The 64,522-nt window shown below is 46.0% G+C and overlaps 2 protein-coding genes across 4 annotated transcripts; one reads left to right on the top strand and one right to left on the bottom strand.

Moving 5' to 3' along the window:
* Positions 1-6,140: 6,140 nt before the first annotated feature.
* Positions 6,141-34,485, bottom strand: DDX49 (DEAD-box helicase 49). 2 transcript variants are annotated; one of them, XM_081332766.1, is made up of 13 exons: positions 34,334-34,485; positions 32,213-32,336; positions 27,414-27,499; positions 26,522-26,643; positions 24,335-24,522; positions 18,367-18,507; positions 17,025-17,100; positions 16,091-16,167; positions 15,875-15,972; positions 14,118-14,192; positions 9,068-9,156; positions 8,826-8,897; positions 6,141-6,848 (listed from the first exon to the last, which is right to left on the bottom strand). In XM_081332766.1, exons 1-13 carry the CDS (start codon positions 34,446-34,448, stop codon positions 6,678-6,680), a joined length of 1,434 nt encoding a protein of 477 aa, XP_081188892.1. In that variant the 5' UTR covers positions 34,449-34,485; the 3' UTR covers positions 6,141-6,677. The 2 variants fall into 2 exon arrangements, with proteins under 2 accessions (XP_081188892.1, XP_081188893.1); XM_081332767.1 differs by lacking the exon at positions 34,334-34,485 and adding an exon at positions 33,161-33,244.
* A 1,466-nt stretch (positions 34,486-35,951) lies between these two features.
* Positions 35,952-58,015, top strand: COPE (COPI coat complex subunit epsilon). Of its 2 annotated transcripts, none has more exons than XM_081313455.1 (10): positions 35,952-36,175; positions 39,816-39,878; positions 42,004-42,104; positions 46,558-46,710; positions 47,006-47,059; positions 47,780-47,861; positions 48,526-48,681; positions 52,393-52,461; positions 55,415-55,489; positions 57,366-58,014. In XM_081313455.1, exons 1-10 carry the CDS (start codon positions 36,068-36,070, stop codon positions 57,411-57,413), a joined length of 909 nt encoding a protein of 302 aa, XP_081169581.1. In that variant the 5' UTR covers positions 35,952-36,067; the 3' UTR covers positions 57,414-58,014. The 2 variants fall into 2 exon arrangements, with proteins under 2 accessions (XP_081169581.1, XP_081169582.1); XM_081313456.1 differs by lacking the exon at positions 35,952-36,175 and adding an exon at positions 38,547-38,907 and having other exon boundaries at positions 57,366-58,015.
* The last annotated feature ends 6,507 nt before the right edge of the window (positions 58,016-64,522 follow it).

Raw genomic sequence — 64,522 nt, 5'->3', positions numbered from 1 at the left:
CACCCCGTCAACGCCTTCTCTGGCTCTGACCCAGACGGAGGAAGAAGTCTTTAAATCGCAGCTAAAAACTTAACCAACAGATGGACCCATGTTCTTTTCTTCCTTCTTGGGGCTACCAGAGAGAAGGCAAAGGAGCCTCTGGGAGAAAGGAAGTCCATAGTAACTTGTCCCTCAAACCCTGTATCCAGCAGCAAGGAAAGCCAATGATGCAAGAAGGGACCGGTCAAGAGCAAAGGCATCCAGCAGCAAAAGCCGCAGAAAATAGGGGGATACGGGAAGGGACCATCTTCCATTGCAACTTGGAATCACCACTAAGTCCATAAATGCAGCTGGTACAGTCAGCGTGGCAGAAGAGCCAACCCAGCCCACAAAACGCCAAGCGAGGCCATCTTCTAGCACGTTCCATTCTGATCTGCTCCATTTTCCTCCTCCAGCCCAAAGAGACAGAAAAGTCCACCGCCACCAAAAAAATCTTCCACGTGCTGGAAGAAGCAATAATCACAAGGGCAGCCTGACTGTCTGGCTCCCTCTCTTCCCGCCATCTTCCCGGAAATCTTGTAGCAGCAAAATTTCCTTTGAAAGCTGCTGCCAAGTGTAGGAATATACGGTAAAATGGAAAAGCTGGAGCGTGAAATTGCAACTTGATTTAAAAGCCATTACATGTTCTGCCCGGTTTTCTAGCAGTTCGTGGTGCCAGAAACTGGCTTTGCAGCTGGTCCAAAGGAGTGGGAGTGGTAGACCTCTGCAATACGGATGGGTCTCAGCCAGCTGATGCTATTTCTGGAGATCTTTGACTTATTCAGCTCTACTTTTAAATATTTAACAGCACGAGAGTGAAAGAGCAGCTTTTCTTCTGGAGAGCTGCAGTTTAATACCATGATGGCCCAAATGAGGTCTAGAAGCACTGTTTTGAAAGGCTGGCATGCTCTGGAACCCTTTTCCAGGCTGGCTGGCCACTGTAGAATCCTCTTGTTCAGGACCCAGCCTGAGTTACACAGCCTATGTATTTCACAAAATCCTGAGAGCAAAGAAATAACAATTAAAAAAATCCTGCCAGGGACTGTGGAGCAGGGGGTCTTCAAACTTTGCCCTTTTATGACTTGTGGACTTCAACTCCCAGAATTCCTCAGCCAGCTTCTGGGAGTTGAAGTCCACAAGTCATAAAAGGGCCAGGTTTTGAGGACCCCTGCTGTGGAGAATATAGGAATCTGGTATGTGGGGTCCTTGATGCTCTCTAAATTGTGGTTGTTTTCTTGCAGACGTTTCATTACCAAACTAGATAACGTCATCAGTGCTGACTGTGGAGGATATGGAATCTAGTATCTCTGCTCCCACTAACACTGAGGAGGACAGTTTTTTGGGCCAACAGAGACAGAAAAACTGAGTTTAGACTCTGGTTATACCACTCCACTGAAATATCCAGGAACCATTACACGAATTCTATTTCTACCTTCCCACAACACTTTGAACCACACCCTGGTTTTCCCTATTTCCTTTAGCATGTTAGGAACCCAACCACTGGGTCTTACTTCTTATCTAGCTAGGATTTAACCAGCCAGACCACCATCCTGCTGCTGCTTTGATCAGGATCGTTCCTTCTTCCTGCTCTTTGTGGCTAGGCAAGGAAAGCAAAAGGACTCCTGACTCAAGAATGGCCGGCTGTCCAGATGGGAACTGAGTTAATGTTTCTCAACCTTAATAACTTTTAAGATGGGTGGATTTCAATTCCCAGAATCCCCCAGCTAATCCGCTGAAATTCTTGAACAGGTTGGCCACTTTTATTGGAGAGCTGGGATAGCCAAAAATTGTGTGTACAGTGCAGTAGCACCTTTTCTAACACATTTTTATTAAAAAGGCTAAGATTTCATAAGCTATGGCTCAGTTTATCAGCTACACGGTATAGACCAGGGCTAGGCCACCTTGGTTCTTTTATGACTCATGGACTTCAACTCCCAGAATTCCTCAGCCAGCCACGCTGAGGGGAAAGGGGGAAGTTTCCAAGCTGAGCCATGCTGACTCAGGAATTCTGGGAGTTGAAGTCCACGAGTCATAAAAGAGCCAAGGTTGCCTAGTCCTGGTATATAGACTGAGCATGTGTTTCTCAACCTTGGCAACTTGAAGATGTCTGGACTTCAACTCCCAGAATTCTCCAGTCCAGGCACCTTCAAGTTGCCAAGGTTGAGAAACACTGAATTAGACTGGAGGACGTAGCCAATTTTGGCCAAAATAAACCTTCCCTCAGTCTTGCTCCCACTCTATGCATCTGAGGAAGTGAGCTGCAGCTTACAAAAGCTTTCTGCTTTTAATAAAATACGTTGCAAATAGCTTTCCAACACTCTTTCCCCCCCCCCCCCCCAGCTTCCACAGAATTGCGAACACATGCTTCCTTGTGAAAGAGCAACCATCCAGCTATCTTGCGGGAAACAATTTAATTAAGTCAGAGAAGGAAAGCTCGCTGCGATTCACCCTGCCATTAAGGCTCCCGCAAAACCAAAAATGAGAAACTAACTTGTTGGAAAAAGAACGCATTTTTTCCCCCACCATAGCCAACAAAGGAATCCATTTTTTTCTGATTAAAAGAAACGGCATTCTATTGTCCGCTTGGCGTTTTCAAAGTCTTTTTGGGATGGGGCAAGACTTCTCCAAGTCTCTGAAGGGCTTGAGGATTTCTCTGCGGGCGGGAAGAGCCTTTTATTGGCTTTCGGCCGCTAAGGCTGGTGAAACTACTAGGCTACAGCACAATAGAGGCTGCTGGATGGGTGGATGAGAGAGACGATGTGGGAAAGGAGGACCGGCTTTTGCAAAGCTTGCGTGTGCAGAAAAGAGATTGCCTACCCTGGGAACGGTGTCCATGGCAACCCACCCAGGGAACCCCTGCAAGAAACCCCAAAAAGGAGATCAGAAAACAGATGCCTGCCAACCAGGTTGTGAGTCTGGGCACCGAGCAACAGCAATGCCTGAAACTCAGCCCACATCCACCACAGGCAGCAAACAGTGTGTGTGTGTGTGTGTGTGTGTGTGTGTGTGTGTGTGTGTGTGTGTGTGTCACGTGATCTGTCATATTTCTATACTGGGAAAAACACACAGATCAATAGGAAGGACACCGAGGAGGAGGCAGGCAGATCAAAAGCTGATGGTGAAATGAAATACTGAAAGAAGAGCCGCCCTCAGACCAGCTCCTAAAAGCTTGCGCGCTTAAGGAAGAGGGCAGCATCTTTTAAAATTAGAAACGAGGTGCCATGTTTGGCAGAACGAGAAAAGCAGCAATTCTCTTTAATCTCATCCAGCAAAGAAAACTTAAGAACGAGACTAGGGTGCGGCCTCTTGGCATTGGAAGGGATAGAAAAACAATTGGGCTTTTCATGAAACAAGGGCCAAATCCATCGGCAGAGGTTTCTCCTTGGAAGATTTCCCCCACCCCACCCACCCCGCTTTCCAGGGTAAATTGGGCATTCCCCCCCCCCCGAATTGGGCTCAAACTGCAAAAGAGCAGGACCAGCCATTAGAAAAGAACGTAGTGTTATGTACTGGGCTTCTGGTACCTCACCACGTGCGTTGCTGGAGAGTTAACAGCTCTCCAGCAACCCAGACAGGACGTCTCCAGTCCTGCAATTGGTCAACCTTGGGCGGCAAGCATGGGTTTCAATCTGATTGGTTGCTACCAGAGGGTTTGGCTATATATTGTGGTGGGGTGCACCCCAAGCCCCCAGTACAGTTCCAGCTTGAATAAAAGAATGGGTTTCTCTGTACTCAGCTGTGTGTCTTCATTCCTGCTCACCAGAGCCCACCACTTAACACGTAGGTCAGGGTTTCTCAACCTTGCCCACTTTTGAGACGTGTGAACTTCAACTCCCAGAATTCCCCGTGGCTGGGGAATTATTTCAAACAGGGGTCTGTTCTATGAACCATCAAGCATGGGACTCTGGATTTTGGGCTTGAGCCGCAGAGATATTATGAACTTGTGCCTACTTACCAACGGCAGCTCACTCAAGTGCTACAATCTCTACACGCATGGAACTGGGAAAGGTTAAAGCCAGAGAGATGGTGTGAACACGTGACTTACGACCCGCTACACGCTGACTACACTAGCACAACTGTCTAACAGCAATTCATCCCTCTTCAGAATCGTCTCTCTAAAAATGCCTGTTACTTAGCCAAGGTTGAGAAACACTGATGTTGGTCCTTTCAGCACAAGGCTGGATGGGATTCCAAGCTAGCCACAAAAACACGAAGTATGTATTTATTATAATATTTAATAATTTTTTTAAAAAAAAAAACTTCTCTGCTGCCCATCTCACTGAGGCAGTTCTAGGTGGCTTAGTCGTTCAGTGAAAGAACACATAATACACTGAAAATAATGAAGAGCATAAATTTAAAATTCAGTTACAATGCAATTAACCGAGATAGGGAGAAGGAAGCCAAGTGAGCATGGGGATGAGGCATGATCTGTCTATTCCAGGGGTGTAGGCAACCTTGGCTCTTTTATGACTCGTGGACTTCAACTCCCAGAATTCCTGAGCCAGCCATGCTGAGGGGAAAGAGAAGTTTCCAAGCTGAGCCATGCTGGCTCAGGAATTCTGGGAGTTGAAGTCCACGAGTCATAAAAGAGCCAAGGTTGCCTACTCCTGATTCTAATCCATTAACCACCTCCAAGATGTCGTTCCCCCAGGCCAGCTGACAGAGTCAGGTCTTCAAACCTTTTGGAAGGCCAAAAGGGCTGGTGTGGATTTCAATTGGGGTGGGGGAGGGAAACATGATGTTCCGAGGGTGGGAGTCACGGCAGAAAAGGGTCTTCTCTTGGACTCCACCAGCCAAAATTCTTTGGCCAACGGGGTCTGCAACATGCCTCTTCTGCCAGCGCAAGTGGGATGGGCTAATCCCATTGGGCATGAGACACTGAAATGTTGCCACTAAGATTCATCAATCACATCTGCACCAGGGTTTTCAGGGTACCGATCACAGAAATTTTTATTTTCCAACATCCACATTCCTAGTTCTGCATTCTGAATATGAGAACTTATACAAACGTTACGTGTTCACACCATCTCTTCGTCTTTAGCCTTTCCCAGTTCCACGTGTATAGAGATTGTAGCACATAACAATAATAATAATCATAAATAAATAAATAAACAAATAAATAAAGTTGGAAGGGACCTTGGAGGTCATCTAGTCCAACCCCCTGCTCAGGCAGGAAACCCTATACCATTTCAGACAAATGGCTGTCCAATCTCTTCTTAAAAACTTCCAGTGTTGGAGCATTCACAGCAGCTTGTTCCACTGGTTAATTGTTTTAACTGTCAGGAAATTTCTCCTTAGTTCTAGGTTGCTTCTTCTCCTGCCTTCAGGTGCTTTGGAGAATAGCTTGACTCCCTCTTCTTTGGGGCAGCCCCTGAGATATTGGAACACTGCTATCATGTCACCCCTCGTCCTTCTCTTCATTGAACTAGACATACCCAATTCCAGCAACCGTTCCTTATATGCTTGAGCGAGCTGCCGATGGTAAGTAGGCACAAGTCCATAATATCTCCGCAACTCCTATACCAGGGCTCAGGAATTCAACCTCTGCCCTATACCGAGGTTGAAACAGGCTATTTGAAACATTTTGAAAGGGCTTTCAGATTGAAATCTTTCCAAAATGACCGAAATGAGGCATTTGGAATCCAAAATACCCCAAACGTGAAATGTCCTGCACAGCCATAGCATACTGGTGCAGGAAGATCAGATACTTGGATACTAATCTGTATGTAATTCTTATAATTTTTAAATTATTCTTATAACAGTTCTTATATTTTTGTTTTATGCTGTAAGCTCCCTAGAATTGCTCTGGTTAGTGAACATAAATTAATAATAAATAAAATCAGAGCCCTCCCCCCTATGAACAGTGCAGACATAAATCACTTTTATAGCATTTGACAAACCGTGTAAATTACCCCTATTTTTGCATCCATCCAAAAGGGAGCAAGACACTAAAACATAAGTAGATATAAGAATACGAAGTGCCTTTTATCCACAGGCTCCTAATTATATTACGCTATTTGGAAATTGTTTAAAATCATTTGGTAAGAAAGTTAGTCATACCCAAAGACTGTAGCTACACCTGCATAAAAAACAAAACATATAAGCCTCTGATTTTTCCCCTCATCATAGTGATTTATTGAAAGCACTTGGTTTACTAGCCAGCATCTGCCTGGCACGGTCATGAGATTCTGGTGGCATCTCCCCCGCCCCACCCAAAAAAAACCCCAAAACCCAGAGCCTGCTTCCATCAAAAGGATCCACCCACAAATCACCAAACTTTGCTCATTGGTAAGATTGCCCGGTGAGACTTGAAAACTGCTGGCTGCGAGACAGGACCTTACGATTTGGGAAAACAGGCTGTCTCCAAGGCCCGAGCCCAACTGAAAGCCTTGGTTTTGGTAAAAAAAGAAGACAGCCCCGAAGACGCAATCCTTGATCTCTGGACAGCCAAGCAACTTCTCAAACCTGCCTTTGCTGGTCATATTTTTTCCCCCCTAAGCCTTTTTCTTGTGATGCTTCAGGTCTGTTCACCCAAAGGCCCAAGTTGCAAGAAGCGTCCTCCCTTTTGCGCAAGGCGATTTCGGGACAGAGGTAGCAGCTCAGCTGCAGGCCATCCCCCGCAAGGGTCCTTTGCCACCAAGGCGGGACGTTGAGCTGCCTCATTTCGCCGGACCTGCCTGCTTCTGCCTCCGCGCCCGTTTTTTCAACCGGTGCTGGAGCTGCTTCTGCTGTCTCTCCTGCATGGTCTGCTGGACTCGGCTCTGGAACTCGAGCTTCTTCTTCTTGATCTTGGCCAGCTCGGCCTTACGCTGCATCTCCAGATCAGGGTCCTGCCAGGAGAAGGGAAAGGAGAGATTCCAAGGTGCCCAGAAGCAGACCTGGTTTGCAAGGGCTCCCAAACTGTTCCCCCTTCTCAAGCCCTCCAATTGTGGCTGTTTACCATAAGCATTTGCCTTTCTTCTCCCCAAAACGGTCTGCCCTTCAACCATCACTTCATGGAAGCATGGATTTCACAGCCACTACTACGTTTAAGACTGAGATCGCTATTACAACGTTGGATGGCTCCACGTTTAACGTATCGTGTATGAACCCAACGTTGTGCTTTGTAAACTGTGGTCTGTCAGCCTGGGTAATGGCTAACCAGTACTCTTATTCGGGAAGCCAAAGTTTAGCATGCTGAAGAAAACCCAGCCGTGCGCTAGCCCAGGGATCTGGATAGACCAGAGATGGAAACCCGTAGCAAACCACAGCGGCCAGTAAGCTTGCCTGCTTCCTTTATGGTAATTGTGCTTTAATAATAATTAATAAGAGTTGGAAGGGACCTTGGAGGTCATCTAGTCCAATCCCCTGCTCAGGCAGGAAACCTCACACCATTTCAGACAAATGACTGTCCAGTCTCTTCTTAAAAACAATCATCCACGACTTCTGGAGGCAGGTTGTTCCATGGATTAATTGTACTTAACTGTCAAGAAATTTTTCCTTTGGGTCAAAGCAAATTAAGGATGAAAAAAACACAGTCAAACAAGGAAAAGCGTGGGGTCCTTGGTGCTCTTTGAGCTTGGGGTTTTTTTCCTTGCAGATGTTTCATTACCCAACTAAGTAACGCCATCAGCACTAGAAGGGAGGGGGGGAAGGGGTTGGTCTCTGTTTATATACCAGGGGGCCTACCCTTTTCACTGTCCTTGTGGCGTGCGCTGTCGGTTGCCCCTGATCTGCAAGCCTCCACTGATGGAGGGTCAGGACTGGGGGGAATCCCGCTTAGCCCCTGCCTGCCCTGGCAGCAAGCATGTCAGAATCCATTTATATCACATTTTTATTTATTTATTTTTATTTTAATTCCATTTATATCCCGCCCTTCTCCGAAGACTCAGGGCGGCTTACAAGCTTAGCAGTAGCCTTCATTCTATGTATATGCCTGCTTATTAGGGCTTTCACACACACCCCAAGCGGCATTATTACAAAGTCAGCTTAATTGCCCCCAACAATCTGGGTCCTCATTTTACCTACCTCGGAAGGATGGAAGGCTGAGTCAACCTTGAGCCTGGTGGGACTCGAACCTGCACTAATTGCAGGCAGCTGGTGTTACTTACTTAAGGAGGCATTAGCCCACTGCTCCACCAGCTACCCACTAGCAAAGTCTATGGGAAAATCAACAGGAAGTCCCTGAATTTCTAATTCACCCTGTTCATTGTTCATACTCTGTGCATTGGTGTATAGGCATTTGAGTCCTTTATGCCTGACCCTGTGTTTACTTTCTACATAACCTACATAACCCAATCTGAATTGATACAACTAGGTTGGCAACTCATCTCTCAACTCATACATTCATAAATGTATGTTTAAAACATTATCCCCCCCCCTGGATTCTGCCATCTCCCGAGGAAGGAGGAGCGCATGTGGATTCAGCCTGCCTTAGGTTATTTCAAAGACCAAGGGAACCTTTTGAACTGGGGGAACAAAAGGGAGGGTTAGAGAAGAAGGCATCTGGCCTGTATCTTCGTTTAATTCTGTAGAGGAAGAAGGCAATAACCATAAAGATTCGAAGTTCCTTTTTTCCCACGAAAGGGATGACACGAAGTAAAAATGATGGGGGCTGACCAAATGGGGTTGAGGGAAGGGGGGGTTGAACCGGGATCCCTTTATAAAGTTTCAATTTGTAAAACAATACTAAGTCCTGTCTTGTATTCCCACAGCCAAGCATGTCCTAGTAAAAATTCCTTTTGGACTAGAACTGACTCCAAGAGTTTTTGTTTTTCCTAAGACGTGGATTGGGGTGGGTCCTGACAAAGCGGCTTCTTCTCCCTTACCTTTCCTTCCAGGATCATCTGCTTCCGCTTATTTATTTCCTTCTTCTCGTCAAAATCCGTTGCCTCCAGCCTCTGAGTTAGGAAAAAACACACCACATGCAGCATTGTGGAGTTATTTGATTGACGTGTTCTTACAGAGGAGCAGCTAAAGAAGCAGACTTGAACGGAGCCTCCAAATCGTCACTTGCCCATTTGGGGCCCAGGAACCAGCCCCCTCCCTCCCTCCCCCTGCCTCCACTTACAATCTCACATTCCCGTCGGACCACGTTCACTTGGGTGAGAATTTTCAGCACGTTTTGCTCCTCCACGGAAAACTCCTGAAGCTTCATTTCTAAAGAGAGGGGGAGCCCAACGCTGACACAGCAAAAAAAGCAAAGCTCCTTTATCTTTTCCCCACTTGTACACGAGCATCTCAGCCATTTCACGCTAGGCGGGTAGTCCTCGAGTTGTAACAGTTCACTTAGCAACCGTTCGAAAGTTGCAACAGCACTGGAAAAAGTGCCTTAGGACACAACCGCTGCAGCATCCCCGTGCTTACGTGATCAAAATACAGACACTTGGCAAATGACTCGTATTTATGACGGTGACAGCGTTTCCAGGGTCAGGTGACCCCACGTTGTGATCTTCTGACAACGTCAACAGGGAAGTCAGATTCACTGAACAACTGTGTTACTAATTTGACAACTGCAGCGATTCACTTAACGACTGTGGCAAGAAAGGTCGTAAAATGGGGCAAAACTCATTTAACATGTCTCACTTAGCAAAAGAAAAGTTGGGCTCTATTGTGGCCGTAAGTCGAGGACTGCCTGTAGAAAAAAAAACCCAATTGCCTTGTCTCCAGGAGAGAGAAAGATTTAGGTCTCAGGGTCTACATCAGGGGTCCTCAAACTTGGCCACTTTAAGACTTGTGGACTTCAACTCCCAGAATTCCCTAGCCAGCAGGGTGGCTTCCGTTTATTTATTTGTTTATTAAATGTATTTGCCGCCTCTCTCTCCACAGGGCTGCTCTAGGCGGCTTACAATAATAAAAAAGGGGGGGGGAAAGAAACATGTGTAAACAGCAGTAAAATAATAGAACAATAAAATAGGACAATAAAATAAACAGTGACAAAAGAACACAATGAGAACAAATACATCAATATGACAACCAAAGAGAAGAACGCATGCAGAGATACTCATTTCAGTCCCCGGGCTAAGGCTAAGGCAGGGCTTATTTAGCAATGCAAAGATTTCACACAACTGTTATAAACCATGATTAGCAAACAACAGTTGGGTTTATGCATGAGCTGAGCTATAACTAGTTGCAATTAGGCTTCATGTATTTATTTGTGTTTATGTTAGAAACCGGCCAACTCTCTCGTAGAGTGATTCTGGGCAGTGTACAAGTAGACGTAAAAACATAAAAGCTATACATATATATATTTAAACATTTATATATATTTGACAAATACTTAACACATATATCTCCCTTGCTTCCTAGCTAATAAAGAAAGAGCCCGTGGCCTAGGGGTTAAAACAACTGCCTAATAGAGAGCTGTTGGAGATCCACCCGATCCGAATCTGACCGATTGCAGTTAAGAACCTTTATAAGGTCTTATCTTGCGGCGATGAGGACGGCGAAGGCTAATTACTTCACTGCCCTTACCGCGTCCGCAGATAATCGCCCGGCTGCCCTGTTTAGGGTGACTCGCTCCCTTCTTAACCAGGAGGTGAGGGAGGATCCCTTGCAGGGGCGGGCCGAGGAGTTTAGTCATCATCTGACGGACAAAATCGCTCAGATCCGGGCCGGTTTGCACTCTGACTGGGCAGAGTCTGACGTGGAGGAATCGGACGGTCTTGAACATGTTATCTGGACTGAGTTCGATCCTGTTTCCCCTGATGATGTGGACAGGATGAGGAGGAGGCTGAGCTCCACCACCTGTTTGTTGGACCCGTGCCCCTCCTGGCTGGTTTATGTGGCTCGGGAGGAGACACGAGGCTGGTTCCAGGCAGTAATAACTGCTTCCTTGAAGGAGGGTGTCTTCCCCATCTCCCTGAAGGAGGCAGTGGTGAGACCCCTCCTCAAGAAGCCTGCCCTGGACCCAGCTGTTTTAAATAACTATCGTCCGGTCTCCAACCTCCGCTTTCTGGCGAAGGTTGTTGAGAGTGTGGTGGCCCATCAGTTTCCTCTGTTCCTGGATGAAACTGATTATCTGGACCCGTACCAATCGGGTTTCAGGCCTGGGCACAGCACGGAGACGGCATTGGTCGCGCTGGTGAATGATCTCTGGCAGGCTCGGGACAGGGGTTGTTCCTCTGTCCTAGTCCTATTAGATCTCTCAGCGGCTTTTGATACCATCGACCATGGTATCCTACTGCGGCGTCTCAGGGGGTTGGGAGTGGGAGGCACTGTTTTGCGGTGGTTCTCCTCCTATCTCCTGGGACGCTCGCAGTCGGTGTTGACGGGAGGGCAGAGGTCCGCCCCGAGGCCTCTTGTTTGTGGAGTTCCTCAGGGGTCGGTTCTCTCGCCCCTCCTGTTCAACATCTATATGAAGCCGCTGGGCGAGATCATTGGTGGTTTTGGGGTGGGGTATCATCAGTACGCTGATGATACCCAACTTTTTTTCTCCACCCCAAACCAACCCAGCGATGCCCTCGCCGTGATGTCCCGTTGCCTGGAAGCGGTCCGGGTCTGGATGGGGAGAAACAGGCTTCGTCTCAATCCTGCCAAGACTGAGTGGCTGTGCATACCGGCATCTCGGGTCAACCAGACTATTCCATCTCTAACGATGGGGGGTGAGGTGTTACCCCCCCGTTGATAGGGCTCGCAACTTGGGCGTCCTCCTGGATTCACAGCTCACTTTTGAAGACCATATAGGAGCCGTGACCAGGGGGGCTTTTGCCCAGGTTCGCCTGGTGCGCCAGTTGCGACCCTACCTGGACCGAGATGCCCTACACACAGTCACTCATGCGCTCGTGACCTCCCGTTTAGACTACTGCAACGCTCTCTACATGGGGCTGCCCTTGAGGACCACCCGGAGGCTTCAGCTGGTGCAGAATGCAGCCGCGCGAGTCGTGATGGGGGGGTCTCCCGATACTCCCATGTAACACCTCTACTCCGCGAGCTGCATTGGCTTCCGGTTGCCCTTTGGGTGAGATTCAAGGTGCTGGTGATGACCTATAAAGCCCTAAAGGGCGAGGGTCCGGGATATTTGAGGGAACACCTGCTGCCAGCATCAAGCTCCCTTCGTCCAGTGCGCTCCCACAGGGAGGGTCTTCTCAGGGTGCCGCCGGTTAAAGATTGCCGGCGGGTAACACCCAGGGGTAGGGCCTTCTCAGTGGGTGCGCCTGCCCTGTGGAACCAGCTGCCTGCGGAGCTTAGGACTGCCCCCAACCTCCGTTCATTCCGCCGGGACCTGAAGACCTGGCTCTTCGAGCTCTCTGGCCCAGGCTGAGAATTTTTTAATTTTAATTTTAATTGGGGGTTTTATTGTTCTCAGGGTTTTATTTAATCTTTTTAAATTTGTTTTGACGTTTGTATTGACTCTCTTTTAAATGCCCTGTAAACCGCCCTGAGTCCTTCGGGAAAGGGCGGTATATAAATCTAACTAACTAAATAAATAAATAAAATAATATATAATTAGCCCAGGTTCGAATCTCAGATAAAGGGTATGACTGACTGATGAGAACAAAATAAGTTCAAAATGGCCATATCAGCCTCCCAAATTCTTTATTAGCAATTTGAATAATTTACACAAATAATGAACTGTCGTAAGTTGTGACTATAGCGAAGGTGTGGGAAGGTTCAGGAAGCTGAAGCCACCAGCCTGATGATGACGGATGGGATTCCTAAATCTTGGCAACTTTAAAGACTTGTGAACTTGTATGGCTGGCAGGGCAATTCTGGGAGTTGAAGTCCACAAGTCTTACAAGTTGCCAAGGTTGGACTTGCCTGATCTAAACCATTCCGGGTGACCCTTTTTAACCGTCAAGGTTTTACTCAGACTAAACATGCCCTGGATTTAGGCCTGCCTGACTGCAAGCAGAACCGCCCCATTTAAAGCATCTTATATTCCAAATCGTGCAGCATGTCCTAAAATGGGTCCTTCTGGTCATTATCAGGAGAACCCTCAAAGTTGAAGCTCTGACGTTGGGTGGGTGGGTGGGTGGGGGAGGGGCTCAAGATGAGGCATTCCCAAGGACAGAAAAGAGGACGGGGCTGAAGAAAAGTAGTCCCCAACTTCTTACTTTTTAGGTCTGGAAAGAAGCCCAAGCTGAGTTCTACACCAGGGCTTTTCAACCAGTGGTATGGGTACCACCTATGGTACATTGGCACCTGGCAGGTGGTACGCGACCATCCTAGAAAAGTGGTGGCGGGGGAGGGGAATGAGCTGAACCGGTGGCAGCACTGCACAAGCCTGAGCGAGAGACGGCTGGAGCTGCAGGGCTGTCAGGGCTCAGTGGAAGCGCCAGGATCAGCGCTTCTTCGGGGCTGTCAGGGCTCAGCGGAAGCGCCAGGATCAGCACCAGGCTCCAGCTGGAGCTCAGCGCTGATCCTGGCCCTTCTGAGCCCAGAAGAAGCGCCCATCAGCTGGAATGTTGCAGCATCTCCAGGGTCTTGTGATTTACATTCAGATGCTTGGCAACTGATTCATATTTATGACGGTCAGTGTCCCAGGGTCATATGAAGTGACCAAAACCTGCTGCAACCACCCAGCAGATGGGGAGGTGGAATAAAAACCAAACACCCCCCCACCCCACCCCCGCTGCCAATCCTCAACAGAAATGCTCACAATGAAAACCTCGGACAGGAGGAAGAGCACCGCCGGGCGGACAGGCAGGTGTCTTGCTCCGCTGTGGCTTGGGGGGCACTTTTTCCAGTGCCATTGTAACTTCAATCAGTCACTAAGCGAACTGTTGTAAGTCGAGGACTCCCTGTACTTCATCTCTTTTATCCTTTTTGGAGGGAGGGTCATCATGTTTTTGACACCTTGCTAGGCGACTGGATGTCGCCACATCCTAAAAGTGGCACAATGGGTGAAAAGGTTGAAAAGCCCTGTTCTACACTATTCTAGACAGAAGCCCACTGAGCTGGACCCAGAGAGGAAAGGAGAGGAGAAAAAAGAGGGAAAAGAAAACAGACAAAAGAAGAAGGAGATTTCCGCCGCTTACCTCCCCCCCCTTGAGATCCCTGGCTAGCGGTCTCTTCTCATCTCCTAGCTGCCAACTATGGTAGCAAGTGGAATTCGTATCTTACAGGTGTTTCAGGCTCCCCATCCCCCACCCCAAATTTCCCACCTTTTGGCAACTTACTGATCTGTTCTTCAATCGCATGGACAAGATGGATATCGTACTGGGTCACCAGCGTGATGGCAATTCCGTGCCGACCTGTTAAAAGAAAGGCCACGGAAGAGCAGTGGGCACAGACGGTCCTTCCCATCTTTCCCGAGAAAGCCGGTTCTGGACGGTACACCTAGTTCCCCGACTAAGCGGCGCAGTCAACATTATTCCGATCTTAATTACCAGAATTAAACTGCTCGGGGGCCTTTTTGAACTCAGAAATGAAACGCAGGTATCCTCACTTAACCATTTGAAGTTACAATGGGTTTCCCCAGAGCTAATTACGACCCTTTTTCCAAGTTACGATGGCCCCACTGTTCTGTCCCAGCCTATGTGAGTCCTTGTTAACTCACAAGGACAAACCCCTCTTTTAACAAGTAGGCTGGAGATGCAGGAAAAACAAACCCCTTTTATTATTTACAGACCTGCAAAATGTCCCAAAAGCAAAGGCAAACAAAACAGGATGCAAACGGAGAATTGTCCAAAGGTAAACAGAACACGATTCAAACAGAGAATTGTTCACAGGCAATGCAAACAGAAAATGACTCCATGAAACTTGAGTCCTTTGCAAACGGCTGCCTTCAGCAACCAGCACCGCAAACACCTTCCCTTTTTATTATGCAGCCCCAAGGCGTGGCTTCTCAATATCTTCTCCTCTGCCCTTGGAGCCGCCCCATTGCCTCCCTCTGTCCTACTCTTGTTGCCTGTCGGCGTTTGCGAGTGTCTATGATGTCTTCCAGCTGTGAGTCCTCAGAGTCTGACTCAGCTTCCCAGCACAGCTGGGTCTCAGCCTGAGCACGAGTGGAGAGGCCAGGCTCTTTATCAGATTGTAAGTCCTGGAGCTCATCAGAGCCTTCCTCCGAGACTGATGGCTCTCCAGGCCCCTCCTCCTCCTCCTCCTCCGATTCCCTAGACTCAGCTGCTGGGTCCACTGACTGGTATGGAATCACAACAACTGCAACCTCCCTGCCCCTGGTAATGTGACCACATCTGGGTGCTTGTCAACCAGCTCACATTTAGGGCTATTTTGCAGCATCCTACAATCATGTGGCTGCAATTTTTGACTTTTTTCCCAGTCTACTGCAACCCCCCCCTCCCCGCCCATTGTTGAAAACAGGTTCGCTTAACAACCACGGGGCTTGCTTAGCAACTGATGCAAAAATGTCATCAAACTGGGCGCGGACCTGCTTAACGACCAGGACCTGCCATGATAATTCTAGGTTCAATTAAGTTGAGGACCACCTATAAAGAGCCTTGAGGTGATGAGTGCAAAAAATAAGCATGTCGGCACATGGAAAACGTCCAGGGAGAAGAAAATTCCAGCACAACTTCCAGAATAAACAGCACCCACTTCCTTGGGCAAGGATGGATCCAATGCCCAAAAGGTGGGGGATCCCAGAGAAAGGCCTCTTTCTAAAGGCTGGTTCAAATGTCAATCAAAGTGGGCTCTGAAGTCACAGAGTGCAGAACCCTTAAGGCAGGGGTAAGCAACCTTGGCTCTTTTATGACTCGTGGACTTCAACTCCCACAATTTCTCAGCCAGCATGGCTCAGCATGGAAACCTCTCCCTTTCCCCTCAGCATGGCTGGCTCAGGAATTCTGGGAGTTGAAGTCCACGAGTCATAAAAGAGCCACGGTTGCCTACCCCCGCCTTAAGAATTCCTGTTGCTTCCAAAGAGAACAAATCAGACAGACAGTGGATCTGAAACAATGAAGAGAATCCCCCTTACCAGCTCGGGCTGTTCGGCCCACCCTGTGGATGTAGATTTTGGGGAGTCCAGGCGTGTTGTGATTGATGACTACTTGGACAGTGGGAATGTCGAGCCCCCTAAATCCAAAAGAAATTGAACACAGAGAAGATGGTTAAGCTTGGCATTCTATCTAATCTGGGACACACACACACCCCTTTTCCGGACCTATTTTAGCTCCAGAGAGGCTTCACTCACCTGGCAGCTACATCAGTAGCTATTAAGATCTTAAAGACACTTGATTTGAATTTTGCCAGCGCTGCAAAACGTTGTTTCTGACCCCCCAAAAAAAGAGAGAAGGAAAAAAGAACTGTCAACTCTAAAATGAAATTAGCTGAAACCCTTTTCCCTTCGTTTTCGGTTGCCACAGAATTGGGAGGGGGGGAATGAGTGTTTTATTTGACATAACAATAAATTGTTCTGTGGGAACCAAGGTCATTGCTAACTGCATTTTGGCGGGCTGTAACTTCCGTTAGAAAGCCCGCACAAGTAGTTAATTGGGGAATGTGATTTATGACATACTACTGGGGTGGGAAGTTTAATTTTGTAACCTGGAGTGGGGATGTTTCAGTCTTGGGTTCACATTTGAACGTGCCGATATTATGTAGCCAAATAAATATGTTTTTTAAGGAAACTTTTTTTGGCCTTGGAGTTCTTTTTGCTGGTCTCATCTATCGGAACCATGACAAGAACATCATTAGAGCAGGAAACCAGGTTTTTTTTAATCAAGGTTGCTTTTTTTCTGGCAACAGCCACTTGCTGGGGATTTGGATGAGAAGAGAGGATTCTACAGGCCAAAGGATCTGCTTACCTGGGATAATGGGAATTCAACCTGGAACTCCCTACATCTAAAGCTGCTTAATTCGCTGAGCGATGGGTACTCCCTATCTCTGTGCAGAAGCACAAATGGAGATGCAGCTTAGAAACTTCCTTGGGGCAGATATGGAAAAAGAGAGGGGTCCGTGGACCTTCTTATGCTCCACGGAGGCTTGGAGCTGGCATTGGTGGAAAAAGATGCTTTGCCCAAACTCCATGGCAAGGAGGCAGCATGGCAGAAGAAGAACGGAGGAATTGGCCTTGAGCACCAATCTTCCATCCTCTGGGCAGCTGTTGGTGGCCACCATTGACTTACCTGTTTCATCATTGAGTGGAGAGCCACGGATGGGAAATTGAACTTCCTGAGCATCATGTTGAGAATTTGGCAGGTCCTAAAAGGGCAGAGCAAGACAGGTGGCATATAAATTTAATAATAAAAAAATAAAATACAATAATTAAATCAAGTCTTCTGTTACTCTTGGGTGGGCAGGAGCTACAACTCGGCAAACGCTCAGAAACATCATTGCTCTATCCATCTGTTCATCAAAAGGATGTGCCAGCTCCTGACTATGTCAGAAGGCAAGTCAGACTGCTTGGTCTCAATGCAATTCTTTGAAGTCACAAATGATTAAACTTGACGGGTAAGGATCTGCTTGCCAACGTTCCTTGAAAGGCTGACCTCGCACCCGAGATGGGAGAGGCACACGCCCAAACAAGAAGGCTGCATTCACCTTCCCCTGTCTTCTGCTTAAGGAGAAAGACTGGCTCACAATGAGAGCAAGTTCCAAATGCGGCAGGGAGTTTTGTGCCCATACCAAACTAGAATTCTCACTTGAACACAACTAGTCTAGGCTCCAATCTTCCTACTTCCTCAGGCATATTAAGCAACAACCCAGCTCTCTGGAGAAAACTCTTTAAGGCTGGAGAAGTTGGAAGGAAAGAGAAGAAGATGACCAGCAATAAGGGGGATCGATCCAGCTATGGGAGTTGGATTACCAGATAGAAGAGGTTAGGTCTATCTGATAATCATCCGGGAGAAAATTGTATCAATGTGGTGACTAGGAACTATAAAAATCTGATGGAACATCATCCATATCCATCCATCCATCCATCCATCCATCTCAGTTGCATTGTTATAGTGTACCCTTACCACACTAGACTTTAAAACCCTCCACGTGTTCCCAGCAGTGTTGGATTCTGCACAGAAAGACTCGCTTTCTTCAATACTTTCTACAGCAAAATCTGATCACTAATCATTCCAGGAAGTGCTGAAGGAAAGGATATGTTTAGGAGAAAGCCCATCCTACTCAGAGCACACAGGTTATTTTAAGCATTAGAGGTAAGAAAAGAGAAAATGGCACTTTCTCCTGACCAAAACCTCGTACGCTAGAGAAACTATGTCCAACCCAACCGCCTTCTCCTCAATCGTGATTTAAAATAGGGAAGAACACAGAATTTAAAAAAAAAAACCAAAACCCTCAAAAATTTTAATTTGAATTGATGGGCACGTTTTAGCCCGACTGGCACGCTTACTATTCGGTGTCCGTACGTTAAGACTGAAATACCAGCTCTGGGCCAAAAGAAGAGATCGAAGGAGAGAAGGGGAGAAAGCAGAAATGATGGGAGGCAAAGATGCTCCGGGCTCTGGACAAGCTCACTTGCAAGTGTTGGTGAAGATGATGATGGACCAATCCTCATGTTCATCTTGGAAAGTTTGCACAAGGTGGACCAAGTAAGCGTCCTTGACCTTCTCAGGCACCAGTAGGTAACGTTGGTCAAGCTGTTCCACTGTCCGTACCCTGGAGGGATTTGGGGGATGGAGAGAAAGAAGAAGAGATCTTAAGGCATGGAGTTAAGGCAGGGGTAGGCAAGCTTGGCTCTTTTATGACTTGTGGACTTCAACTCCCAGAATTCCTGAGCCAGTCATGCTGAGGGGAAAGGGAGAGGTTTCCAAGCTGAGCCATGGTGGCTCAGGAATTCTGGGAGTTGAAGTCCACGAGTCATAAAAGAGCCAAGCTTGCCTACCCCTGAGTTAAGGCATAATGTCAAGCCCTTCAAGGGAGGACAGGTCAAGAAATAGACACCAGAAGAAAGACTGGAACGTGATTGTTATAGGCCAGGGGTAGGCAACCTTGGCTCTTTTATGACTCGTGGACTTTAACTCCCAGAATTCCTGAGCCAGTATGGGGGAACTATGGCCCCTTCATGACTTGTGAACTTCAACTCCCAGAATTCCTGAGCAAGCATGGCTCAGCTTGGAAACCTCTCCCTTTCCCCAGTAACACTTTTACTTGGTTCCATGTATCTTTATTTTGTACTGTTTAAATTGCTTTTATGTAATACGATGCACGCCACCTAGAGCAGGGCTTTTCAACCTTTTCACCCATTGTACCACTTTTAGGATATGGCAACATCCGAGTACCACCAGTCACCTAGCAAGGTGTCAAAAACCTGATGACCCCCCCCAAAAAGGAAAAAAGTGAAGTTACAATGGCACTGAAAAAAGTGCCCCCCAAGCCACAGCCGAGCAAGACAGCTGCCTGCCCACCTGGCGGCAGTTTTCCTCCTGTCCGAGGTTTTCATTGTTGTGAGCATTTCTGTTGAGGATTGGCAGCGGGGGTGGGGTGGGAGTGAGGTGTTTGGTTTTTATTCCCCCCGTCTGCTGGGTGGTTGCAGCAGGTTTTGGTCACTTCACATGACCCTGGGACACTGTGACCATCATAAATATGAATCAGTTGCCAAGCATTTGAATGTAAATCACAAGACCCTGGACATGCTGCAACATTCCAGCTGATTGGCGCTTCTTCTGGGCTCAGCAGAAGCGCCAGGATCAACGCCGAGCTCCAGCAGGAGCCTGGCGCTGATCCTGGCGCTTCTGCTGAGCCCTGACAGCCCTGCAGGTCCAGCCGTCTCTCACTCAGGCTTGTGCGGTGCTGCCACCAGTTCAGCTCATTCCCCTCCCCCGCTACCACTTTTCTAGGATGGTTGCGTACCACCTGCCAGGTGCCAATGTACCACAGGTGGTACCCGTACCACTGGTTGGAAAGCCCTGACCTAGACTCCCATGTTGAGCTACAGGCAGTCTCTGACTTAAAACCATTCATTTAGCGAATATTCAAAGTCACAATGATGACGAAGAAAGTGACTTATGATTGTTTTTCACAGAGGTGACTCTGGCAGCATCCCACATGATCAAAATTCCTACGTTTGGCAACTGGATCGTTTTTATGGCAGCTGCAGCGTCCCTGGATCTTGTGATCCCCTTTTGCAACCTCCCTGACAAGCAAAGTCTTGAGGGAAGCCAGGTCTGCTTTACAACCGCGTTACTAACTTAACAACCGTGGCAAGAAAGGTCGCAAAATGGGGCAAAACTCACTGCCTGGCTTAGCAACCGAGATTTTGGTCGTAAGTCGAGGACTACCTCGTAGAAATAAAATAAAGCAGTCCCATCTGGTCATGTTGCCTATTTGATTCGCCCTGCAAGGCCAACATCTATAGAAGAGACTGGAGAACTTTTAGTCTTTTTCTGGTCTGTCTCCCTCATGTCCCACCCCGTAAGATTCTCCCTTGTGCCCCCCCCTCCAACAGCTGGCTTCCCAGTAAGGGGCAGCCCAACAACACGCCCTCCCACTAAGGCCCTCTTCTACAAGAGCAGCTGTACTGCTGGGTCCAGATGTTATTTTACACATTTTCTTAACCTTTCCTGTGACAGCCCCCAGCCTACGCAACATTCACCCCTCAACAATGCAGGCAGCCCCCATTTTGCCACCATTCCATAAACCTGTTAAAACCAGATTATTTCATTCTGGTTCTGGTTGCCTGGTTCAGGTTTTCTTTGAGGCTAATGTTGCTTTTCACGATTGTTTTTGACCTTGTTTACTTATTGGGGAGAGTATTTCTGTTGATGTTGTATATTGCCCAAAGTCCCTCGGGACTGGAGTGGGTTATAAATACCGCAAAAATAAACAAAATGGATCAATGTTAAAGAAGATCCTGCGTAACTGCTCTGCTCACGTACAGCAATCTGGCCGGGCTGCGGAAAATTCTAGTTTATTGTTTGTTGCAAATGTGGATCCCAAATTGTCCTCTGCTGGTGGAGGCACCTAAAATCCGTGCTTTTACTTCTTCGATCTGTTATAGCGATGCAGGAAATAAAACTCAAGCGCTGGTTTGTTCAGCATTAAAACTGATCCAGGTTTTCCGCAATATCATTCTTAAGCAAAACAGGAGTTGGGAGCAAAAATGAAGCCTCTGCTTTCGATTTTGGGCAGGACTGACGTATCAGGAATCCTGATTTAAACTAAATACTGAAGGTCCCTGTCTGTTTGGTTATTTCCACTGACAGGAAAAAAAAGGGGCATCAATGTGCACAGGTAGTCCTCGGCTTACAACCATTTGTTTAGTAACTGTTCAAAGTTACATCACCACTGAAAAAAGGGGACTTGTGACGGTTTTTCACACTTACAACCAGTTGCAGCAGCTCCATGGTCACATGGTCAAAATTTGGGTGCTTGGCAACTGACATGTATTTATAACTGTTGCAGTGTCCCTGTGGAGTCACGTGATCCCCTTTTGGGACCTTCTGTCAAGCAAGAGTTAATGGGGAAGCCAGATTCACTTAACAACCATGTTTACTAACTGCAGTGATTCGCTTAAAAACTGTGGCAACACAGGTCATAAAATGGGGCAAAACTCGCTTAAGAACTGTCTCGCTTAGCAACAGAAATTTTGGGCTCAATTGTAGCCATAGGTCTAGGACGGGGGTAGGCAACCTTGGCTCTTTTATGACTCTTGGACTTCAACTGCCAGAATTCCTGAGCCAGCATGGGGGAACTATGGCCCCTTCATGACTCGTGGACTTCAACTCCCAGAATTCCTGAGCCAGCATGGCTCAGCTTGGAAACCTCTCCCTTTCCCCTCAGCACGGCGGGCTGAGGAATTCTGGGAGTTGAAGTCCATGAGTCATAAAAAAGAGCCAAGGTTGCCTACCCCTGGGACAGAACTATCTGTATTTTTGGCACCAGGGATTCAGCTTGTTTACCATAAACTAACCTTCTCTGCAAGACTGACCTAAAATCTTTTAAGGACCATGAGATTGGCCAGCTGTTAGGGACAGGGATTTTGAAAGCACCAGCCAACAATCAAATTATAAACACTTATTTAAGCCTGGTCAGAGTCCATCAGAAATACAGCCTTCATTAGGAAGTCAAGAGAGTCAAGTCATTACGCCGGAATTCATTCCAAAGTGTTCATTAAGCAGAAGTGGGGAGTAAAGAAGAAACTTAATTAAATGTACGGGATCAATTGGCTGAGGAAGATTAAGGCGGAAATTGTTGCTTGAATGAGATGTTTAAATAGCCTTATAAGAAATCATTTGTACATAGCTTTTTAGCAACTGGACGAATCGTCCCTTCACTTCCATTACATTTCATTCAAAACAGTGTTATTAACCTATATTTATTGTACTCTGAATTGAGAGTGACACCCCCTCCCCCCAGGGAGCAGTTTGACAATCACTCGGTTTATGATCACTTTCTGGGCTCTCTCTACGCCAGTTTGGTGTAGTGGTGAAGGTGCTGGCCGAGAAACCAGGAGATGGTGAGTTCTGGTCCCCACCCCCTTTTAGGCATGAAATTTTGAGTCAGCCACTCTCTTTCAGCCCAACCCATCTCACAGGGTGGTTGTTGTGGGGAAAATAGAAGGAAGGAGTATTAGGAATGCTCACCGCCTTAAGTAATTTATAAAGAAATAAAGGGGAGATAATCTACTAATTGTATTATATTGGGCATGATTATTTAATTCTTTTAACTTCTTTTAACTTTTGTATTTATATTTTGATATTTATTGCCCTGTACACCGCCCTGAGTCCTTTGGGAGAAGGGCGGTATAAAAATTTAATAAATAATAATAATAATAAATAATAATCTCTCCGTCCATCCATCCAAATTAGGCAGGACCCATCTCGCTAACCAATTTGACTAAAGTCTCCTTACTCCTTGTCTGATACTGCAAGATAGAAGGATATTTACACAAATAAGAATAGAATAGAATAGAATAGAATAGAATAGAATAGAATAGAATAGAATAGAATAGAATAGAATAGAATAGAATAGAATAGAATAGAATAGAATAGAATAGAACAGAATAGAAGCTGGAAGGGACCTTGGAGGTCTTCTAGTCCAGCCCCCTGCTCAAGCAGGAGGACCCATACCATCTCAGACAAGTAACTGACTAGCCTCTTCTTGAAAATCTCCAGTGATGGAGTGCCCAAGATTTCTGGGGGTAAGCTGTTCCACTGGTTAATTGTCCTCACTGTCGGAAAGTTTCTCCTTAATTCCAGGTTGCTTCTCTCTCTTTGGTCAGTTTCCAACCATTGTTTCTCGCCCTTCCCTCTGGTGCTCTGGTGAACAACCTGGCCCCCTCTGCCTTGTGGCAGCCCCTCAGATACTGGAACGCTGCTATCATGTCTCCCCTATTTCTTCTTTTCTTTAGACTGGCCAAACCCAAGTCCTGCAGCCATTCTTCATATGTTTTAGTCTCCAGGCCTTTGATCATCTTAGTTGCTCTTCTCTGAATTTTTTCCAAACTGTCAACATCTTTTTTGTGATATGGTATTTTGCAGGTGTGGAAAAGAGCAGGATCAAAGACCATGTAATTCTTTGATCTCTTAGGAAGGCGTTAGGAGAATCCTCTCCTTGGGAACCATGCAAAACAGGTCACTTTCCTTCACTGTTTTGCCAGCATGCCATGGTTCCTAATGGAGATGGGCACTGACAGGAAGTGGGCGGGTTCAAGGCTTCTCCTGAAAGTGCCAGGAAGGTGTCTGATGTGAATCCTCAGACAACCACTATGATCTAGATCAGAGGTCCCCAACCTTGGCAACTTTAAGACTTGTGGACTTCAACTCTCTGAATTCCTCAGGCAGCCAAGCTGGCTGAGGAATTCTGGGAGTTGAAGTCCACAAGTCTTAAAAGTTGCCATGGTTGGAGCCCCCCAATCTAGATGGCTAGATGGGCCAATTGCACAATTTAGGACGTGAACTGTTTTCTTCTACAGCTAGCCTCAATTTACGACCACAATTAAGCCCAAATTTTCCACTGCCAAGTAAGACAGTTGTTAAGTGAATTTTGCCCCATGGTATGACTGTCTCTGACACAGTTGTTAAAGTCAATCACGGCAGGTGTTGTGTTAGGAATACGATTGTTAATTGACCTTGACTTTGCTTGTCAGAAGGTCGCAAAAGGGGATCCCATCACCCTGGAAGACTGCAGCCGTCATAAATATGAATCAGTTGCCGAGTGTCTGAATTCCGATATGTAACCATGGGGATGCTGCAACTTTCGTTAAGAGTGAAAAATGGTGGTAATGTCACTGTTTTTAGCGCTGTTGCAACTTTGAACAGTCATTAAACGGATGGGTGTAAGTCGAGGATGACCTCTGCTAAAAAAAAAAACCTAACTGCCTAACAATGAATTTCATTCTAGTTTCATTCTGACAGTGGGAGGAAAAACACCATTTCTACAGCACACAGTTCTGTAAGCCTCTCTCACTTCTTCCTCCCCCTCCCGCCGAGCCCCAAATTCTTTCCCCATTAAAAGATACCCCCCCAAAAAAAGCCAAACTCACTCAGATGTCGATTCCCAGAAGAACGGCTTGTTCATGGCGATCTTCTTGAGCTCATTCAGGGTATCTGTCAGGGTGGCACTGAAGAGCATCGTCTGCCTGTCAGCTGGAACTGCAGCCAGGATGACTTGCAAGTCTTTGGTAAAGTCGGTGCAGCCTTGTTCTAGCAACCGGTCGGCTTCGTCTAGGACCTAAGCCAGAACCAAAAAGGAGAAAGGAAAAGGCTGCAGCTGAACCACCAAAAACCTAATAAGGATCAGACCAAAGGGTAAAGTCAACCCTGAAAGGCAGCCTGGGAATGGACCATGTTCCCACTGGGGAAATACCAACATCAGGGTAAGATCTGTGGACTTCAACTCCCAGAATTCCCCAGCCAGCATACTGGCTAGTTCCTGCTAGCTGACTTTCAGAACCTTGATACGGTTAGTCCTTGATTTATGGTCCTAATTGAGACAGTCGTAATTCATGTTGCCAACCCAATTTTATGACATTTTTTGTGGCGGTAGTTAAAACGCGTCCAGTGTCTGCAATTTGTAGTAATCAGGAAGTAAATAACAGTTTCCGGCAAAGAACATTGTAAATTATGGCCAGGTGTTTTTGCAGCATCCCAATCACTAAGCACTCAAAATGTGATCAGGGGGTGAGACGGCCATCGGAGGCCAAGCCGTAAGGACCTTTTTTGGGGGGATATGTTGTAACGCTGAACGGTTGTTAAATGACTGATCCTAAGTAGAGGAACACCTGTATCTGTTTACTCAGCTCTCTGGTGTCCTAAAAAACACTTCAACCAATGTGATGGCAGCCTACAAGGTTTAAATCCATTTTTTAAAAACTGACTTAATGATAAGTCAGTTTTACGGATTGCATGGTTTTGAAACAAATCCTACTACATGGGGATAAGCTTGGGAAAAAGGAAGGGGAAGGAATAAACCAACCACAAAGTATGTTGGGCAGCTGTGTGGTCATCACAGAATTTAGTATTGGCCATTTTGATCAGAGCAGAGAAGTTGCCGGGTCTTTAGGATTCAGGAGACTGAAGGCTAAAACATGTAAGGAAAGGCTGCTGGAATTGGGTATGTCTAGTCTAATGAAGAGAAGGACGAGGGGGGACGTGATAGCAGTCTTCCAGTATTTGAAGGGCTGCCACAAAGAGGGAGTCAAGCTATTCTCCAAAGCGCCCGAAGGCAGGACAAGAAGCAACGGATGGAAACTAATCAAGGAGAGAAGCAACCGAGAACTAAGGAGAAACTTCCTGACAGCTAGAACAATTAACCAGTGGAACAACCTGCCTCCAGAAGCTGTGAATGCTCCAACACTGGAAGTGTTTAAGAAGAGACTGGACAGCCACTTGCCTCAAATGGTATAGGGTTTCCTGCCTGAGCAGGGGGTTGGACTAGATGACCTCCAAGGCACCTTCCAACTTTATTAATATGTTATAAAAGGATAAATCACAGGTAGTCCTTGATTTATGGCCAGTCACTTGGCAACTATTTGAAGTGACAACCAATTTGAAAAAGGGGATTTACAACTTGGATCTTAGGTTCCAACAGTCCCGTCCCTGCCTGGTCACATGATCACACTTCAGGCGCTTGGCCCCACATTTATGGCCATCTGCAGCATCCCATGGTCACATGACTGCCTTTTACAACAATTTTGCCCGGTTTTGTTTTGCTGTTTGTTTGTTTTTTGCAAAATCTAAACTGTAGCAAGTCCTTAATTGGCTTAACAAACTGGCGTGTTTGCTTCACAACTGGTGCAAAATTGTAATAAAATCAGGTCATGTAACCAATCTCTTTTACAACCATGACGACCTACAGCCATAATGGGCAGGCTCCATTACAGTCGTAACTCGAGGAGTACTATACTTATGACTGAAGCTCTCCAATCTGTCTAATGGTAGTACAAATTATCTTCTGCAACCTTTTTCTCCCCAGAACCCTTTTTTCTAAGTTAAGGTTATAGGCCAGTGTTTCTCAACCTTGGCAACTTTAAGATGTGTGGACTGCAACTCCCAGAATTCCCCAGCCAGCCAACCATGCTGAAGCTCCTTCCACTAGACTAGTGTTTCTCAACTTTAGTAACTTTAAGATGGGTGGACCTGACCTATGGTGGCTGGGGAATTCTGGGAACTGAAGTCCACACAACTAGCTGCCATGGTTGAGAAACACTGCTCTATCCAAAATGCCTTACCAAGAACTTGATGTTTCGAAGACTGAAAGTATTGGAACTCCGTAAGTGATCAGCCAGGCGGCCGGGGGTAGCAATGACCACATGGGGCTTCCGAGACAGCTCCAGAGCTTGAGAGACCATATCTGAAAGTCCATCAAGGAAGAAAATCTTAGCACAAGAGATAGGGGCCAAAGGGCTATGCGTTCCATTCCATGAAGCGGTCCAATAAATATTTTCTGCAGCTTCACAGGGCATAAGATAGCTTGTTTAAAACATTTTATGAAACATTTTATGGATATAAAATGTTTTACAGATGGCGCTTGCCTCCAGCAAGATTGGGAAAAAGGTTTAAAAATATGTCAGATAGATGTTGGAAATGTAAATGTAAGTCAGGCACTTATTATCATGTATGGTGGACACGTGTTGAAACAAAGAGGTACTGGGGGAAAAAATACTTGGCTAGAAAAGATGTTGGGAAAATACGTAGATTTTAAACCTGAACTTTTTTTATTAGGTATTATGCCAGAAAAGATAAACAAAGTATATATTTGATTTTACATGTGATAACAGCAGCAAGAATCGTATTTGCACAATATCGGAAAAATGAAGAACTGCCATCAGAGTAAGAAATAATTTTAAAAAATATTAGATTGTGCAGAAATGGACAGACTTACCACGAGGTTGAAAGAAAAAGAAGAAACAGAATACTATCAGACTTGGGATTTGTTTTATCAATGGCTGGAGAAAAGAATAAAGGGTTAGGAATTAAATTTATATTAGCGAACGATAAATGCAGACAACACGTGGTTAAGTACTATCAAATTGTATGGAGGAAATTAAAAAACTTTTTACCAGAAAAAAGATAGCTTGTTTAAAGGGAGTGATTTTCCATTTTCCAAATAAAGTGACGTACCCATTCCTCCGACAATGATGCAGTCCTTTAAACCCAGAGGCTTCCCGAGGACACGGAACTGCTCAGCAATCTGATAGGCCAGCTCTCTGGCAGAGAAGGGAAGGCAGAGAGAGAAATAATGGCTCTGTTAAAATATTTATTGTTTTAATTACCAATATTAAATTCATACCCCACCTTTCGGCTTATATAAGCACTCAAGATGCCTGTTTAGTTCTGAGGCATCTCCCGACAGTCTGTGTGTGGCTGGGACATAATCACAGAATCCTTGGGTTAGAAGGGACCTTGGAGGTCTTCTAGACAAACTGTTCTGTTCCCCCTCCCTCAAGGTACAAACAAACAGACAAGCAGGTACTAATCAAAAGGGTTAAGTCTTTATACCAGACATGTCAAACACAAGGCCCGGGGGCCAGATCCGGCCCATGAAGTGGTTTCATGCGGCCCGCGAAGCCATCCTGGAAACAGTGAAGGAACGGCCCCCACGGCCTTGGCCCTGGCCCAGAGATCCTCCTCCTGCCAAAGACCTTCAGATCTGTCCCACTTCTGCCCAGGCCCCCATAGGCACCCTTGATGTGAATGATGTAGAGTTGGCCACGCCCACACAGTAGGCCATATGCACTTTAGCCACTCCCACCCAGGCCACACCCACCTGGCCCCCTGAGGGCAACCGCAATGCTGATGCGGCCCTCAATGAAATTGAGTTTGACACCCCTGCTTTATACCACAATATAATTGCTGTCCAAATAAAGTCTTGGCAGCAAGCTACCCACAGTCAGCCAAAAATAAGCTAGTTGTCTCAAACGTTCGCTGACAGGAGATAACTGCCAACAAGTAAGTCCAAGAAAATCCAGGCAAAAAAACCAAAATCAGAGATGAAGAAGCGTAGTCACAAAATCCAGACCAGGGTTCACACAGGTAGAGAAATCCGACAGACGTGACCAGAAGCAGTGTTGAATTAAATTGTTCATCACAAAGTTCTGAGAGCAGCCACACCCCCTTTTGTATTTTATGGGGTGTGGCTCAATGACTCAGCTACTCCCTGGCCCTCCTACTCATCCTACATTGCTGCAAACGCTTGGCCCTGCGTCTTTCTCGAGGGTCTAGCCATGAGTCATCTTCACTAGACTGTATTTGCTGCAGCTGCTCGAGCTCCCTCCCAGCCTGGCTACTCCCAGGCTGCTCCTCTCGGCCTTCAGATGGAGATGGAGGCCTTGCCAGAGAGGAGGGCCCCGGAGAGGGAGGCCTTGCCAGAGGGGAGAGTCCCGGAGAAGGACAGTTCCTCCCCATCATCCTCAGAGTCCTCTTCCTCGGTTAGGACAGGCGTGGGGGTCGGGGCCACAACACAAACCTTCTGGCCGATGCAGGAATCCTCATTCCATTCTGGATAAATGGTTGCTCAATCTTTTCTTAAAAACCTTCCAGTGATGGGCATACACAACTTGCAGAAGCAGCCTGTGACATTGTTTTTAATAGCTCCTGGAGTCAGGAATCTCCTCCTTAGTTCACATTTGGACCTCTCACTATAAAGCTTGTCTTATCCTCAGGTACCACGGAGAATTAATCTATTTCCCTTTCCCCTGTGATATCTCTTCATTACGAGATCCCTTCATGCATCAGAAGACTGCTCTCTGACTATGGAGATGCTGAGTCATCCAGGTCATGGCTGTCCGAATGCTTCCCCCCCCCCCCAAAAAAAAAGCAAACGGACTTTGTTTTTCCTGGAAGACGTTTCGCTTCTCATCCAAGAAGCTTCTTCAAAACTTTCTTCAGAAAGTCCAGTTGCCTTTTTTTAAAAAAAAGCATCTTTGGGAAGACTGCTCTCCCCTTAGCGTCCTTTTCTTTAATCTAAAGGCCCGAAGAAGCATGATGTCTTTAATACCAGATTTTATTTAGACTCGTTCCTTTGCTCTGTTTAATATTAAAATTAAAGCGATTTGCAGAGGTAGAGTGGGCTTCCCCCTCTTTTGACTTCCTTCTCGATTCTGTTGCAGGTAAGGGAGAATCCAGCATGATTCAGTGTTTCCAATCTCTCTTTCACGATCACTTTCAAAGTCCCTGAGTAACAAAGCATGGCCAAATAAATCATATTGCTAGTCATATCTTGTCGTTTTGAAATTTATCACAGGCCTGCTTTGTCTTAGTATAATTCTCCAGGCTACCAGCCTTCCAGGGCCATTTAGTGAGCCTTTTGGCCTTACTTCTCTGCTTCTACAAATCTTCACAGAATAACAGAGTTGGAAGGGACCTTGGAGGTCTTTCAATCCAATCCTCTACTCAAGCAGGAGACCCTATAACAAGGGGTAGGCAACCTCGGCTCTTTTATGACTTGTGGACTTCAACTCCCAGAATTCCTGAGCCAGCTATGCTGACTCAGGAATTCTGGGAGTTAAAGTCCACAAGTCATAAAAGAGCCGAGGTTGCCTACCCCTGCCCTACACCATTTCAGACAAATAGTTGTCCAATCCTTCTTAAAAACCTCTAATGTCGGAACACCCACAACTTCTGGAGGCAATTTGTCCCACTGATTAATTGTTGCAACTGTCAGGAAATTTCTCCTTAGTACTACTGTATTTTTCAGACCATAAGACGCACCTGACCATAAGACGCACACAGTTTTTAGAGCAGGAAAACAAGAAAAAAAATATTCTGAACCAAATAGTACCGGTATACTAAAACAGGGCTTTTCAACCTTTTCATCCATTGTACCACTTTTAGGACAAGGCAATGTCCGAGTACCACCAGTCACCCAGCAAGGTGTCAAAAACTTGACCAGAAAAAAAAGGGGGGAAAATGATAAAGTACAGGTAGTCCTCGACTTACAATGATTCACTTAGTGACTGTTCAAAGTTACAACGGCACTGAAAAAAGTGACTTATGACCATTTTTCACACTTATGACCATTGCAGCATCCCCAGGGTCATGTGATTTACATTTGGATGCTTGGCAATCGATTCATATTTATGATGGTCACATTGTTCCAGGGTCATGTGATCGCCTTTTGCAACCTTCTGACAATCAAAGTTAGTGGGGAAACCAGATTCACTTAACAATCATGTTACTAATTTAATTTCTCTTTCCTGCTCTTTCTCTCCCTCTCTCCCCCTCCCTTTCTTTCTCTCTCCTCTCTCTCTTTCTATCCCTCTCCCTCTTTCTCTCCCTATTTTTCTCTTTCCCTCTATTTCTCCCTTTCTCTCTCTCCCTCTATTTCCCTCCCTTTCTTTCTCCTTCTCTCTCTCCCTTTCTCTCCCTCTCTATTTTTCACTTTTCCTCTATTTATCCCTCTATTTCCTTCCCTTTCTTTCTCTCTCTCCCTCTCCCTCTCCCTCCCTATTTCTTTCTCCTCTCTCTCCCTTTCTCTCTCCCCCTCCCTCTCCCATTGTCCCTTCCCTCCCTCCCTCCCTCCTTCCTTCCTTCCTTCCTTCCTTCCCTCTTTGTCCTTCCCTCTCTGCGTTAGAGCAGTACCTGTGGAGGTGGCCCTGCGGCCCGGCTTTCTCTTGCAGAAAGCATGCTGAAACGGAGCGAGGGAGATTGCCAGGAACACGAATCAGCCGATCTTGCACTCCTGCAATTTCCGTCGCTCGGTTTCAGCTTCCCTTGCTACAAGAGAAAGCAGGCTGAACCGGAGCGAGGGAGATTGCAGCAGCGCAATTCGCGTTCCTGGCAATCTCCCTCGCTCCGTTTCAGCCTGCTTTCTCTTATAGCAAGGGAAGCTGAAATGGAGCGAGGGAGATTACAGGAGCGCGAGATCTGCATTTCTCAGCACATGCCGATTCGTGCTCCTGGCAATCTCCCTTGGTTTCCACTTGCGGAGGTTGGGGCTGGCCATACGGATCACCTTCGGACCATAAGATGCACCCTCGTTTTCCCACACAAACACTTTTTTTTTGGGGGGGGGAAGTGCGTCGTATGGTCCGAAAAATACGGTAGGTTGCTGCTCTCCTTGGTTAGTTTCCATCTGTTGCTTGGTGTCCTGTCTTCGGGTGCTTTGGAAAATAGGTTGACCCTGTTCTGTTTCAGCCTACGACCGGCCCTGTTTGTGTGTCAGGAACAACCCCTTCTTCCTTTAAACAATCAACAGGCTGGAAAAAACCAACCCAAATTTATTTGCGGTTCAAACAAAAAGGCAACAGAATATTCCCTTCAGTAAATGATTCAAAATATGAAACAAGAATTAACAAACAAGTGTCAAACAGATTAGCAAGAACAGACCAGGATTCCCTTAGAATGCCTCCAAACGGTTGCCTTCAGCAACCAGCCCTGCCCACACCTTCCCCTTTTATTATCAGTCCCAAGGCGTGGCTTCTCACTGCCTTCTCCTCTCACTGAGTTGCCTCATTGATTTTCTCAGCTCTGCTCTGCTGGATTGCCTTCTGCTTCTAACGTCTCTGAACAGATTCAGCTGTGACTCTTCTGAGTCCAACACCTCGTACTCACACAGCTGAGCCTCATGAGGAACATGACTGGAGGGGCCAGGCTGAGAGTCCTGCAGTGCATCAGAGCCTCCCTCTGACACCAAAGGCTCTCCAAACCCCTCCTCCTCCTCCTCCACCTCAGATTCATCGGACTCAGCTGCTGGGAGCACAGGCTGACACTGAATCACAACAGACCCTTTCCTCCTTGTGGCAGCCCCTCAAATATTGGAACACTGCTGTCATGTCACCCCTAGTCCTTCTTTTCACTAGGCTAGACATGCCCAATTAATCTTTGCTTTGTGCAACTCATTTAAGCACAGATCACACCAAGAATTCACCTATCCACCTCTTTGGGATAAGTGTCATTTCCCAAGCTACATCTTCTCCTACCTTGTTGGTGTCAACACCAAGGAGAAGATGCCAAAAGGATCTTCAGAAAGTTTCTGCAAGATGGGGAGCACAAAGGCAGCAGTCTTGCCACTTCCTGTTTTGGCACAGCCCATGCAGTCGCGACCTGCGGGAGCAAGATGTAGGAGGACAGCTCAATATAAAGGCAAAAGGTGTGATGCACTTTGTGTGTGGTCAGAGGCTCTCTTTTCCTTATGGTCAACATGTGGAACCGTGAGAAAAATCAAGGAAGGCTATATGTGGAAAAATATTGGGGGGGAAGAAAACCCAAACATTAATTAAGGTGAGCTGCAGACCTATCAATTATCAATGTGGTGCTCTTTGGGACTTGAGAGAAAAATACCAGTTTGAGGTTGAACTGAATGGAAGTATTAGAAGTCTGTGGAGATTCTCAACCATGCAGGTCATGGTTATGAAAAAAGCACTTTTGGGAAGTATTAGAAATGAGAGGTAGGGCTTAAGAAAGGGACTATCAGCAGATATTGATCATGAACCACCAAAAACCATGTTTACATGTTGACTGGGCAAAACAGCAGGGAAGGGTAACCGTATTAGGGTTTTTTTAACAGCAAGAATCAGGCTTGGCCAACCTTAAACCCTAACAAACTTATTTAAAGCATTTATTTACTCAATTTATATAGCCACCCACCTTACTTTTATATGACTTTGATTGGCTTACAATAAAATACAAGGAGCCTTGGTGGAGCACTGGGCTAATGCCTCCTTAAGTAACACCAGCTGCCTGCAATTAGTGCAGGTTCGCATCCCACCAAGCTCAAGGTTGACTCAGCCTTCCATCCTTCCCAGGTAGGTAAAATGAGGACCCAGATTGTTGGGGGCAATAAGCTGACTTTGTAATAATGCCGCTTTTTCCAGTGCCATTGTAACTTCAAACAGTCATTAAGCAAACAGTTGTAACTAGAAGACTACCTATAATTGTTCGTCTTTGGCGTGTTGGGGACAGAGCTACTATGGGGAGGGCTCAAAAACCATCAAAGATCCGGCGAGTCTTCCAGTTCCTTCACCTGGGGCACATAAAATAATAATAATAACAAAAATAACAATAACAATAAAGTTGGAAGGGATCTGAGAGGTCATCTAGTCCAACCCCCTGCTCAGGAAGGAAACCCTATACCATTTCATAGAAATGGTTGTCCATTCTCTTCTTAAAAACTTCCAGTGTTGGAGCATTCACCGCTTCTGGAAGCAGGTTGTTCCACTGATTAATTGTTGAAACTGTCAGAAAATTTCTCCTTAGTTCTAGGTTGCTTCTCTCCTTGCTTAGTTTCCATCCATTGCTTCTTGTCCTGCCTTCAGGCGCTTTGGAGAATAGCTTGACTCCCTCTTCTTTGTGGCAGCCCCTGAGATACTGGAACACTGCTATCATGTCCCACCTCGTCCTTCTCTTCCATTAAACTAAACATACCTAATTCCAGTAACCATTTCTTATATGTTTTAGCCTGCAGTCCCCTGGTCAACTTAGTTGCTCTTCGCTGCCCTCCACTGCTGGCTCTTATTTAAAGTGATTGTCCACTAGTGGTTGTAGCAGTGGTTGCAGATGTAGCAGTGGTTGCTAATATGAACGTGCTAGCTAACATGGCTGGCTGGGGATTTCTGGTAGCTGAAGACCACAGGTCTTAAAGTTGTCACAGCTGGACATCCCTGACCCAGGCATTCTGTGCCAGTGTTGGCACTAGGAGGGGTCAGGTTCCCACTTAAAAGAGCAGGTTTCTGACTCAGGGATTCAGAAGTTGTAGATGATTCATCACTGGAGGTTTATAAAGAGAGACTGGACAGCCAGTTGTCTGGAATGGTATAGGGCAGGGGTAGGCAACCTTGGCTCTTTTATGACTCGTGGACTTCAACTCCCAGAATTCCTGAGTCAGCATAGCTGGCTCAGGAATTCTGGGAGTTGAAGTCCACGAGTCATAAAAGAGCCAAGGTTGCCTCCCCCTGGTATAGGGTCTCCTCTTGAGCAGGGCTTGGACTAAAGACCTCCAAGGTCCCTTCCAGCTCTATTGTTATTCTGTTAAATAATGCACTATACTATCATAGTTACTACTACTGAGCAAGGTACCAGCTATAGTCCTGTCTGAGTCCTACCTTGCAGCGCGGGAGGGATGCAGGCTTCCTGCACCGGCGTGGGCCTCGACAAGCCCAGCTGCTCCGCCTGAGACGCCAGCCAGGGGTCCAAGCCTAAAGCGCGGAAACCGGCCATCTTCCGACCGAGAGACGGGGCAGCAGCGCTGCAAACCGGCGGGATGGAAGGAACGCGAGGGAGAGGAATCCCAAGATGCCCCGCGACACAGACGCGTCTGGTGACGTCACCGCACAGCTGCTCACGGGCGTGGTGACGTCACTGGAATGCGCCGCCGCGTCTCTCAGAAGCCATTGGAGGAGGCTCGCCGCACGGTTGGACTACGATTCCCAGGCATTCTCGGCATCGAGGAAGAGCTTTCGCATAGATTTCAGGGAAGGTAGATCTACCCTGAATCTAAAATCGAGATCCATAGAAATCTGGTGGAGATTTATCAACCCAGTGCAAAACGTATAAAAAGTCTCGAGGCTACGGTAGTCGAGGAACGTTGTACATTTAGTAATAATAATAATAAAATGGAAGGGATCTTGGAGGTCATCTAGTCCAACCCGTTTAGGCAGGAAACCCTATTCAGAGATAGGCAACCTTGGCTCTTTTATGACTTGTGAACTTCAACTCCCAGGATTCCTGAGCCAGTTGTGCTGGCTCAGAAATTCTGGGAGTTGAAGTCCGTGATTCATAAAAGAGCCAAGGTTGCCTACCCCTGCCCTATACCATTTCAGACAAATGGCTGTCCAGTCTCTTTTTTAAAACTTCCAGTGTTGGAGCATTCACGGTTTCTGGAGGCAGGTTGTTCCACTGATTAATTGTTCTAACTGTCAGGAAGTTTCTCCTTAGTTCTAGGTTGCTTCTCTCCTTGACTAGTTTCCATCCGTTGCTTCTTGTTCTGCCTTCAGGCGCTTTGGAGAATAGCTTGACTCCCTCTTCTTTGGGGCAGCCCCTGAGATACTGGAAGACTGCTATCCTGTCCCCCCTCGTCCTTCTCTTCATTAAACTAGACATACCCAATTCCAGCAACCGTTCCTTATATGTTTTACCCTCCAGCCCTCTGATGATCTTTTTGAAGTATCTCTTTGATACTCTTCAGCATGAGAAAACGTCCATTCAGAAGCTGACAGAAAAAACGAAAATGCATTCCTTCTGAATTTTCTCCACGCAGAAGAATAATTATGTTTTTATCCTTAACGGTGTCGGGGAAGCAAATCCCACTAGATTCAATAGGCTTTCGTCTTGCTATTTCTCATTTTAACTTTTGTATATTGTATTTTTATTGCATTTTATTGCCCTGTACACCGCCCTGAGTCCTTCGGGAGAAGGGCGGTATAGAAATTAATAATAATAATAATAATAATAATAATAATAATTAATAATAATAATAATAATAATAATAATAATAATAATAATAATAATAATAATAATAATAATAATAATAATAATAATAATAATAATAATAATAATAATAATAATAATAATCCGGTTATAGTACCACTCTAAATTCTATCTCTATGCGTCGGGTGGCGGAGATGTCTCTTTACCCAACTACAATTCCCAGGAGGCTTTCCGCCAATCATCTTCCTTCTGTTCCCGATTGGTCCGTCTCGATCTCTCTCGTTCTCGTGGCAGGCGGGGCAAAAGAGAGCCAGCCAATCAGCGCTTCCTACAGTGCCTTGCGTGGAAGGGCAAGGAAGGCGAAGACGTGTCGGCTTTGCGGCTGCCTTGAAGGGACAGCGGCGCGCGCGATGGCGACTCACGCGGGTTCAGGCGAGGCTGACGAGCTTTTCGACGTGAGGAACAACTTCTACATCGGGGCCTTTCAGGCGGCCATCAACGAGGCGCAGCGGGTCAAGGTGAGGCGCCGGCCGGGGCTGAGTGGGGATCTCGGGGTAGATTCCGAAAATGAACCAAGGAAGGCACAACCTGTTGAACCGCTGCCTAGCACGAAGCTGAACTTGAACGTCCTCTAGCGCAGGGGTCCTCAGCCTTGGCAGCTTTAAGACTTGGGGACTTCAACTCCCAGAATTCCTCAGCCAGCTTTGCTGGCTGAGGAATTCTGGGAGTTGAAGTCCCCAAGTCTTAAAGCTGCCAAGGCTGAGGACCCCTACTCTAGCTGCTTTTTCTTTTAATCCCATTTATATCCCGCCCTTCTCCGAAGACTCAGGGTGGCTTACAATCTAAGCACAAATCAATGTGCTTAGCAATAGCCTTCCCGAGTTCCTGCTCCCTAACAGTGCTAGACTGCAGGTCCCATCATCCTCAACCAGGGGATGTCACTTGTATTTTAGTGAAAGGCCTCGGGTTCCGCGCGAGGGAGGGGGGCGATAAAATTAAGATTTTAAATATAAACAAGATCAAATAAATGGCAATAGTCCAGCGGTCAAGAAATAAAGTTTCAATATGAGGACTTAAAGGAGCAATCATGGAGGACTTGGAAAATACGGAGGTAGCCTTTGACTTGCAACCACAACTGAGGCCAAAATTTCCGTTGCTAAGCAAGATGGTGGTTAAGTGAATTTTGCCTCGTGTTACGACCTTTCTTGCCAAAGTTGTTAAAAGAAATCACTGGATTCCTTTATTTATTGATTGATTGATTGATTGATGGGATTTATATCCCGCCCTATCTCCCGAAGGACTCAGGGTGGCTAACAAACAGGGTCGTTTGGTGAACCTGGCTTCACCACTGACTTTTCTTGATGATGATGATGATGATGATGGAAGGGACCTTGGAGGTCATCTAGTCCAACCCCCTGCTCAGGCAGGAAACCCTATACCAGGGGTAGGTAACCTTGGCTCTTTTATGACTCGTGGACTTCAACTCCCAGAATTCCTGAGCCAGCCATGCTGAGGAGAAAGGGAGAGGTTTCCAAGCTCAGAGTTGAAGTCCACAAGTCATAAAAGAGCCAAGGTTGCCTTAAAGGTAAAGGTAAAGGTTCCCCCGCACATGCGTGCTAGTCGTTTCCAACTCTACGGGCCGGTGCTCATCTCCGTTTCAAAGTCGAAGAGCCAGCGCTTGTCCGAGGACATCCCCGTGGTCATGTGGCCGGCATGACTAGACGCCAAAGGCGCACGGAACGCTGTTACCTTCCCACCGTAGCGGTCCCTATTTTTCTACTTGCATTTTTACGTGCTTTCGAACTGCTAGGTTGGCAGAAGCTGGGACGAGTAACAGGCGCTCACTCTGTTACGCGGCACTCAGGATTCGACCTGCCAAACTGCCGACCTTCTGATCGACAAGCTCAGCGTCCTAACCCACTGAGCCACCGTGTCCCTATGCTAGGTTGCCTACCCTTGCCCTATACCATTTCAGACAAATGGCTGTCCAGTGTCTTGACAGAAGGTCTCATAAATACAGGCCAGTTGCCAAGATTCTCAATTGTCATCGATATTGCAACATTTTTAAGTGTGAAAAACAGTCATAAGTCACTTTTTCAGTGCTGTTAACTCCAAAGAGTCACTAAATGAATGGTGGTAAGTTGAGGACTATTGGTATTCAGATGCTGTGATATGTCTATACCAGGGGTCTTCAAACGTGGCCCTTTTATGACTTGTGGACTTCAACTCCCAGAATTCCTCAGCCAGCGTGCTGAGGAATAAAAGGGCCAAGTTTGAAGACCCCTGGTCGGTCTGTCTGTCTGTCTGTCTGTCTGTCTATCTATCTATCTATCTATCTATCTATCTATCTATCTATCTATCTATCTATCTATCTATCTATCTGTCTAGTTAGTTAGTTTTATATACCGCCCTATTCCCGAAGGACTCAGGGCGGTTTACAGGGCAAAATTTAAAAGACAATATAAAAGTTGAAATAGAAATAGAATTAAAATGAATTAAATTAATTAATAGCCCAACAAATTAAAGCAAAGTTTAAAAACTTAAAACCCCTCAGTCCAGGCCAGATAGATCAAAGAACCAGGTTTTCAGGTCCCGGCGAAACGAACGAAGGTCGGGGGCGGTCCGGAGTTCCACAGGCAGATCATTCCACAGGGCAGGCGCGCCCACAGAGAACGCCCTCCCTCTGGGGATCACCCGCCGGCACTCCCTGACCGGCGGCACCCTAAGGAGGCCCTCCCTATGGGAGCGCACAGGACGATGGGAAGTTGATGCTGGCAGCAGGTGCTCCCTGAGATAATCCGGGCCCATGCCTATACCCAGAAAGATCAGAATCGTACAGATTATTGTTTTGCCTGTGACAGTCTACTGGAAGTGAAAGTTGGATTTTGAAGAAGTAGGATAGAAAGACTATTGACACGTTTGAACTTTGGGGTTGGAGAGCAATCGTGAGAAGACCAAGGAAAGTGTAAACAAACGGATCATACAACAAATCCATCCAAAGGTTTCACTTGGAAGAGGGGGATGCAAATGACCAGGCTCAAATTATCATACTTTGGACCCCTTATGCAAAGACCTAGCTGGGAAAAATAGAAGGAAAGAGAAATAAGATGGATTGACTCAATCATAGCAGTGATGGGTGCAGTCATTGGAAGATCAGAAGGATGTTTTGGGAGAGATCGTGCTGGTAAAGGTCTGTGTGGGCTGGCACTGATGGCACGTATCAATCAGAGAACACTTCTACTGTTGTTTGGTAAGAGAACATCCGTCTGCAACTTTTACATTATATTAAAAGTAATTGATCTGTTTCTCCACATCTTTAAAGATATGTCAGTTACCCTGTTTGTTAACTTCTCTCTCATGTCTGTGTTAGAAAAGCAAACAAAGTAATTGGTACATTCATAAATCTGTGTGGAACTACATTTTTTTTTTTTGCAAAGCAGTTTGGAGTAGTTCTGAAATCTGATTTAAACCAAATAATAATAATAATAATAATAATAATAATAATAATAATAATAATAATAATAATAATAATAATAATAATAATAATATAATATGCCCTAATAAGCAGGCATATACATAGAATGAAGGCTACTGCTAAGCTTGTAAGCCGCCCTGAGTCTTCGGAGAAGGGCGGGATATAAATGGAATTAAAATAAAATAAATAAAAATAAATACCTATTTCTGATTATTCATTTTTATCCCCCTTGTTTCCTCTGAGCTGGCCTGAAGGCTTTTCCTGCTTTCATGTTTTGTTAATGTTTAAAGGGCCTATGGCTAAGGAGCGTGGTTCTCACCACAGACTATATAATACTCCGAAATGGGGCTGTGTGGTTACAGGAACAACAAAAAAATGTGTGGTGGTCTGTGATATCTTCATTTAGCCCAGAGGTGGGCCAACAGTGGCTTTTTGAATGTTACAACTATGAATTCCAGCCTCCGCGGTTATTCTCGAATGGTGGCTGCCGATGCTTTGAGTTATAGTTACAGTTATATCTGGAAATCACCGCATCCAAAAAAATAAGATTTTTTTTTTAATATTTAAGTTGATAAAGATGTTGGTCCTGAGGTGTTTTGTGACTTTGAGGACGGTGGGGTGGGGGCAGTGCTTTATTGTGCACGTGTGTGTACTGTTTTGAAAAGAAGCTTTTCTCTTTTTAGCCATCCAGTCCGGAAAAAGAAATGGAGAGGGACATCTTCCTGTATCGTGCTTACATTGCACAGGTAGGCCAAGCTCATCCAATGATTTGAGAAAGCACAAAAATGGCAGCTGCCAGGCTTACCTGGTCTTCTGTCAGTGTCCCTTGAACTGAACTGTGCTGTTTTGGATTTTTGTGTGGATTGTTTTTCCATTGAGTTTCAATCAGGATTTAATGCCCTGAGGAGGCTAGTGATTAATGAATAGTATCTTAAATCCTGTATTTTGTTGGCAGCAGCCTACTTTGATTGCTAGCTTTTAATCCAGAGTCTATCTAGGTGCTTCCCCCAAACTGGAGCATCTGTTATTCTGTTTGACTGAAGTTTTCATTGGTCCCAGGAAAATTGCCCAAGTCTGTTTTACAGAGCCGTTTAAACTGGGTGCTAGGCATAGATGTCCATAGGGTATGGTCAATAAAGTCAAGATATTGAGGGAAAGATTCTATTTACCATCATGGTCCCCATCTTGACTTTTTTTTTTAACCATACCTGGCAGATGCCCTCAACTTAGGGATCTGGACCAGAAAAATATTCTGGGCTGGGGGGAGGAGTTTACATGGCTGCAATTGCTACAAATGTTGGTTTCTTCTTTCAAAACCCTCAGTTTTCTAGACCAAGGCTTTTCAACCAGTGGTACAGGTACCACCTGTGGTACATTGGCACCTGGCAGGTGGTACGCGACCATCCTAGAAAAGTGGTAGCGGGGGAAGGGAATGAGCTGAATCGGTGGCAGCACCACACAATCCTGAGTGAGAGATGACTGGAGCTGCAGGGCTGTCAGGGCTCAGCGGAAGCGCCAGGATCAGCGACAGGCTCCAGCTGGAGCTCGGCGTTGATCCTGGCGTTTCTGCTGAGCCCAGAAGAAGTGCCGACCAGCTGGAATGTTGCAGCATCTGCAGGATCTTGTAATTTACATTCAGATGCTGGGCAACTGATTCATATTTATGACGGTCATAGTGTCCCAGGGTCATGTGAAGTGACCAAAACCTGCTGTAGCCACCTAGCAGAGGTGGGGGGGATAAAAACCAAACACCCCCCCACCCCACCCTCACTGCCAATCCTCAACAGAAACGTTCACAACAGTGAAAACCTCGGACAGGAGGAAGAGCGCCACCGGGCGGCTGTGGCTTGGGGGGCACGTTTTTCAGTGCCATTGTAACTTTGAACAGTCACTAAGCGAACTGTTGTAAGTCGAGGATTACCTGTACTTCATCACTTTTTTCCCTTTTTTTGTCATCAAGTTTTTGACACCTTGCTAGGCCACTGGTGGTACTTGGATATTGCCATATCCTAAAAGTGGTACAGTGGGTGAAAAGGTTGAAAAGCCCTGCCCTAGACTCATGTAGTTGGGTAGAGCGGCTTCATGGCCTAGTGATGAAGATGTTCAATTCCTACTTTGAAGGTTGAGAGCTCAGTCCTAGGTAGCAACACATGTTTCTTTCCTAGAGTGCAAAGAAAAAAATAATCTTCTGCAGACTTCATGTGGTGTCTGGAAGGGCATCCAGCTAGTAAACACTCAGTTCCATCCAGTCTCCCCAACTTTATCCTGAATTAAGAGATTACAGGGTCATACAAAGGGAGTTATGTGGTAGTTGGGTAGTTCCAGGGATACACGCATGAAGGAGGTATAAAAAGTGGGTGGCAACATGGTTATACTTTTAATATTCTTTAACTTGAACGTATAGTGAATCCCTGGGACCGCAAGGCTATTCTGCAAACTTCCATGAGATGCAAAGAAAGATGCAGCTTCCTTAAGAAAGTATTTCAAGAGTTGGAAACGCCCTTCTGAGTCCCCCGTTCTGCTTTGAATCCAAGTACCTGCACATTTTTCTTAGATGTGCTGCATTGTTCCTCCCAGAATAGTCAGAGGGACAAGACACCGTGTGTTTTGGGGTTTTTTCTCCAAGAAACGTAAACTTGTCCTGGTTCAAATGACATGCCGACAAGCCAGAGGCTTGTCGGCATGTCATTGCTTGTTAGTAGGAATCTTTGAAGCAAGGACATGTGCAACTGAATCGAGGTGTTTTTTTTTCATTTGGGGTGATTGCTCGTTGCAAAGCTTAGCATCAAAAGACTCGTTATCTTGCCTGCAACATTCAGTCTTGCTCATGGTATAAACAGGAATCTGTTTTTTTCTTCCTCCTTTGAACAGCGCAAATATGGTGTGGTGCTGGATGAAATCAAGCCCAGGGCTTGTCCAGAGCTTCAGGCCGTCCGGATGTTTGCAGAATATCTCTCCAAAGAGAGTCAGAGGTAAGTCTGGGACTTGTGTGTTACAGTCTCTTGCAAGAAGAATTCTGTCTCCTCTTCACAAAACTGCAGGTAATTTTATATCAAAGCATCTCTTGGCTAGCTGAACCTGGGCTGATTCTTTTATTAAATATAATCTATTGGAACAACAAAGCAAACGCTAACATCGGCCACTACCTAGGGTTGAGCTCTCAACCTTCAAAGTGGGAAATGAACATCTTCACTACTAGCAATCAACAGGAAGCAAGGAAAAAAAGAAAGAAATTGAAGAAAAAGCAGGAAGTGCAAGGGAAGGAAAAAATTAAAGAAAAATAGAATAGAAAGAGAAAAGTATAAGAAGTGGCTTCTGACATTCTTCACAGCATTTATAAACATAAACATACTTTGATCTTTCTAAAATTACATGTTAGAGTGTGCACAGTCTTATTGTGCGAGATAGCCCAGGAGTAAACACGGGAAACAGTGGTCTATATTAAATAGTGGTTTATCATACACTACAATATCATACACCAGGAACAATACACGTACATGTGCTAATACAGCAGGATCCGGCAAACCACAGTTACAGCAGGAAGTGGAAGGAAGAGAACACATCAGCAGAACCTTGCCTTTATACAAAGGCTCTTAAAGAGACACAGACCCTGCTGAATCATTCCCATCATTGCATTCATTACATAAGCTGATTAGCTGTTAAATCAATACCTTGACACTCCTCCCATTTAAAGCTAAACAGCTGGTATCCCACATGCTTTTACATACTCTTGATGCTTGCGTGCGTTTAAAGGCTTGTTCAACATATCGGCTATAATGTTGTTAGTGGAACAATGCTGTAATTTTATCAGTTTATCCTTTACAACCTCCCTGAAGTTACAATATTTTATATCTACATGTTTGCTTCTGCTTCCAATACGTTCTCCCGTTGCCATCTTTATACATGCAACGTTGTCCTCAAATATTGGCACAGCTTCTTTCACATCAACACGTACATCTCTGAGTAATTGGACATACTTCATACCGTGGCTTCTGACGTGCTTCACAGCAATTAGAAATGTAAACTTACTTACTTACTTACTGATCTTCCTAAAATTATGTCATATTTCTCTTCATTTTTGGAGAATAGGGCCACCCTATTCTACAAAAATGAACTTGTAAACAATTAGCAGAAATCAGCGCAGCTGAAGAAAACTTTTAAGTGGTGAGGTAAATGCAAGTAGTCCCCGACTTACAACAATTTGTTTAGTGACTGTTCAAATCTACAATAGCACTGTAAAAAGTGACGTGAGTTTTTCACACGACCCTGGCAGCATCCCACCCCACCGCCCAGTCACGTGATCAAAATCCGGATGCTTGGCAACTGGCTAATACGACGGTTGCAGTGTCCCAGGATCGTGTCATCACCCTTTTTCGACCTGCTGACAAGCAAAGTCAATGGGGAAGCCCGATTCACTTTACAGCCCTATTACTAACTTATCAGCTGCAGTGATTCACTTAATAATTGTGGCAGGAAAGATTGTGAAATGGGGGAAAAGTAACTTAACAGCTGTCTCGCGTAGCGAGAGAAAATTTGGGCTCAATTGTGGTCGTAAGTCGAGGACTACCCTGTAAAAAAGTGCGTCTGAGGCAAATTGATTAGTCAGAGAGGAAAGATCTGTCTACTTTTCCTTTTCTGCCACAAATGAAATAGAGATAATTGGATGCTTTAGAGGTACTAGACTTACAATCATTTATTTAGTGTCCGTTCAAAGTTACAATACTGGAAAAAAAACTTATGACCATATTTCACACTTACGACCATTGCAGCATCCCTATGGTCATGTGATTTACATTCAAATGCGTGGCAACTGGTTCATATTTATGATGGTTGTGGTTTCCTGGGGTCACATGATCATATTTTGCGACCTTCTGACAAGCGAAGTCAATAATAACAACAGTTGGAAGGGACCTTGGAGGTCAACCCTATACCATTTCAGACAAATGGCTGTCCAGTCTCTTCTTGAAAACGTCCAGTGTTGGAGCATTCACCGCTTCTGGAGGCAGGTTGTTCCACTGGTTAATTGTTCTGACTCTCAGGAAGTTTCTCCTTAGTTCCAGGTTGCTTCTCTCTTTTGTTAGTTTCCACCTGTTGCTTCTTGTCCTGCCTTCAGGTACTTTGGTGAATAGCTTGACTCCCTCTTCTTTGTGGCAGCCCGACATATTGGAAGACTGCTATCATGTCACCCCTCGCCCTTCTCTTCATTAAACTACACATACCCAATTCCAGCAACCATTCCTTATATGTTTTACCCTCCAGTCCCCTAATCATCTTTGTTGCTCTTCTCTGTACTCTTTCTAAAATCTCAAAATCTTTTTTACATCGTGGTGACCAAAACTGGATGCAGGATTCCAAGTGTGGCCTTACCAAAGCATTGTAAAGTGGTATTAATGCTTCACGTGATCTTGATTCTATCCCTCTGTTAATGCAGCCTAGCACTGTGTTGGCTTTTTTGGCAGCTGCAGCACACGGCTGGCTCATATTGAAGTGATTGTCCACTAGGACTCCGAGATCCCTCTAACAGTTGCTACTATTGAGCAAGGTACCCACCTATACTGTACCTGTGCGTTTGGTTTTTCTTGCCTAAGTGTAGAACCTTACTTTTTTCACCATTGAATTTCATTTTGTTAGATAGCGCCCAGTGTTCGAGTCTGTCCAGATCCTCCTGTATCTTAAGCCTGGAGTGTTGGCTATTCCTGCCAGCTTAGTGTAGTCTGCAAATTTGATGAGTTCCCCATCTATCCCCTCATCCAAATCTTACCACCTGTTTGGTTAGTGCACTTTGTGTGGCACTCGCTATGAAAAGCTTGATTTTGCTTGACAGCAAGGCTGATATTCTTATCCACGCACACGTCTATGTTACATGCACTGATAGCCCTATAATTTTTAGATTGCCCGGGACGGGGATGTTCTGTATCAATTAACTCACTGTCCCCGTTGTTTAGTTTAAATATTCCTCCAGAAAATCTGTGAATTTATTGCCAAGTAACTCAGTCCCTTTCTTGGATGGATGCAAACCATCTCTTTTGTACATTGTTTCATTGGACCAGCTACAGACATCGTGATTAATACATCCATTAATACATTTATTTATTTATTTTTTATTTATTTTAATTCCATTTATATCCCGCCCTTCTCCGAAGACTCCGGGCGGCTTACAAGCTTAGCAGTAGCCTTCATTCTATGTATATGCCTGCTTATTAGGGCTTTCGCCCCCCCCCAAGCAGCGTTATTACAAAGTCAGCTTAATTGCCCCCAACAATCTGGGTCCTCATTTTACCTACCTCGGAAGGATGGAAGGCTGAGTCAACCTTGAGCCTGGTGGGATGCGAACCTGCACTAATTGCAGGCAGCTGGTGTTACTTAAGGAGGCATTAGCCCACTGCTCCACCAAGGCTTTTATGATACCACTCCTTTAGCCACATATTGAATTCTGCTATACGCTGGCCTTTTCCATTTTGCTCCTTATACACTGGTAAAACCTCTGAAAAAGTAAGCCTACAGCCTATCCTGCTGAGTTCCTGCCCCAAGCTCTGGAAATCATTCTGCAACAGAGAGTACATCTTTTTGGGACAGATCGTTAGTGCCAAGATAGGATCCACATCACAGTCCTTGCTGGCATTCTTGACAATTTTAAAAATCCACTTCTTGTCCCTACTGACAGTAGCACCTGGAAGACACCTGACCTCTTTCGAAACCTCTGCGTCCTTTCCTAAATTTGCATCCCTTATAATTGAATCACCAACCAGAAGGTGGCTTCTCTTTTTGGATGCCTTGCTCTTCTTGCATGACTGACGTGTAATACCTGATTCGCACTTCTCCCTGTCAAAAACAAGTTCTTCATCTCGGACCACGATCCCCTGCTTATTTGAGTTATCATCACAGCTACCTTGACCTGTCTCCTTAATGTCCCTATTGATGTCAGCAAGGGCACTGTATCCGTTATGCAGGGACTCGGCGAAAGATTTGGGTTTATGGTTCCCAGCTCTCACCCTGCCAGATCCCACGGTTGTCCACGCTGCCCTTCTCCTGCAGGATCTTTGTGGTAGAGGGGGCTGATGTGAGGAAGCCCGATTCACTTAACAACCATGTTACTAATTTAACAATTGCAGTGATTCACTTAACAACCACGGCAAGACTAAGTTGTACGATGGGGCACAACTCTCTTGAACATATTTCTCACTTGGTGACATAAATTCTGGGCTCCGTTGTGGTCATCAGCTGAGGACTGCCTGTACTTTTCTGAATTCTCAAGGAGGTTCCGTATTTTTTTATATTCCCTCTGCTGAATTTGCGGAAGGAAGTTTTGGCCCCGCTGAAAAGCTGCTCATAGTGAATTTGCAGACTGCTCCCATGGGTGTGTGTGTGTGTGTGTGTAAACACCAGTGAGATTTATTTGACCTTCCCGTCTTTTTTTTTAAATAGGGATACAATTGTGGCAGAATTAGATAAGAAGATGAGCAAGAGCATGGAGGTCACTAACACCACCTTCCTGCTGATGGCGGCTTCAGTCTACTTCCATGACCAGAATCCTGATGCGGCGCTGCGGACCCTTCACCAGGCTGAAAGCTTGGAGTGGTAAGTGGATTTGTCCCCTTTTTTCCTCATGGCAACCTGAATCCCATCATCGCTTCCCTGCAGTTTCTTTAGAATAATTCTATTTCCACAAGGAAAAACTTGCAACTCATGCCATCAATTGAATCACAATCTGGTGTTTGGTTGTTGTTTTTTTTCATGCGTGCTTGCGGCCCCATTTGTGTGTGCGTGCGTGTAAAATGCTTCCCCCTCCCTTTCCCTCTGGTTTTGCCAACTGAGAAAGGTTGGAGACCTCTGCTCTAAGGCTCTAAAATGCTCTTTCTTCCTTTCTTTCTAGCATGGCCATGACCATCCAGATCCTACTAAAACTGGATCGTCTGGATTTGGCCCGGTAAGATTCCCAGCATATCAGCATCACCCTTCCTGCCTTTTTTTTTTTTGAAATGAATTGAATTTTTTTTTTAACCTGGGGTTACCAAAATTAGAAGGCGTGGGTCATCTCCTAAATCTCTAGGACTGCTGCTTGTTAACTTTTTGAGTCGGTGGGCAAAATATTGAATATAGCGGTCATTCTGTGTGGCACGTCAGAAAATTGTAGGCCATGTATATATTTTAAACGTGTTAGACGTGGTTTGAGAGGAAGTTATACACTTTTTTTTAGCATCGATCCTATATTAACCGTATGGATTGTATGAAGTACGCATAATACAAAAATTGGAAAAAAAAGCTAAGAGAAAAATCTCATGGCACATACTAGAAACAGCCCCCCCCCCAACCCGGCATGCCCGCTTGTTGTGGAACGCTGGATGAGAACACTGCTGCAGAGATAGGCCGGAGTCTATAAGTAGAGGCTTACCTTTTTTGCACGGGAAAGTTCCCTGTTCAATCGGAATGAAGATGCTACTTGGAGAAGCAGGGAAACGTTTTGAACCAAACAGTAAAGAACTTCCAGACATCCCCGTTTTAAATGGGGAGGTTGCAGGCAATGAACCCGTGTCAAACAAGGGGGCTTCCACGAGTTGTTTGCCATATGACGCTTGCCCCAGTCCTGCAGAGAAGCCGGCAAGAGGTTTTTCACTCGTGTGCCTCCATCTTTGTTCATTCTCTTCAGAAAAGAGCTTAAGAAGATGCAGGAGCAAGATGAGGACTCAACGCTGACGCAGCTGGCAACTGCATGGGTGAACCTTGCTATGGTAGGTGCCACCCATGCCAGCCGGGCATTAAGGGAAGTGTCGGGCCCCAAGAACGGTACATGGAATTACTTAAAACTAGTTTCTTTTAGGACTTGTGGACTTCAACTCCCAGAATTCCTCAGCCAGGCGCAATTCTGGGAGTTGAGGTCCACAAGTCCTAAAAGGGCCACATTTGAAGACCCCTGCTCTAGGAAAAGCAAGGGAGGAGCCATTTTAACCCTCTTCCTACCAGCTCTGCAGCCTTTTGCCGTCCAGATAGCAGGCCCTTCCACCAAGGAATCCAGACTACATTCCACCCCGTAGATGTAGCAGGGGTGAGCCTTTCCAAAGCAATGCACTAGAGGGGCGGTACTACTGCAAGTGGGGGGAGGAGCTCGCCAGTTATTCCCAGGGCCCATTGGCCAATAGGCTATGGCCCAGTACCGGGCTGCAGACTATAGGTTGGGGACCCCTGCTTCTAGACCATCATCGTTCTCCTCCAGTAGTTCTGTCAACGGAAGTATTTTCATGTTAGGTGAGAATCCTGAAATGGTTTAAATTCTCAGCATTGAACTTACGGAGTCGGGGATTTCTCAGGCACTAACCCCTCATTGTGAATCTGCATGCAAACTGTTTAAATGCAGTATTGTTCCTCCTAAGGATTTCCCAATGTCTTACTCTGCAGGGTGGTGAAAAATTGCAGGACGCTTATTACATCTTCCAGGAGATGTCGGAGAAGTGGTCCCCCACACTGTTGCTCCTGAACGGCCAAGCTGCCTGCTACATGGCTCAGGGCAAGTGGGAAGATGCCGAAGGGGTGCTGCAGGAGGCTCTTGACAAGGTGGGCTCTTCCCCAGAAATCTGGCTGAAAGGCAATTCTTGCCGAGTTAGGGGGTAGATTCTTGTTCAGTCGCTAGGCCATCTCCAACTCTTTGCAACCCCATGGACAATAGCGCACCAGGCCCCCTTGTCCTCCACTGTCTCCCGAAGTTTGCCCAAATTCAGCTTCATTTCAACCAGTGGTACGGGCACCACCTGTGGTACATTGGCACCTGGCAGGTGGTACGTGACCATTCTAGAAAAATGGTAGCAGGGGAGGGGAATGAGCTGAACCGGTGGCAGCACCGCACAAGGCTGAGCAAGAGATGACTGGAGCTGCAGGGCAGTCAGGGTTCAGCAGACGTTCCAGAATCAGCATTTCTTCGGGGCTGTCAGGGTTCAGCGGAAGTGCTGGGATCAGTGCCAGGCTCCAGCTGGAGCTTGGCGCTGATCCTGGCGTTTCTGCTGAGCGCAGAAGAAGCGCCTATCAGCTGGAATGTTGCAGCATCTCCAGGGTCTTGTGATTTACATTCAGATGCTTGGCAACTGATTCATATTTATGATGGTCACAGTGTCCCAGGGTCATGTGAAGTGACCAAAACCTGCTGCAACCACCCAGCAGATTGGGGGGGTGATAAAAACCAAACACCCCCACCCCACCTCCGCTGCCAATCCTCAACAGAAATGCTCACAACAATGAAAACCTCGGACAGGAGGAAGAGTGCCACCAGGCAGGCAGGCATCTTGCTTGGCTGTGGCTTGGGGGGCACTTTTTTCAGTGCCATTGTAACTTCGAACAGTCACTAAGCAAATTGTTGTAAGTCGAGGACTACCTGTACTTCACCACTTTTTTCTTCTTTTTTTTGGGGGGGTCAAGTTTTTGACACCTTGCTGGGCGACTGGTGGTACTCGGATGTTGCCATATCCTAAAAGTGGTACAATGGGTGAAAAGGTTGAAAAGCCCTGATCTAACCATCTCATCCTCTGTTGTCCCCTTCTCCTTTTGCCTTCCTTCTTTCCCAACATCAGGGCCGTTTTCCGATCAGTCCTCTATTCTCATTTGGTGGCCAAAATATTTGAGCTTCAAGTTTTAATTGTCAGTCCTTCCAAGGTGAAGTTTTTTGGGGGGGATTGACTAATTTGATCTCCTTGCAGTCCACGGGACTCTCAAGATTCTTCTCCAGCACCATGTTATAGGGACTCTAGGCATCCTTTAGGGACGCGGTGGCTCAGTGGGTTAGGATGCTGAGCTTGTCGATCAGAAGGTCGGCAGTTTGGCAGGTCGAATCCCGAGTGCCGCATAACAGAGTGAGCGCCTGTTACTCATCCCAGCTTCTGCCAACCGAGCAGTTCGAAAGCACATAAAAATGCAAGCAGAAAAATAGGGACCACTACGGTGGGAAGGTAACAGCGTTCCGTGCGCCTTTGGCGTCTAGTCATGACAGCCACATGACCACGGAAACATCCTCAGACAAGCGCTGGCTCTTCGGCTTTGAAACGGAGATGAGCCCCAGCCCCAGAGTTGGAAACGACTAGCACGCACATGCAGGGGAACCTTTACCTTTAGGCATCCTTTACAAACTGCAGTAGCATCAAAGTTCCAACTGAAGCATCATGCTACATTGTGTGAATTGTGCCATTGGGCAGTTGCATTAGGTCTGATGCAAACTACATTGCTAATGCATCAAAGTCATGACATACATCATATAACAAATATCCTTGCAGATTCCCATATGGGAAAGACCTGAATCCTACTTCTGTTCCGCAGTTCTATCTACTCCTTGTAAATCAGTGATCTTATCAGCCTGTTTGGATAAGATCAATTTGTTATCCTGATTCCACCCATGATTCATGGGGTGGAAATGGAGAGATTTGATCAGCCTGCAGAAACGCTGAAGTTCAGTTGCCAGCATCTAATACCCAGTTATAAGACAGGAGATATCTGATTGGATGTAGGAGAAGACTACAACAGTCAATCAAAAATGGACCGTTGGTCCAAACATCACATAGCTGCAAGGAATAGAAGAATAGGTGTTAAAAAGGGCAATAAGGTGCTTCAAAAGATTGAAAAATCAGCTTACAGGAAAAGGTGTATGTGTCAGAATCCATTTATATTTCATTTTTAACTGTGCAAATCTAAATCTCACCCCCTTACTGGATTCTGCAAATTTCCAAGGAGGGGAAGAGAAGGCAGGGTTGTTAAGAGCCATCTCTATCCCTTAGATCAGTGATGGCGAACCTTTTAGAGACCAAGTGCCCAAACCGCAACCCAAACCCCACTTATTTATCGCAAAGTGCCAGGGCTGCATCAGCATTGTGGTGCCCTCACGGGGGGCAGGGATGTGCCTCCGAGTGCCGCCTCTGGCACACAAAACCCGTGGGCGCAAAAATGGGCCACCGTGCTGCAAGGCGCAAAAAACAGCCGCCGCAGCACTGCCGGGTGCAGATACAAGTTTCTGCACCATGCAACAACGGGGCCGGGGTAGTGAGTATCACGCAGGCACTAACCCCACCCCTTTTGCAAGCGCGTGTGTGCTCGCAGCCCCGTGCGCGCATGCACGCATGTAAAATGCTTCCCCCTCCCTTTTTCCAGTCCACCAATCGACAATGGTTGGTGACCTCTGCTCTACCACCTCTGCGCGAGCTTCCTAGTTGGCCCCTTCGCCTCCTTTGTGCTGGACGGGCCTCCTGCTGCGGGCAATGGTGGCGGCCTGATGGACCCGCTACTGGCGGCAGTGGCGCATGTGCCAACAGGGAGGGCTCTGAGTGCCGCCTCTGGCACGCATGCCATAGGTTCACCACCACTGCCTTAGATGCAAGGTTTGTGTATTCAGCCTGCCTGGAGGCCATCACAAAAGACCAGGGAAGAAAGCCTTTGAGAGGGGGGAAATCTGGTTTGTATCTCCGACTGGAATGTGAAGGGGAGGAAGTAATAATGTTCCAAATGTAGTGGGGCTGTCCTTTCCCACGAGGAGTTTGACACCTGAAAATTGTCTGATCCAGTACTGACCAAATGGACTGAGGGGAGGGGTTTTTCCAGATCCTGTCTAGATTATCCACTGTCAACCATGTTTTAGTAAAAGTTCCTGTTTGGACAATCCTGTCTCCAAGAGTTCTTCTTTCCTAAGATGTGGATTGGGGTGGGTTCTGACAGTATGCTTAAGTTTTTCCTTATTTTACTACTTAATTGGGTGCAAAAAGAAACAAATGAGCAAACATACAGTGCATTCAGCATATCACATATACAACGCGATTGATGCTATTTTTCAGGTATTAAAAAAGGAGGACCAAAACCTCTTATTTTATCCCATGAGGAACTGTAAAGTTACTGAGGTTGAGAAACGCTGATTTAAATCAAAGGTGGCAGGTTTCAACTGAGCAGTAGAAAATAAAAGTTCATAAGGTTAAGAGGAGTTTAGTGGTGGAAATAAGTCTTGGCTGGTGTGGATACTTATACTTGGATTTCTGCCCTGAATCCCAGGACTTCACGGACGGGATAATCCCCTTCAATTACAGGATTCTGAAAATTTCAAATTTGGAGCTTCTTGGGTCATTGCAAGTGATCCGGCACGGGCATGATCTCTTCTCCACAGGAATAAATCCTAGTCTAGGTGGATCAGGGGCTAACCTGGTTTGAGTCCTCAGCTACATTGATGGAGGAACTTTGTCTGGAAGAAAACAGCATATGGCGGTCCCATTCTGGGCTGAATTTTGTGCTTCTCTCCCCTTTCAGGACAGCAGCCATCCTGAGACTCTGATCAACTTTGTGGTCCTCTCGCAACATTTGGGGAAGACTCCAGAGGTAGGCTCTGTCTCTTTGCCTCTGGGGAAAAATAAAATTTTAAAACTTTTTTGACCATAGAGGTAGCCCTTGACTTAAAGCCGGTTGCTTAGCAAACCGATCAAAGTTACAGTGGCCCCACCAAAAGGTACTTATGATCTGGTTCCCCAGTTCCAGCCACCACTGACACCCCTGTGGCAACGTGCTCACAACCTGCAATTTTTGACGTTTTGACCAGAAACCAGCATTTACTCCCAGTTTCTGGCAAAAATCTCAGAGTTGAACAGTGGGTTCTGTTGTGGCCCTGACCCCTGCACCTGTCCTAACCGAGGAAGAGGATTCTGAGGATGATGGGGAGGAACTGGCAAGGCCTCCCTCTCCGGGACCCTCCTCTCTGGCAAGGCCTCCCATCTCCATCTGAAGGCCAAGAGGAGCAGCCTGGGAGTAGCCAGGCTGGGACGGAGCTCGAGCAGCTGCAGCAAATACAGTCTAGTGAAGATGACTCATGGCTAGACCCTCGAGAAAGACGCAGGGTCAAGCGTTTGCAGCAACGTAGGATGAGTAGGAGGGCCAGGGAGTAGCTGAGTAATTGAGCCACACCCCACAAGGTACAAAAGTGGGTGTGACTGCTCTCAGAACTTTGTGACGAACAATTAATTCACTACAGCTTTTGGTCACGTCTGTCAGATTTCTCTACCTGTGTGAACCCTGGTCTGGATTTCATGACTACGCTTCTTCATCTCTGCTTTTGGGTTTGTTTGTCTGGACTTTCTTGGAAATTACGTGTTGGCAGTTATCTCATGTCAGCGACTGTTTGAAATAACTAGCTTATTTTGGCTGACTGAGGGTAGCTTGCTGCCAAGACTTTATCGGACTTCAATTATATTGTAGTATATAGAATTAACCCTTTTGTTTTGTACCTGCTTGTCCGGCTGTTTGTACCTTGAGGGAGGGGGAACAAAACAGGTTCCTTTATCAACCTGCCACAAAAACAGTCATACGGTGAGGTCGGTGATGTAAATGACCTGTTTTATGACTGTCACAACTGACAACTAATTGCCGGGGACTACTTGTATCCTACAGCCCTCCATTTTTTGGCTAGTATAAGAGTTCAAAGAGCTTAAATAATCTTTTCATCTCTCACCATCCATTTCAGGAAAGTTTCCAGATTCAAAATGCACCCTCTCCTTGGACAGAGCGAGGATGGTCTACTTAACAGTTCCCAGCTCTCTCTTTTATACCGCAAAATAGTATTTGTGGATTGAAAACAAAAATGAGTTCTGCAAGAAGAAAGCCAAAGAAAATTGATATACATTTTTTAAAAAAAAACAACCCCGATAAGAAATTCTGGCCAAGCGTTGTCAGAATGCATTGCGACTTGTGACTTGTTAGTTTTGAATCGTAGTTTGTTACATGTGGCCTTTAATCACTACTTAGAATAAGAGGAGAGGAATGTTCTGATGTAAGCCAGCATTCTAAATCTCTCCTTTAATTATTGATTTATCTCTGCCTCTTCAGGGTAACTATAAGCCAGGGCTGTGCTCCCAAGTTCTCTCCTACCCCAGATGGGTGAATCCAACATGTTTTTCACCTTTTTCAGGGTCTGAAGAGCAGGGCAAAAGTTGCTCTCCTTAAAAATCCAATAAAACCTGATTATTTTTCCACGAGTGGAAACGTTAAGGGACAGGACAAGTATTTAAACCTCAACAGAGGTTAAATACCATTTTCCCTCTCAAAATGTCCTCCCAGATCTGCAAATTGGGCCAGGAATTTTAGGGATCTGGCTGTTCCTGTGATCAGAACACCACAGTCCCCAGATAAGAGCCAAAGTATACAAAGGAGGCCTTTACGTTCTTGTTAACCCACACGCTCAAAGCACCTGATGGGCGCAAAGATCAAATTTGATTTTTCTCTCTCTGCATTCCGGTATCTTTCCAATCCTATCATGCTTTTTTCCCTTGCAAGATTTTTATTCAGGAGTCGCTTGGCTAGATGACTTTTTAAGCTGGTGTTTTTTTTCAACCTTGGCAACTTTTAAGAAGAGAGGACTTCAACTTCCAGAATCTTGGGGGTGGGGGGGTGGGGGGTGTCTGGCTGGAGCATTCTGGGAGTTGAAGTCCACTCTTGTTAAAGTTGCCAGAGCTGAAAAACAATGCTTTGTCTGAAGAGGCACTTATCCAGGTTGTTTTAGTGGACTCTTTTGCACTCAGCAATGAAATTAAGGCCTTAAATCAGGGATCTTCAAACTTGGCCCTTTTATGACTTGTGGACTTCAACTCCCAGAATTCCTCAGTCAGGCACACTGGCTGAGGAATTCTGGGAGTTGAAGTCCACAAGTCATAAAAGGGCCAAGTTTGAAGACCCCTGCCTTAAATGAATCCTTTCAATTCTAGAAGTCTCAGAGGGAAGAGTAACTCATTAGGGATAATGAACTGCAGCCCTGCCCTTGATGAGTTTGGCTCCTTTCCCACTACCATTTTGGGGGAAGGGGAGTGGGAATGGGAACTGGCCTGTTCTCCCCCTTGCTGGAGCGCTGGCCATCTCTCCCTCCTCTGACCCCTCTGCCCCCCTGGCCGCAAGACACGCAGGCAGCCAGATGTTGCAAAGGAAATGGCTGGGGAAGTTTTTCCTTTGCTGTTCCATCAATGGTCGTTCCAGCTTCCTCAGCCGGGGAGCCCATCTCCCCTCCTAAGCCCTCTTCATCCCAATCCATTGTGTATTTCTGGGCAGCTCTCCTGACCTCCTTCCTCCCGTGGCCACGTCTGTTGGGAGTCCCTCCCTGCGTGGGAAAGGTCAAAGGTCGCCCGGTTCTCAATCAGCCTCCCGCAGAATGGCTGGCTCCCTTTTCCCATTCCGTTCGGCCTTTTCCTTTGGGAGCGGAATTTGCTCTTCTCCTGCCGCAGGAGATTTTTTTCCCGTTTCCATGGTTTTTGTTGTTCATCGCTTGGGTTCTCTCCCGTCTTCCTTCTTTTAGGTGACCAACCGCTACCTGTCGCAGCTCAAGGATGCCCATAAAAGCCATCCGTTCATAAAGGAGTATCAAGCTAAGGTAAAGCATCTCTTCTCTTTGGCTTTGGCTTCTGAGAGGGGAAGGGAAGGGAAGGGAAAGGAAGGGAATAATAGAGGAGGAAAGAAAGGAAATAGAGGGGGGGGAAGGAAGGAAGGTTTTTTTTAAAAAAGGCATTTTTGTTGTTTTCCAAGCATTGCCAGTTGTCGCGACACCTTCCATATAGTGCCATAAAATAAGTGTTTTCATCAGACTCAAGTAGAAGTAAACTTGGGAATATATGAAGTGACAGTTCAATTTCCCTTGAATGCGTTCCAGTGCTGGGGATTGCTCAGGCAGTAGAGAACCAGTAGAGGTAGTTCTCAACTTATAACCCCATTTGGGACCAGAATTCCCATTGCTAAGCAAGGTAGCTGTTGGACGAGTTGCAGCTGATCTTGCAGCCTTTGTGCCGTGTTTGCTAAGTGAATCCCTGCAGCTGTTAAACGAATCGTACGATCGTTAAGTGAATCCAGCATCCCCCCCCCATTGACTTTGTTTGTCGGAAACTTAGCTATTGCTAAGCACATTGATTTGTGCTTCTTAGCTTGTAAGCCACCCTGAGTCTTTGGAGAAGGGCGGGATATAAATGGGATAAAAAAAAACTTGCAAATGATTGCTTAACAATCATGGCAAAAAAAAAAGTTGTAAAATGGGGTGTGATTGACTTAACAGCCACGCTGCTTAGCAATGGAGATTTGTGGTTGTAAATTGAGGATTACCTCTATTTAAAGATTGCTGTCATACCTCTTCCATTGAGCAAACTGAACCACAGCTGCTCCCTTAAGTTTTTCTTCTCCCAAAGCTCCAACTTTTGTGTGTTCCTTTTAAAGCAGACATGTCAAACACAAGGCCCGGGGGCCGGATCCGGCCCGCGAAGTGGTTTCATGCAGCCCGCGAAGCCATCCTTGAAACAGCGAGGGAACGGCCCCCACTGCCTTGGCCCTGGCCCAGAGACCCTCCTCCTGCCAGAGACCCTCAGATCTGTCCCACTCCTGCCCAGGCCCCCATAGGCACCCTTGATGCGAACGATGTAGAGCTGGCCACGCCCACCCAGTAGGCCATATGCACTCTAGCCACGCCCACCCAGTAGGCCACGCCCACCCTGGCCACACCCACCCAGCCCCCTGAGGGCAACTGCAATGCTGATGCGGCCCTCAGTGAAATTGAGTTTGACACCCCTGTTTTAAAGTGTCGTGCCCTGAATTGGACACAGCACTCTCCCAATTGTGAAATAGCCATTGCTGATCAGTGGGACGGTTAGTACCCTTTGACAAGGACACACACAACGTCTGTTAGTGCAGCTCCAGATTTTAGAGGTAGTCCTCGACTTACGACCACAACCGAGCCCAGAATTTATATTGCTAAATGAGAAATACGTTAAGTGAGTTTTGTCCCATTTTTACGACTTTTCTCGCCACACGACTCGCTGCAGTCGTTAAGTTAGCAATACGGTTGTTAAGTGAATCTGGCTTCCCCCATTGGCTTATGCTTGTCAGAAGGTGATCACATGACCACCACCCCCAGGATGCTGGAACCGCCACAACTACGAACCACTTGCCAAGCGTCCAAATGTAAATCACATGGCCACAAGGATACTGAAACAGTCATAAGTGTGAAAAAGGTCGTAAGTCAATTTTTTCAGTGCCACTGTCACTTTGGACGGTCACTAAATGAACTGTTGTTAAGTCGAGGACTACCTGTATTGGCCTTTTTAGCTGTTGCACCGCGGATTTGATTCTCAAATGTAACTTTCTTTCTTTCTTTTTCTTTCTTTCTCCTTCCTTCCTTTCTTTCTTTCTCTTTCTTTTTCTTTCTCTTTCTTTCTTTCTTTCTTTCTTTCTTTCTTTCTTTCTTTCTTTCATTTTGGGTTATAAAGGAGAATGACTTTGACCGCCTGGCCTTACAGTACACTCCATGTGCGTGATGCATCAACTCTACAGCATCCTGAGAAGTTGGATTCTGCCCAAATGTCTCGCAGGAATCACCCTCTCTGCCCTAGTAGAAACTGGACATTTTCCCACGTTGGCCGCAGGCAGCAAAACAATCCAGGTTTTCCGATGCCGTTTCTCCAGTGTCCTCGGACTCCTGTTTTAAGCAGACGCTGGGCCGGGCTGGGCGGGGGGGGCGGAATAGAGACTTGGAAATGCCAAACCTTTCAACATTCCCAATAAATCCCCCATTAGGTTTGCTTGTGAGACCGTTTCCAAGTTGAAAGTATGAACTCTTTTTGCATCAAATTGATCCATTGGGCCTGTTCCTCTTCCAGGTGGCTCCTCCAGTGGTTTCTGGCAGGCTTTCCACAGACAAAGCTGCAAGTTAAGGGTGGGGCCTTTTCAGGACATGCTTGATTCTTCCCCCGGGGTATTTTAAGTTCTTTTGCTTTCATTTGTAATTGAAGCACAGAGTTAACCAGTAGTTGCTTCCTTTAGGGTGGAAAAAGCGTGACTTTGCAGACATCTTTTAAGATTTATTTATATCGCATCTTTATTATTTTTATAATAAAGTCAAGGCAGCAGAATACTTCTTCCTCCTCCTGTTTTCCCCACAACCCCCCTGTGAGGTGGGTTGGGCTGAGAGGGGGACTAGCCCAAAGTCATCCAGCCAGGTTTCATGCCTGTGGTAGGACTAGAACTCAAGTCTCCTGTGGGTTGGCTCAGAAGCGCTCAGCTGGCTTTCATGTCTAAAGTGGGACTAGAACTGACAGTCTCCTGGTTCCTAGTGTGGGGCCTTATCCGTTAGATGAAACTTGCTCTCATTTTCCCAAGATGATGGAAGTTGTAGTCCACGTTGTCTGCAAAGCTTGGGGATATTTGTGTTCAATTTCCTCTTGTAGGCTAGGTAATGGCGTATACAGCGTTAAAATTTAAGGGTGGCTGGGCTTCCATGATAATCCTGGTTAGTTGAACCATGATGAGAGAAAGTTTTGAACTACCTAACATCCTGCAGCACCTGGATTCACAACACGATCTAAATTTCTATTAATAGACAAAGACTCGGTTGAATAAGGAACACCTTCTATACAAATAATGCAATTTATCATTTCTTTATTAAAGCGTAGAAGCGTCCTCGCCAGGACTACTTTGGGAGGGTGGGGGCTGTGTGATATAAACAGCTCACACAGGTTTGATTCACGTGACACACTGCACTAAACTCTGGCTGGCTGCTTTACAACTTGATATATTTGTACAAACCTAGCTACCCACTTCACACATTCTGCTAGTCCACAATATGGTTAATTTGGATTGATGGAGTAAGTGCATTCTGCCCGTTTGGCTTGTAAGCCCTGGTTTACAGCTTAATTTGTGATTTCAGCCAATCGGGGTTTACTCAGTAAAATGGTTACATAAAAATCATGGCCCAATTAGGTGGCAACTTCTAACCAACCTTGGCTTACCTTAAAAAGCTAATCAGGGCCTGTCTTGGCTAATACTTTAATGGAGAACTGCCAAACCAGGAATGTGGGCAGATTGGCAAGTTTAGAAAGAGTCACTGGGAAAGGATTTCTCTACTCTTGCCCTTGAAGGCACCTGGAGTCGAGCGTGACCTGAAAGAGGCTTCACAAACGCTCAATTGGTTGCAAAAAATTAAAAAATCCAAACTCTGTGGTATTTCTCAGTCCAGCTCGCCTCACAGGGTTGTTGTGGGGAAAATAGGAGGAGGAAGGAGTATTAGGTATATTCACTGCCTTATGTTATTTATAAACAATAATAAAGATGGGAAGAGAGAGAGAGAGAGACAGGATAGATGACAAATTGATACAGATAGATTGATATAGATCAGGGCTCTTCAAACTTGGCCCTTTTATGACTTGTGGACTTCAACTCCCAGAGTTCAATTCCCAGCGTGCCTGGCTGAGGAATTCTGGGAGTTGAAGTCCACAAGTCATAAAAGGGCCAAGTTTGAAGAGCCCTGATATAGACGATAGAGGTAGATGACAGAGATGGATGATAAATAGAGATAGATGATAGACAGAGATAGATGGACATAGATCGACGATAAAAGAATTTACTTAGTCCTCGGAAGACCTTCAGGAAATCTCAGAGCTATGAACTAGATTAGGAAATGGAGAAAAAAAAAAACCTCTGAAGAAGGCCATGGCCAACCGCTCCCCTTTTGCTGCCACGAAAATGCTGCGGAACATCCCTGAGAATATTTGGCTTCAGGTTCAGCTTGGACACTTCCCCTAATGAGCAAATGCAGCCATTTCAGAATAGAATTTCTGTACGGAGCAAGGTAAGGAATTCGAATCCAGCAGCAAATCATAAAAGAGAACAGCCTTCGTTTCCCGGCACAGAAGAGCTCTTTTTCTCCCCAATCCCTCCGAGGACCGGCCTTGGATTTTTAAAGGGAATGAGAGGAAAGCACCTTGGGTTCCTTTACAGGTGGCCCTCGACTTACGACCACAATTGACCCCAACCTTTATGTTGCTAAGGGAGACAGTTAAGTGAATTCTACCCCGTTTCACGACAACTTCCTTGTCAAAGTTGGTAAGTGACTCATTGCAGTCATTAGTAAAACGGTTGTTAAGTGAATCTGGCTTCCCCATTGACTTTGCTTCTCAGGTCGCAGAAGGGTCACACGGCCCTGGGACACGGCAACCGTCATAAATACGAGTCACTTGCCAAGCGTCTGAATTTTGACCATGTGACCATGGGGATGGTGCAAGGGTCACGCGAAAAACTGTAATAAGTCACTTTTTTTCAGTGCTGTGGTAACCGGTCACTAAAGGAACTACCTATATACTGATCCATGCATTCCTCCCCTTCCCCCCGCCCCCCCCCAAACCGGGGCTAAGCCTAAAAATGGGTTTGAGGTGCAGAACACCACACGAAACACACCGTTAAGCCGGAATGCCACAAGGAGATGGGCTGAGTGAGGTTTTCTGCCTGTCTTACACCTCTGCCTGCAAAGCCCCCACCTCAATCCCGCCAAGCAAAATTCAAATCGAGAGATAGGGCAGAAACAACCCACCCACCCACCCCCCAAAAAAACGTCCCAGGTTCCCAAGGCAAACCAAATCAACATCGTTGCATCTCTTAACTAAGGCCCTTGTTGGCGCTTAGTTAAAAAGGGGCGGGTGGCTGGACAAAAAGATGCTGTGGGAACGTAGTAGCCTGCCTCTCTTTTCCCCTGGCCTCCAAAGCAGGTGGGGGGGGGGAGAAGAGGAGGGGGACGTGAAGGGAGGGGGAGGTTTAACCCCCCCTCCCACACACATGCTTTTGTACCTGGCTCACTTGCAGATTTCTGAATGGCTTCCATTGTCATGTTCCCTGGTTTGGTTTTGGGTGGAAAGGGGAGCCTAGCTGTTCTGGGCTAGAATTGCTGGTAGATCCAGGGTGTGGGTGTGGGGTGGTGGGTGTGAGGAATGAATGTTTCCTTTGTCTGCCAGGCCTCTGGCCCTTGGTTGACGGCCTGCAAGGAATGAATGAAGTTTTAAAACCGAGGAAACAATGGGGATGCCGCCTGTCTTCTCTTCCTGCTGGGTGACAGTGGAGGAGGCCAAAATTCTGCCTGGTTTGGGAAGGAGAAGTCTCCTGGAGCCACCAGAAATAACTCAAAAGGCGTTGGCAAGTTGTTGTTTTTTTCTTTTTTCTGGATGAACAAGACGGTTTCATGCTCCCAGCAAACAAGTCACTAGCCTCAGCTCTCCGGCCTGCTGGAAGTTGGAAATGGGTGTTTTTCAGCCCGCATGGAGATCTTTGAGGGTCACTTCCTAGCTAGAGACCGAAGCTTGAAAAGGGAATCTGAATTCAGATGCGGAATGAATTTGGGTTTTTTACCGGGTCATTCAAAGAAATCGACTTGCAAATGACAAGTAAAGGATCGATTTGATGGAATAGCAGCAGGAGGATTCCATTAGACCAGTGGGGGTTTTTCCCCCAAACACGGCCGTTTTTAAGATGTGTGGACTTCAACTCCCAGAATTCCCCATCCAGCATGGCTGGCAAGGGAATTCTGGGAGTTGAAGTCCATACATCTTAAAAGCGGCCACAGTTTGAAAAACACTGCATTAGACCTAAATGTGAATGGGGTATGTAAAATGCCAAAGGGATTTCTTTTATTATTATTCCTGTTGCCTCCAACATCTATTGCATGGGACTTCAGTAAATCAAGAGTTTACTGTACAAAAATTGGACAACATAGGACAAAAACATGTAGCTCTACCTTCCTGCCTTTTTGTGGATTTTCTCTTACGCAATTTAAATCCTTCCTGGTGGGTTGAAAATGGATGAATAGTGCTTAAAAGATAGCACAGTACACCCCGCCCCCAAGTCTCTATATCAGGAACAGCCTATCTCATGCTGTTTTGAAATATTTGGAAATTAAAATGTCGAGAGAGGGGACTTTTCCCCCCTAATTTACCATATATTGTAAAAATATAAGAGCACATGAAACGAACAATGCAAACCTTTAAACTTGCATTTGAAAAGCTGTGTTGTCAAGGTTAGGTTGATCTGTTTTCTAATTTAGGAAAGTTACTCAGAGAACTAATTTACTAACAAGCCTTTATGTACTTAAAAGATACGTGGGCTTACATATCAGCCCACACATCTTTTTTTCACTGGTAGAAAAAAATAGTTGCTGGTGCATATACAAAGATCTTTACTCAAATAACAAAGGAAAATTAGAACCATTTTCTTGATTTCAGTTTATATTCCCTCAAATGAAAGAACTGTTTTGGAAATGTTCAGTGTGGCTTTTCTTTCTTTCTTTTTTTAACCTTTTGACTCAGAAATCAATCTTTTTGGTTTCTTTTGAAGTAGTTCAAACCGCCACATCCAGACTGAGTTATCCAATTATTCTCATTATACAAATTGGAGGCATGGTTCCCTTAAACGTGGGCTGCCAAATGAGGGGAATTTCTTGAACGCTAAGGGAAGAAATGGAGGTAGTGACAGATTTTATTCTCCTGGGCTCCAAGATCACTGCAGACGGGGACTGCAGCCAAGAAATTAAAAGACGCTTGCTCCTGGGGAGGAAAGCCATGGCAAATCTAGATGGCACACTAAAAAGCAGAGACATCACCCTGTCAACAAAAGTGCGTATAGTCAAGGCTATGGTCTTCCCAGTTGCAATGTATGGCTCTGAAAGTTGGACCATAAGAAAGGCTGAGTGCCAAAGAATTGAGGCCTTTGAACTATGGTGCTGGAGAAGACTCCTGCGAGTCCCTTGGACTGCAAGGCGATCAAACCGGTCAGTCCTAGAGGAGATCAACCCTGACTGCTCTTTAGAAGGCCAGATCCTGAAGCTAAAACTCAAATACTTTGGCCACCTAACGAGAAGGAAGGACTCACTGGAGAAGAGCCTAAAGTAGATCACAACCTACTACTTGATAAGATAGAAAAATGTGGGTTAGATAGCATCACCACCAGATGGATTCGTAGCTGGTTGACAGTCCGTACTCAGGGTGTGGTCCTCAATGGAACCGCATCTACATGGAGGGAAGTGTGTAGTGGAGTGGCCCAGGGCTCTTCAACATCTTCATCAACGATTTGGATGAGGGGATAGATGGGGAACTCATCAAATTTGCAGACGACACCAAGCTGGCAGGAATAGCCAATACTCCAGAAGATAAGCTTAAAATACAGGAGGATCTGGACAGCCTAGAACACTGGGCGCTATCTAACAAAATGAAATTCAATGGTGAAAAAAGTAAGGTTCTACATTTAGGCAGGAAAAATCAAATGCACAGGTATAGTATAGATGGTACCTTGCTCAATAGTAGTAACTGTGAGAGGGATCTCGGAGTCCTAGTGGACAATCACTTAAATATGAGCCAGCAGTGTGCTGCAACTGCCAAAAAAGCCAACACAGTGCTAAGGCTGCATTAACAGAGAGATAGAATCAAGATCATGTGAAGTACTAATACCACTTTACAATGCCTTGGTAAGGCCACACCTGGAATACTGCATCCAGTTTTGGTCACCACGATGTAAAAAAGATGTTGAGACTCTAGAAAGGGTACAGAGAAGGGCAACAAAGATGACTGGGGGACTGGAGGCTAAAACATATAGGGAAGGGTTGCTGGAATTGGGTATGTGTAGTTTAACAAAAAGAAGGGTCAGGGGTGACATGATAGCATTGTTCCAATATCTCAGGGGCTGCCACAAAGAAGAGGGAGTCAAGCTATTCTCCAAAGCACCTGAAGGCAGGACAAGAAGCAATGGATGGAAACTAGTCAAGGAGAGAAGCAACCTAGAACTAAGGAGAAACTTCCTGACAGTTAGAACAATTAACCAGTGGAACAACCTGCCTCCAGAAGTGGTGAATGCTCCAACACTGGAAGTTTTTAAGAAGAGACTGGACAGCCATTTGCCTGAAATGGTATAGTGTTTCCTGCCTGAGTTGGACTAGATGACCTCCAAGGTCCCTTCCAACATTATTATCTCTTCTTTACACTTACATTTCCAACATTCATTTGAAATACCCTTATACATTCTAGATAACTTAACCAGCGGTACATCTTATAAAAGTTTTCTTTTAAATTATAATTTAACGTGAATTTTAAGTTTTTCGACCACATATTCTCCCATTGTTCCAGCATTATGTTACATCCAAAGTTGCTTGCCCACTGAATCATAACAGTGTTTTACATTTCACTTTCCAAATTCAGTTTCAATACGCGATGCCAAGTGTCTGATTTTTGATCCCAGGAACAGGGGGATGCAGCAATGGTAACTGTGAGAAATGGTCATGAGTCATTTTTTCCAGTGCCCTTGTAACTTCGATCGGTCACTAAAATGATCTGTTGTAAATCGAGGACTACCTGTCCAACTGATGGCTGGATTTCCGTTCAGCGTTGAAGGCGACGCAATGCATTCGCACAAAGCTCGAGTCTAAGCTAAAGAGGGCACTTAGCAAACCCGACGCGTCCCTCCGCTCCCCGTTCACACGTAGCTGTACAATCGGTCTCAGGTTGGCTCGCGGGCGCTGTTACCTGAACCCCTCCGCCGGTTTCGCATCTCTCGGGAGGATCCCGGAGCCGGATAGTGTCTTTCAACGCCACCTACTTCACGGAGTGATTCCCAGAAA

The sequence above is a fragment of the Vipera berus genome, assembly GCF_964194415.1.
Source record: "Vipera berus genome assembly, chromosome: 1".
In the NCBI taxonomy this organism is placed as follows: domain Eukaryota; kingdom Metazoa; phylum Chordata; class Lepidosauria; order Squamata; family Viperidae; genus Vipera; species Vipera berus.
This window is presented reverse-complemented; position numbering and strand designations above follow the sequence as displayed.

Excerpts from the sequence above, each read along its gene's own strand:
- DDX49 (XM_081332766.1), bottom strand. The coding sequence starts at position 34,448 with ATGGCCGGTTTCCGCGCTTTAGGCTTGGACCCCTGGCTGGCGTCTCAG. Across the intron at positions 16,168-17,024 it reads TCCACTCAATGATGAAACAG|AAACAACGTTTTGCAGCGCT; the intron begins GTAAGTCAATGG and ends TTGGGGGGTCAG. Across the intron at positions 8,898-9,067 it reads TCCGACGGGAATGTGAGATT|AGGCTGGAGGCAACGGATTT; the intron begins GTAAGTGGAGGC and ends TTCCTAACTCAG.
- COPE (XM_081313455.1), top strand. The coding sequence starts at position 36,068 with ATGGCGACTCACGCGGGTTCAGGCGAGGCTGACGAGCTTTTCGACGTG. Across the intron at positions 36,176-39,815 it reads ACGAGGCGCAGCGGGTCAAG|CCATCCAGTCCGGAAAAAGA; the intron begins GTGAGGCGCCGG and ends TTCTCTTTTTAG. Across the intron at positions 47,862-48,525 it reads CATGGGTGAACCTTGCTATG|GGTGGTGAAAAATTGCAGGA; the intron begins GTAGGTGCCACC and ends CTTACTCTGCAG.